At 43.3% G+C, this 72,089-nt stretch overlaps 1 protein-coding gene across 2 annotated transcripts; it reads left to right on the top strand.

Annotated features, from left to right (window-relative positions):
- The first annotated feature begins 21,210 nt into the window (after positions 1 to 21,210).
- On the top strand, positions 21,211 to 64,395 carry PUR5 (phosphoribosylformylglycinamidine cyclo-ligase, chloroplast / phosphoribosyl-aminoimidazole synthetase / AIR synthase (PUR5)). 2 transcript variants are annotated; one of them, XM_087383134.1, is made up of 8 exons: positions 21,211 to 21,665; positions 26,117 to 26,211; positions 26,323 to 26,424; positions 26,855 to 26,914; positions 51,769 to 51,941; positions 63,279 to 63,387; positions 63,582 to 63,740; positions 63,829 to 64,395. In XM_087383134.1, exons 1-8 carry the CDS (start codon positions 21,365 to 21,367, stop codon positions 63,997 to 63,999), a joined length of 1,170 nt encoding a protein of 389 aa, XP_087239260.1. In that variant the 5' UTR covers positions 21,211 to 21,364; the 3' UTR covers positions 64,000 to 64,395. The 2 variants fall into 2 exon arrangements, with proteins under 2 accessions (XP_087239260.1, XP_087239251.1); XM_087383125.1 differs by having other exon boundaries at positions 63,582 to 63,744; positions 63,833 to 64,395.
- The last annotated feature ends 7,694 nt before the right edge of the window (positions 64,396 to 72,089 follow it).

The raw sequence follows: 72,089 nt of genomic DNA, 5'->3' as shown, positions 1-72,089 counted from the left end.
TTGCTCACTCGTGCTATATGGGGATTTTACGTAGTGGCCCCCCCAAGAGACATATATAGCACATAGCTATGTATAGTGTCCTATATAATTTTTCTAGTAATTGACATGGATGAGGATGATAAAGAAGATATACTTTAAATGCATTAGTTATTCATGGTCAACAATTGTTAATTTCACAATATTGACAAATTATAGTATGTTATCTTGTTTCAAAATTTGAAAGAAAAGATGTAAATCTTTGGTAAATTTCAAAATTCTTGGCATAAGAAGGTCAAAACCTAGGTAATGTTCTCAAGGGGGTCACGTAGAAAACATGTGACTATCATGTGAGTTCAACATAAGGACATTTTAAAATCATGTTTTTAATAAAAATATATTTACACAGAGGTATCATTGAAAAAATAGAAAATTAATTATAGATTTGTATAAAGAAGAGTTTCTTTTTAATAATACAATATTCATAGGTATGAGTTTGAAAAACAAGGCTTGAACACATGTGATATATCGAGTTTACGTGTAGTGACCCCACAAGGTATTGTTTCAAACTCTAGGTTTTATAGGGGCATACAAGCTTTCAGTACCGATATAATAATTTCACTTCTTAATTAAAGTTACATTAAAAATCATCTGTGGTTGGGTGAATAAGAATTTGGCCTTTTGAACTCTCTATGCATTGTGTTAGATTGCAAGCATAAGTAGGGTATACAATTGAAAGTGACATGTGGCTACCCCATTTTCACAAAATTCCCTTAACTACTCAACATACAAAAATCTAGAAAATGGTTTGTATTAATGCATATTTATACTCTCTCTCAACAAGACAAAAGCGTTAGTACAAAGAAAACAAATGGGGTGATTTACACCCACAACAAGACAAAGCACCCATAGACGCGCGCACAGACGCGTTTCATGAACTAAAATAAAAACTTACGGGCGCGTCTATTTGCACGTCTATTTGCGCGTCTGGAGACCCGCGTCTATTTGCGCATCTATATATCAGACTTACGCGCGTATACACGCGCACAAAGACACGTAGATAGACGCGCTTATAAACGCTTTTATAGACACGTGTATAAATGCAAAATGAACAGACAGACGCGAATATAAACGCGTTTTTAAACGCCCTGATAGACGCGCCTTTTTTTAAAAAAAAAATTTACAGAATAGTGTGTATGTTGTGTATGCTATATATAGTTACAAGAATCCCATATCCACATTCTGTAATTCAATTCTTACAGCTAGCCGCATTTTAATTACAATTCCAAATAAAATATTACAACTCCAAATTGCAATAAAATTGAAAGCTCAAAAAAGTGCTTGTATATACATATAGCATGAAGCTAAGCCACGTCATGTGGCTTCAAGTACAAAAAATAAGGAAGCTAAGCCATGTCATGTGGCTTCAAGTACAAAAAATAAGAGGAGTCTATATACAAGAGGCACGAAGCCAAGCCAGTGGCTTTAAGTACAAAAAAGAGTAGCTAGCATTACTTATATGACTAATCTATGTTCTCTAGGTCCTCGCTCCCTTCCATGCTCCCTTCTGCGCTCCCTTCTCCGCCTCCTTCCTCCTCTTCCTCATCGTCTTGTGCACGGGCCTGTAAACAAGGGACAACATATATCAATGTATGAAAAATCAAATCTTTACTTATAATTTTGGCATTATTTAATTACTTTCAAATACCTGGGGGGCCTGTCCAGTAGCTCGGGTATACTGCTCCTCAGTAATCAACCCATCATCATAGAAGTGCCTCCATGTATCTCCTCTGCGATGGTGGCGGTGGTAGGCTGTCTCCACTGGAGTAGGGTATCTGCCCACGATCTCAAGCTGCATGACCGCGATACACTTTGTGGAGGGATTAGTACAAAGAAACAACCAACCTCCTAATAAACTACATAAGCAATATAATTTGAGATCGATACTTACAAATTGGGCCTCCCATGATTCAACACCCCCTGCTCCAAAATGCGTGCTCTCGTATTCCTCCATCTGGATCCTCCGTTCCTGCACGTGCTATAGACTGGGCTCCTCCCTCGCTGACTTCATTGCCTTCTTCCACTCACGCTTGTGAGCGGTGTGGGGCGGGCCCCTTGGAGGTTGACCTGCCTCAAGTCTGGCAAGCTCCGCTAGTGCCTGCCTCTTAAGGGAAGATCTTTTATTGCTAAGTATCGTAACAATCTTTGACTTCCCCCATTTATCTGTGAACTGGCGATTGGGGGGGTTAGGATACCTAGAGCGAACAGTAGCGAGGGTCTCATCAGCCAACCTCTTTGGGTGGTCTTTATAGTGGATAAAACAATCTCTGTAATTGTTAGCAATTACAGAGCGCATGAAGGCCATGATGTCCTTCCCCCACGCATCCATCAAGATGCCTCCTGTCTGCGTGATGTCATAATAAATCGTACCATCACCCAGAGGCACGTCTAGATCATCCGAATCATCCTCCTCCTCACCACCACATGGCCCAAAGCACTGTGCCATGCATCCGCCACCGCTCTCTGAGTCTTGACGGCTGGGGAGTACGTCGACGGCTCGCCGAGACTGAAGGACCTCCTGACGGCATGGGGGAAGGGGCATAAGACGGGATGGCAGAAGGGACATAAGACGGCATGGGGGAAGGGGCATAAGATGGTACGGGGGAAGGGGCATAAGAGGGGGCATAAGACGGCTGTGCGGACTCCGCTGGGGTGATCTAAGTCGGTGTGGGGTGGCTCGGAGTCTGTAGTGCCGACTCCTGGGGAGTGTTAAGGGTACCCGTCATGTACCCGTATAACTCCACAGGACTAGGAGGGTGCCCTAAAATGTTATATAAATCCTTCCATATCGATTCCCGCGGATCAGGTGAGCTAGAAGCACTTCCTCCCCACATGTTAAACTGGAAAAAAGAAAACAAATCTATTACTTTGGGAGCTAAGAAGAAAGGGGAAAAAAAAAGGGGAAAAAAGAAGAGGCTCTGTCAGAGCGCGTCTATAGACCCGTCTGATCTGCGCGTCTATTGACGCGTCTAACAGAGCGTTTAGTAATTCAAGTAAAACCGCGTCTAACAGTTCGTCCAGCAATCCGTCTAACAGTGCGTTTACAAGCGCGTCTAACAGCGCATCTAACAGTCCGTCAAAACATCCGTCTAACAACGCGTCTAAAAGCGCGTCTAACCATTCGTTTAAAACTCCGTTTAACAGAGCGTCTGTGTGAGCGTCTACATACGCGTCTGTGTGTGTCTGTGACAAGCCAGACGCGCCTGTAGACGCGCGTTTAGACACGCCCTCAGACGCCTCTATACACGCGCTCCGACAGGCGAGAATACTAAAAAGTCAAAAAGGACGTTTCGCCCGACAAAAGAACGTGTCGCTCATACCTAGATGCTGCGTTTCATGGATGCGAGAAAGTACAAAACTGGAAAGAGCAAGCAAGAACAACTTCAAAAGGACTTACTTGGAAAAAGGTATGGAAGGATCTTTCTTTTCCAAACTTGTTTCTTCTCCTTGTTCGTACTCCTCCTCTTCTTTAGGCTTGGAAGCAAGTGTAGGTACGGTCCCTTTGTCTTGAGTGAAAGCTTGGAACTGTGTATGGGAGGCTCTCTCTTAAGCTTCGAATCTATAGAACTACTAATAAAGAAGGAAGAAAGCCGCTCACGAAGTTTAAGTAGTCAAAAGAAAAGCAAAGCGAGCGGTGCGCCGAAAAGCAGGTTTAAAAGTCGCATCTATAATCGCGTCTATTAGCGCGTCTATAGTCGCGTCTGAATACACAGAGTAGATGCGTCTATAGTCGCGTCTATTAGCGCGTCTACAGGCACGTTTAAATACACAAAGTAAACGCGCGTTTAGACGCGCAATTAGACGCGATATTAGACGCGACGATAGACGCGGCGATAGACGCAACACAGAGTTTTTAAGTTAAGCATTTGAAGAAGAGCAAATTTGGTGGGTTGTTTGTTTGTAGGATGTCTCCATCTTCAACAAGCAGCTCCAGTGAGGATGAATCCCTCCGTATCCACCATCGCGAAATGTGGTTGGAGCAAAAAATCAAATGTCTGTGTGATCGATGTCGAGGAAACATGTATCGTGCACGCAGGATTACGCTCAATCATATCTCACAGTATGGAGAATGGGATGTGACCGTAAACAGGGTAAGGGTTTGTAAGTTAAGGTTGATTGAGATACCTATGGGTGTTCATATGTTTGAGTTATAATGATCCCGTTTTAATTTGATACAGGATGCAGTGCCACACCCGCACATGTTACCCTATGCCCGTCGTGAGGAGGTGAAGCGTCGGCGATATGAGGTGGGATCTTCAGGAGGGACCGTTACGGATGCATGGAGTGATGGTGATAGTAGCCCTCCACCATTACCTCATGAAGCCATGGAGGAGGAGGTGTTTGATGATATGGTGCGGGATTTATATGTCCATCAAGGGAGGGATAATAGCATGGAGCAGGATGATCTTTTTACTGCAGCATCGGCTCCACTGTTTGAGGGGTGCACATTCTCTGTTCTACGTGCCTCCCTTGAGTTACTAAACTTGCAAACCATCTATGGGTGGAGCAATGCAAGTTTGAATGCATTACTCAAGTAAGCTTTAAAGTCGATTTTGCAAACATGGTGAATTATGCTAGTACATCAGTTACTCGAATGCTTTTCCTCATTTATGGTCTTCACGTGCAGGCTATTGTGTAAAATGCTTCCAAGGGAGAATAAATTACCGACCTCAAGAGATATGGCAAGGCAACATGTGACCTCTCTTGGAGGATTAGATTACGAGCGCATCCATGCATGTGTCAACGATTGCGTTTTGTTTCATGGACTACATAAGGATGCAAGAGAGTGTCCTACTTGTGGAGAGGCAAGATATAGAGCAAATCTCAAAACCTTGGACGTGCCTCGTAAGGTATTGCGACATTTTCCTATAATCCCTCGCATCCAACATATGTTCAAGTGCAAATCTATTGCAGAGCTCATGTCATGGCATTCCTCCCATCGATCAACCGATGGCAAGTGGAGAACTCCCGTGGACTCTCCTGCGTGGAAGCATATTGAAGACACATGGCCAAGCTTCAAGGAAGAACCTAGGAGCTTGAGACTTGGATTGGGTATGGACGGTGTGAACCCATTTGGTCTCAAAAGCACGTCTTACAGTGTATGGCCAGTGGTATTGGTGAATTACAATCTTCGACCCTCTATGGCTATTAAGAAAGGACATGTCATGCTGTCCCTTCTAATTCCAGGGAAACATAAAGTCAAAAACCCTGATGTTTATTTGGAGCCTTTGATTGATGAGCTAGAGATACTTTGGAGAGGTATCGAGGTGCATGATGTGAGCAGGCCTCCCTCGTCACGAGACTTCAACTGCAAAGCAATCTTGATGTGGACGATGCATGACTTCCCAGGCTATGGCGAGTGTTCAGGTAAGCATTGCATTTTTTAATTATGAATAGGCAAAGGACATGGCACCCTAAACCCACCTTCCACTCTTAATTGCATCTATTGTTTCAAGTCTCACTACATCGGGTTACCATGCATGTCCTGTTTGTGGTCCTTCGCTAGTTGCCTCACGGGCAGACGCATTGAATAAAGTCATCTATGAGAATCACCATCGATTTCTCCCACCTGATCATCCTAGATATGTTGCCCCTTGGAATGAAGTCCTCCCACAATCACTCACCGCGGGAGATTGGATGAGAATTTGGGACGGTTCCACGACTCTTCCACCACTTGGCATGAGCCGATAAGGATTTGTAACTATTGGCTGGAAGTAAAGATTGGCTATATTGGTTGAAAGTGAAGATTGCACGCTAACACTTTATTTTGTTTAGATACTCCATCTTTTATCGTTTACCATATTGGTCCCACCTCAAGATCAATCACCTGCTCGATCCCATGCATATCTTCAAGAATGTGGCATCTACCATTTGGGAGCATTTGAATGGGACACGAGATTCGGCAGGCATAAGGGAGGATCTACGTACCACAGGGAGGATGCGTGAAGCTTGGCCTCAAGAGAGACCAAATGGGCGTGTTTTTTTACCTCGTGCACCGTGGATGTTATCAAAGCTAGAGATGGCGATGGTGAAGCGCGCTATTACTACAATTCGTACTCCCACTGGATGCATGAGGTGTTTGAAGGGAGCCTTTACAAAGAGCAAGAAAAGAGGTGTAGAGCAATTATATGGCTTGAAATCTCATGATTGGCACAAGATGCTCCAAGTAAGTATTTTATATGCATAATATCTTTTTTCTTTCAAATTTGTGAGTGAATAGCTATAAGCAACTAATCAACCACCTCCTCGCGGGTTCAGTTCATACTACCTACTAGCATTTCACGTAGTGCATCAAAGGACGTGAAAGATTGTATTTACAAGATGGGCGAGCTTGTGAGGTATGTGAGCTCAAAGGAAATAGATCCCACCACGCTTGAGAATGCTCGAGTTATGTCAGTGGAGGCGGTTTGTTTAGTGGAGGAGACATTTCCACGTTCTATTCTCACAAGCCAACTACATCTCATAGTACATTTGGTGGATGAGATTACTATATGCGAAACTATACATGCATGATGGTTGTTCTTCCTCGAGCGCTTCATGAAGACATTGAAGGGCTTCGTGAGACAAAATGCAAGACCCGAAGGTAGCATGGCTGAGGGTTGGTTGGTACAAGAGTCACTTGTATATATTTCTAAGTTTCTTGTTGATGTGGATAGCTCTCTCCCATGACTATGGAGAGATGATGAAGACCTAAGGATGACCTCTATTGTGCCTCAAGGAAAAGGACGCAACAAAGTAATAGACACGGAGTTGCGTAATAGTATCAACCTCTTTTGCGTGCTTAATAGTGACGTGATGAAAAGATGGGTGACAAGATACGAGGATGCAAAGGCAAGAAGACAAGAAGAAAGGGCCCTCTTTCGTACACACCACGGATCTCGTGTGCCATACCCTCAGTGTCTAAGAGCACTTCCAAAGGATATTCATGTGGATTGGCTACTTGATGAAATGGAGAAAGCAGAGAAAGACGAGGGGATGCATATCACAATGGAAGAATGGGAGTATGCTAGGGGATGCATGAGCAAGGTCGGTATATAGAATGTTATGCATAAGTTAGGAGGTTTTTATAATTTAGATTGCTTATTTAATTGATTTTTTCTTGGTGTAGTGCACTATGTTCAATGCTATATGGTGTGAGGGCAAGCATTTTCGAACACAACGGATTGATGATAAGAGAAACACACAAGATTGCAGCGTCATTGCTAGCTTTGAGGGAGCCAATGGAGCCATGGATGATTATTGTGGCATAATCCAAGATATCATTATGCTTGACTTTCGACGCTTCTTTGTGTATGTTTTGGATGTAAAGTGGTTTAAGGACGTGGTGGAAAGAGGCCCTAATGCAACAATCAAACGCCATGCAAGTGGCTTTGTAACTATTGACTCCACAAAGTTTTGGCAAAGTAGGAAGGACACACTAGTACTACCGCAACAATGTGAACAGGTACTGTGCACACACATAAAAATACTCGCTTTTAAATATTTGTCGGTGTAGATGTCAAAATCTGCACAACTTTCCATAGTGACATTTTTACAGAATGTCATTTCCAAGGGTCCCAAAATAATTTTGGACCACAAGTTTGGTCATTTAAAAGATAAAAAATATAAGAGTATGTACACCAAAATTGAGATCAAAACATTCATATATTGTTGGGGAATTAACATACAAATTAATGTACAAGATGTGACGATAAAAACGTGAGGGCCAAAAATACACATAGGAAGTCTTGTCGATGTCAAAATAATGAATCACTAGCATTTACATCAATGGCTTCATCTTGAGCCAAGTCTTGCATGCCAAATATGTCTATCTCAAGGTTTACATACAATTGATCACCTACATCATCATCCCCTATTGTATGTCTACCTAAATTGTGTAAAAATTTAACAGAATTACAATAATAGGAGGGGTTTTTAAAGTCAATTGTAGAAAAAAATCACTTAATTCATAAGTAAAGAGGGGTGTTTTTATTGCGGTGAAAATTTTAGTTGAGGGAGTTTTTAAATACCCCTTGAACGCTCATGATGTACATAGGGTTTCTTAGTAGTGCACCCCTCGAGACTGGCCTCTAGTTCTCCCTCTTCTTCCCCAAAGTCGTGATCTCCACCTTCCTCCATTACAGTGTCATTATTGTCACCTTCTTCATGGCCCATATAAACATCATCCTCCTCCTCCCTAGATCCGTTGGCATCATTATTTGGATCTTCTGCTGGCATCTCTATATCCAGATTCCTATCTTCAAAAATATGTTTGCTTCGAGGAGAAACTTGGACCACGTACCACCATCTTGGACCAAATGATCTAGATGAAAGACCACCTAGGTTGAAGATATAAATTTGGTGGTAGTAATTATATTCATTTATGGTTAAGTATAAAAATATATATATATATGAACATCTACCAACATTTGTTTCAAAATGAAGATATTAGCTTTTAATCAATCCATTATTAGTATGTACCTATTCACAATGTTCTGGAAGAACAAAAGTATCACTTTCATCGACTGGTGGAGTCAATGGCAAAGAAACCACTGCTGTCTCTCGTGACTGTAGCATTGGGACCATTGTAGATAGTTCTAAACCATTTGACATCAAGAATCAAAATACTAAATTGTCTAAAATCAACTTCATAGATGTCACATATGGTCCCACAATAATCTAACTATGAGGAGAGAAGATTGGTGTCAGAAGCACTTGCTCAGCTATCTTGTACAAAGTTAGCCATGACTCCACAATCATATGTGACCAATAAGCAAGGCCAAGCAAGCAGTAAGGAGATCACAAAGCGGCCCAAAGTAGCTCGAAAGCATTGTGGCTCAGCCAAGCTCTGTAAGCAGCTAGCCAGCCAACGGACTCTCTCGGCCCAACACCGAACGTCTCCAACCTGCAGCAGCAGACAAATCCACCGAGCCCTCAGCTCTTCTGCAGCTCACAAGCAAGCTCCATCAACAACATACCAACGAAACCTCCAAAGCCTCACGAGCTTCAATGGCCTTTACAAACTATGGCTACAATGATAGCCGACTGCACATCTCCAACGAGCTTCCACCAGCAATCGTTTTCATAGCGTTGCTACAGCACTCCAGCACCAGAAGCTCCAACAAGCACCTCCATCAATAATACCATCAGCACCTTCACCCACTGACAGTCCTAGTCTCCTGAAGAAGATTTCTCGTATGCACCTTTTGGAGCAGAGAGGAAGTCGTTGGCGGAAAGATGTACCTTGAACGGTGCAATTCGAGTAAAGGTTCTTGCAAAGGATGGGAACTGGAGGCGTGTAATGAAAAGATGAAGGGAGACGAAGATTAAAGAAAGCCAGCAAAAATGCAGCAACACAACAGAAGACGATGGCAAAGAAATTGACATCTCTGCACAGCTAGGCAAAGGCTTTTTTTTTTTAACCTTAGAAAAATGACACGTGGCAGATGGATAGTTGGGTTAGTTAGAAGTACCTACATTTAGTCTCTAGTTACTAAGGTTAGTTTTAACCTTACCTTGTTCATGGTCAAGTAACTCACAATAACCATGGTTAGGGATAGGATTAGTTAAGTGCCACCTAAGCACATAGCCCCTACCAAGCACAGTTTGGAATTCTGCATGTGAATCCCTATGTCACATCATCAAGACCCCCTCTTCTTCACAAAAACTTTGACAAGGCATAACTTGCAATCCAGAAAGAATTTGGACATGATCCAAAAAGGAAAAGTGATTGTCTTTTCGAGCTCTACGCGCTATTAAATCAGAATCATTGTATGCAATTAGACACTACCAATATTGAAAGAAATCAATTGGTAAGACCTTTGCAACAAATGGAAAAGCGACGCATGAATGCACAAAGCATGCCAAAAGCACAAGTGCATGAGATGACTATAGCAGAAAGCATGGCATCCACACATAAAGCATCAAGGCACATGGAAGAACAAAGCATCATGCATGAAGTGACACAAGGAAGAAGATTGTAGATTGAAGAACTAGCAAGTCAACTACGTGGAGTCATCATCAAGCCATGAGCAGAATGACAAGAACAAAATGTATTGAGAAGCAACAAAAACCTTGCCAACCTTGCCTATATTTTGTAAATCAAGCCTGACCACCTGAGAGTAGCTATGAAAGCACCCAGGGGAGGTATTGACATGTAAAAACCACACTTTACCACCTTAAGTAGCAATGTATGCACTAAGGGGAGGTGATGGAATGTAACTCACATCTGACCACCTTGCAGTAGCCAAAGGATCATGGCACCAAGGGGAGGTGTTGAGATATGGTGCCATGAGCACATGTAGAGCAAAGGTATGAGTAAAGGGAAAGCTACCACATGGCATGGAGAAGATATCCCACATGTGAGCAAGCAAATGGATGTAAGTACCCTCACCTATAAAAGGGAGGTTCATTTGAAGTAATATCAATTAAGTACTTTGTACTATCTCAAGATTCTCTTTATGAGTCCAAGCTAATCTATTTTGGAACCTAATTGACTTGAGGTACATGTCATGAGCACTCTCTTCATCATGTTTCCACATAGGTTCCATCCACCTTAGAGTGCTCCATAGATCCTAAGGCACACATGTTTTGTCAGGAGTATCTAAACAAAAGATGGTGTTAGCATGCAATCTTGATTTCCATTCAATATAGCACACAATAGTTACAAACCCTTACCAGCACATGCCAAGTGGTGGAGGAGTCGTGGAACCATCCCAAATTCTCATCCAATCTCCAACCGTGAGTGACTGTGGGGGGACTTCATTCCAAGGGGCAACATATCTAGGATGATCAGGTGGGAGAAATTGATGGTGATTCTCATAGATGACCTTATTCAATGCACCTGCCCATGAAGCAACTAACGTAGGACCACAAAAGAGACATGCATGGTAACCCGATGTAGTGAGACCTGAACAATAGATGCAATTAAGAGAGTAAGGTGGATTTAGGATGCCACATCGATTGCCTACTCATAATTAAAAGTTCAATGCTTACCTGAACACTCGCCATAGCCTGGGAAGTCATGCATCGTCTACATCAAGACTGCTTTGTAGTTGAAGTCTCATGGTGAGGGAGGCTTGCTCACGTCATGCACCTTGAGTTGCCCCTGATCCTGAAGGCACCATGTAATGCACATCCTCAAGTTTTTCCCGGCATATGATTCTCCAATTGAGTTAATGGTATGAATTCCTAAGGTTGAAAATTTGGGTGGGGCTACATCAAGTCTACCGCCATCCTTTCTTAACTTCGGGGACCATCCATAATAGGTTCTCTATCAAAATCTTCACTTCCCCCTTCTTCAAGGTTGTCAGCAGTCCTTCTAAAAAGTTCTCCAATATAGGAGTTTTATCATGACTATGGACTATAGGTCTTACCTCCATATTCTTACCTGGCTTTATATTGGCCTTGAGAGAACTGGATATGTCTTCTTGTAATTTCGATGTGGCTAATTGCTCCCACTCTTGCTGTTGACCATCAACTTGGATTCTCTCGATTTGCTTCAAGGTTGTCATCCAAACCTCTCCCTAGTCTTCCCACTTCAAACACTTCTCCTTCTTTTGTTAGCACTTCTGCAGTTTCTCAAACTGGGCCATTAGACCACGTTACCTTGTATACAAAAATTTTTTCCAGTTTCATATGCAGTAATTTGCCCTACTTTGTGGACATTGAGCAATCACACTACTACCACTCATACACATGAGCTATGGATTTGGTCCAGCACACAGATATATCTCCCCATTCTTTGATCAGCATTGCATTTGTTTGTGTTGATGCTTGGTCTTGTTGAGGCGGTCCCTGCCGACTTGATGGTGGCCAACACATGATCTCCATCCCGTGTTTGCACCACAGTGGACAATCCAAGCCCTATCTGTGCCCCTGCTCCAAACAGTACTTGCAATATTTGTCCATACCAAAATATTATCGATCCCATGCCACTTGCGGTTTCCAATTTCCCCTTTGGCTCCACTTGCCCGTTTAGATATTTCTCTACTAGATCTAGGACACATTCTCTGCCGTTGCTGGGTCAATGGCCACTTGATTAGCACCTCTTACTAGTGGGTGAGGTACCTGTTGCCACGAATTCATTCGAGTGTTTGGGTTATACCAGCAAACCCCGTTTGGGTGATTCTTTGTGCAAATCTCGCACTTTAGTTGAGACACTGACTTCATTTCTCCTAAACCTTTTAGTTTCTTGTTTAGGAGTTTCTCGATCTCACTTGTTTTCTTCTTTGATTTCCTCTTCTCCTTTTAGTATTTATTTCTCTCTTTCTCGCTGGACTTCTTCTTCTTATGTTTTTTCTTTTTGGACTTACGATCCTTGTCATCTGAATCACTTCTGGATTCTTCACATTTGAATTATGTGTCATCATCTGTATCACTATCTTATTCATCTGTATCAAAATTTGACTCACTATCTTCTGAGTCGTCATCCTTGGATCGACTTTTAAATGATCTGCACCATTTTTCTACTCTTTTGGATACATCTACTAAGTCATTGAAGCCATTAGCGCCTCAGATCTCCAATCTTGCAAAAATATTATGCCAATGTCTCGATTATGGGTCTTTCCACCACATCCAGCCTGGCATTGAGGCTCCAAACATTTTGTGCATAATCTTCCATCATCATTTTCTTATGAAGGAGCTCTCTCAACTTTCTACGAATGTTATTTGTTGCTTACAAGACCTATACAGGAAAGTTGTCTTCAGCTCCTCATAATGTGTAAACTATGCTAGGCCATACAGTTGAACCAAGTCATAGCCCTCTCACTCAAGGTACTTGCAAAGTATTGCAACTTTTTTGGATCCCCAAACTTGGTGTCAAAGCCACATGCCTACCATTGAGTCTCAAACTATGCTACGTAGCTATTCGAATCATCCTTCTTTTGACCCCCAAACCCCACAAATTTGAAACTTGTTGCATGCAAATTCTTTGGGTTGACTGGCTGATGCTATTGGCACTCATGGTGCTACTAGCACTTGTGGCACTTGCGGTGCTACTAGCTTCATTGCCCCTTTCAAGATTGATTGAATTACTGGATTAATTTGTGTTTTTGGATTAGTATAGGCTGCCATATTCCATAGGGCAACCAAGTTCTCTTGACTTACCATGATTACTGGATCTACCAGATTTAGATATGTTGATGTATTGAACTAGCTTACCAAATCCTTTTGCATGTCTGGAGTGAATAACTTTGCAATGTTTGATGTTCCAAATTTGAACTCCTGAAATGGGTTTAGTCATCTTGCTAAATAGTCAAGTACTACAAAAGTTTTCTTTTGTGCTAGCCTCTCCTTGGCCCGATCCAGCACTTCTCAGAACGTAATGGTTCTAGCCTCTCCTTGAGTTGATGCTAGATTCAAATACTGTGGACTATTGTGGGTACTGCTAAACTATTGATCATCATCAGATTCTTCAGTTGCTTCTTTGGCTATGGGTTTCAATCCTTCTATTACTCGCATACGAGTTTCCTCACCCTCAAGTTCTATGGTCGAATCCAGTCCCTCCGGCTTAAAGTGGGTCATACCATAGTCGATGGTTGGTTTGCCACTAAGCAATTGCCATAGTTTTGATTATCAAAACTAGATCACGCTACAAGCATTCTTCTGACAAAGCCATACCAACGTCATCTTGAGATGCCATTGGGATGTTTCTGTCCAGCCCGAAGGATTTTGTTGCATTTACTATTGGTTCAACAACACATGGATTTGTATGCAGTTCTTGCAAGTGCTGTTGTCATGACAATCACCTACATGAAGCAATGGGTCTTCACTGATCTATGAAATCTGACATGAAGGCCCTTGCCCATTGCTTTCCATCACACCCATATTGGCAGATTCTCTTTGCGGATGCTTCTCCTTCACATAGTGTCAAATCTTCATCAGTCTTGTAATCAAAATGATTCCACCACAAAACTACGCCTATTATCCTTCATCTTCTGCCTAGAACATTCATCTCTCTAGCAATTTTAGTCTCGGAGTTGGCAGGATACACAAATAGCAGGATTGCCAATGTTTTGGGGCTCATCTAAAACCCACAAAAGTATTCCATACTAATAGTTCTACTACTCTCATCCCTCATAAACAAAGAACTTCTAACAAAAAAAATAGAGATATGCTGCAACATTACACCATATGTTGAATGTAGAACTAACATTATGGATTGGGCAGAGAAACATCATTGCTAAATAATTAAAAAACTCACAACACTATTTGAATTGTAGATATCAAATCAACAGATATGAAAAAAGGAAAAAGAAATGGTCGTTTAGAAATGTGAAGTGCTTTACAACTAGATCAAAATCTATCCTCATAACTTGTAATCTCCAAACATCTCATTTTGGTTCTCATACATTTCCAAGCCTGGGATTGAAGAGGTACACTCGACAGGTGGTGACCCTTTGTATCTGCAAGCACTAGCTATGCATAAAATACTACTAAAATAATTATTTGAATATTGTCCGCCTATTAGATAACCAACCCTGCATTGACCATCTAATCAAACATTGCTTGCTAATGATAAAGAAAGTTGGGCACAGAGTCAGTGTGGGAATGTTGGAAATTCAACAACCATTAATGAACATGGACCTAGGTGGTAGTTTGCCTTGAGTTTGGGATAAATGGCCTTGGCACCTTTGAGAGAATGAATTGCATGTCTCAACAATGCAGAATAATATTGTCTTTAGATTTGCAGTTTGCCAAGATCCATGCCTCATGAGCATGTGGTAGTCTACTACTAGAGTTGATTGACAGAACATTGACCACGTCCCAAAGGTTTGAGTAGACGAGCAGCATTTTCATTTGAATCACATAAAGGGCATATCTCTAGTCTGATAATTATTTGAGTTAATACTTTTTTCATTTGCATTGCTTAGTAGACGCTGTTATCGGATGAAGTATTGGGCAAGCTCTTGTATTAGTCACGGTGCACAATTGGTGATGTGGATAGTCCCAATCAAGTGGAGCATGAATTGTATCAGGGTAGGAACTATGTCAGGGTAGGAAGACTAATACCATGCTAAGAAGTGAAGAAACAAAGGATAACTGCAGAGAATGGAATGTGCACATATAAATAAATAAAGAAGAAGAGATGAAGAGTGGAAGTGATTTCTTGTATTTTAAGAGGTTGACATCTTATCCAGATAGAAAAGACACAAGTTGGTTATTAGCAGCTAGACTAGAGCTTTAGGTGACATATGGCATCACATTATTTATATATTACTAAGTTAATATAAATGGAGTAGGATTAGCATATTCTGACAAATCTTTATATTTTGACTTATACCTTTGAGTAAAAGACAATCAAAGTAGCACATATACAATTTTGATTCTTTTTTTATGGTGAAGCTATATATGCTATATGAGATTCACAAGTACTTTTTCTTATATCTTTTGTTGCATACTCTCCATCGGCTATGTAGGCATTCGACTAACACACTTCAAAGGGTATTTTTTTTACGGTTGTGCATAACACTTGGTGAAAAATGGGGTTTATGGCGGCTTCGACCATCCAAATCATATGATATGATCACTAAACTTTGCAATTGACTCAACATAAATGGGATTGATGTGCATTTGTATCATGCCCATGGGGTACATGCACGTACGAATAATGCACCTTAGAGCGTGTTTTTTGATAATTGTGGCGACTTTGACTATCCACAGCATTAGTCTTAAGAAGAATGGTAGTAAAGTAATCTGTAGTGTGTGTCCATTAGTTGAGGTCCAATTGTAGTTGACATAGCTATGCTAGAAGGCACATGGTGGTGGACACTATATTAGTGACCATAAACATAAACCACATGTAATTTTCCAAGTAAAATAGGGTTACTAAAATAGCAAAAGCTGCCTAAGGAAAGCTTGGAGGTATGTAGAGACATGATTGGCATGGTCGGTTGCAACCTCTCAGCTCACCTCTCTTACAAGTGTTCTAACATTGGTATTAGAGCATTCAATGTTTCTTCTATGCTACCAAACTCTTGCTTTGTCCTTCCTTGCCACAATCCTCTTCTCTACAACTTCCATCACTAGGGAGAGGCTTTACATAGCTTCCACTGCTAAGGAGAGACTTTGCGTAGTTTGTGAAGCTCAAATTTCACCCTATAGTAGCTTGTTTTTAGGAGGGTGACTTGTTTACATAGCTTATATATTGCTTGGAGAAGCCTCGTCATTAAAATCAAGCATCATAAATTCAACACTCGAACTCAAGGAGGCATCACTCAACTTTTGCATGCCTAAAATCATTCAAGAAGACTTGAAGAGAAACATATTATAAAGGAGGCACATGCTGAATCATGCATGTTCAAGTGCCATGGCTCACCTTTAATGTTGTTGAGCCTTGAGGGAGGAGCTAATGCAGTGATTGAAGTTGAGGCTCTTGATAGGGTAACAAGACATTTATAGCTCTATGAGTATGGAGTAAGATGCTATCAAGGAAGCAAGACAATCAAAATCTTGGAGTCTTGAAGGAAGCAATGAGATTGGTAGCTTGGAGCCTTGCCTCATACCACTTTGTGCTTGTTTTTTGACTCAATTGGAAGTTTAAAGGTGTGTTGAAGCACCTCAAATTGCCATCACCATAAGAGTAATTAGGTAAGGTGGTCTATTGTATGAGTAACCAAATACTTATCCTGAGTGCTACATCAAACCTCCTTCTTTGTTGAGTCCCCCCCTTTGTTGGGAACCATTTCTTGAGTGTCACAATTTTCTAATTCTTGTTTTTAGTAATGTCGGAGTGGAGCACCACCCTTGTTTGCAAACAAGGGTGATGCTTCAAACCCATAAGCATGGTAAACAAGAAATAGGGAATTGTAGCACTAAAGACAAACATCTTTCATGGAATGCTTTCAAATCAAATAGACAAAAGCACTCTCTACAAACCTAGAATGCAAAAGTTTTTACTTTGTAAGGAACCGACAACTAGAAGGATGTATCTCACATGCAACACACATGTAACACACATGCCACACTTTCAAAGGCACCTTAACTAGACATGCTTGCAATCACCCCTTTCAACCTGACCCTTTTGCTACTCTTTTGGCTAATACCAAGAAATGTTGGAGCGAACAGATATTTCCTAATATTTGGGATACAAACAAGAAAGGTTTGTAGGTTTTCATCTCTCAGTTGCTAAAACTCAGATGAAATTGTAGCACATGAACTCTAAACTCAGGCAACAATAGTAAACACATGCATGCTAAACGATTATGGGAGCTACCAAAACAACTATGGATTACCCCAAATCAACATTGCACCTCCCCTTGTCCACATTGTCACATACATCGGTGACACATGATAGTGTGACTTTGCTTCCCATCCTCACGAGGCTCATCATGGACATCGTCCAGCATTTGTTGTGGATAGGCACTATAGAGGGGAGAGATCTCCTTGACATCTAGTGTTGGGGATTCTGTGGAGTGCACCACCTATGTGCGAGAAAGGTACAAGTAGAGAAGCCAGAGTTGTGCAACCTTTGTGCCCGAAATGGCCATGCTGTTCAGCTCGGTGTTTGCATGACAACTCACAATTGTAGGGCAACACATGGGTATGTTGGACCATTGGCATGTGCTGGTCTAAAATTTCCAAAATCAGCAATTTTGGTTGGGATCCATACTTTGGGTATTTGTGTACCTTAAGAAATTGCAAAACATCATCAGTTAATAAGAGCTAAAAAAGATCTCAAGATGCTTGCCAAAGTACTTAAAGGTTCTACTGAGATCCTTTTTCATAGAGGAAATACCTTTTCTACAGCTTTAGGAGCACCGTGTCCACTCTAGTTTCCTAAGCGCTTCACTTTGTTGTCCTATTTTCTACAAAGAATAAAATGTGGTACACTAGTGTACATGATGAGGTCCTCTCACACTGTACGTTCATAAAAGTGGACTATGGAAATGACACGGTTTATTAGTACAGCCCATTTTTGCATCAAGGCGACCTTGGCTCTAATGGAAAGGACTCATGTTCCCGTTGACTAGCTACCTTGGCATTGACAAAAATGGCAACCACTTATTTTTATTATCCCCCACACCTTTGTCTTACGGTGCTCCCTGTTGTGGCTAGGGTGACCGCTAACACGTGGTCACCCTATTTCAATTCCAATTACAGAACTTGATGTTGTCGCCATGTAAAATGCATGGTGGCAACTCAAGAATGCATGAAATTTAGAATTGAGAGGCCTCCCTTGCACTGGCTATAGCCAGGGTGGCACCATACTATGGGGATGACACACACGTTGAGAGGCACCATCTGGTAAAGTGGTTGCCGCTCCCCACAATATGGGGATGACCTCTTGACTAAAAGTGAAAGTGACACCATTAGGTCAGCTCACGTGAAAATAGAATGAGAAGGTTGGGTTCTTGGAACTCTCTTCTTATTTAATAAGTGTAGAGGAGAGACAAATCCATAATATTATTAGATACTCCAAAAATTGGATACTCTCTTGCTCTTTACGATGACAAACAAAACACTCAGACTCACGACACTACTTTCCTCACTATCCTCCTTTGCTACCTCTCTGCCCCGAACCTTCCCTTTCTATGCTCTTTTCCTACCTCTCTGCCCCGAATCTTTCTAGAGATGCACTAGTATCCATGAACCTTCCAGGAATTATATTCCTATCTATGAGCTCTTCTAGACAAGCTCAGGGCAAGAACTTAAGCTCGAGAAGAGGGAGGAAAATAGCTATGGGGAGGAGTATTCCTTCCCCTGGTTACCCTATTTCCTGGTTCCATTGAATTATGTCACTATTGTTTATGCTTATTTTTTTCTGCAAGAGATTGAGGACGCTAAAAGGTGTATTAGGTGAGAAAAAGAGGATGAGGATGAGAAAAGCAAAGAGCATAAGGAGGAGTTGTTGTGGGCGTATAAGGAGGCAAAAGAGGGAAGATGAGAGTGTGCAATGAGGTTTGTGATAGCAATAGATTGGCCATGAGATTTGTTGACCGCTTGAAATAGTGGGGAGTTTGAAATATCCTTGACATGTGGGCAGCACTTTAATTAAAGTTTATCAATTTAATTGTTCCCCTAGCGAATTAGGGAGGAATTCAATTACTCCACCACCCTGCGCATGATTCGTATCTGATTAACATAAGTTTTTTTTTTGTGCAAGAAAAAAGGAACTCTTGTTTAAAAAGGTTTTACCATATAGAACAAGTAAACATGTTCAATGGGCCTGCCAAGCAAAATTTGCACTCACAAGAGGTGGAAGAGAGCTGCCACAAAAACAAGACACCAAATTTCCTTAAGTCAGGGCTTAAAAACCACACATTGCACCCTTCCAATTTGTCAAAATCCATAGCATTGATCAACATGTTGAAAGTTGAGATATTCCCTAGTAGAGCAATTCAATCACATGCAGCCAACATACGATTCACGACTCACAGCAGCTACTGTCTAATAGGGGAATTCCTTTGCTATCAACCAAATTAAGAATTTTATGTGACTAATCATACCCAATTTCACTCACAAGTCGATTCCTTAAGTAATTGGGGCATTAACAAACCTCCCCAAAAGATCATATGTTTTAAGAGTTTGTAGAAATTTGCCTCACTCACATTGTATGCCATCCAAAAATCATTGTGCTTTGTTATGCAAACAAGTTACAAGAGTCAAAACTTGACAACAAGGACCTCCCCAAATAGATGTTGATTCGTGCATCTCTAAAATTTACGTGAGTGTCACCCAAAAAGCAATTGAGAGAGTGGAGATCTTAGAGGGTGATGGTTTTCTCAATAAAACCATCGTTGCCATGTAGCAAGTGTGAACCCCATACCCATGGAAAATTCATCAACCTCCAAATAGGGAGGATGCTATTTTGCATGCCACCGAACCCTACCATGCATGAACAACCATGCATCAGTGCAACATCTGAAGACAGCTACAAACCATGCTGCAAAGAAATTGCTAGGCAGCCCAAAATACAAGCCTCTAGAAAATGCCACCAACCAGTGGACCATTGTGTACATGACCAAAATGCAGATCACAATTCTCTTTGAGAAAAGAGGAATGATTAATAAGACCTTCCCTAGAGAGGTAGGCCAAAAAGAGTACTAAATCATAGCTGTGACGGCTTGAAAGGCCAGACTGTACTGAGGATTACGATTTGTGAAATATTGTTGCACTTGGAGGATCTTGGTTCGAACTAGACACCATAGGCTTGGTAGAATGGGAATGTGGAGGAATACAAGAGAATTCCTATTGCACGAAATGAACTGCTTTGATGAGGTTCCATAGAAGAATTTGAGGCTTCGATAACCTTCCCTTATCACCCAATAATACATCCTCCCATTTGAGCGGAATTATAATTTAAGCTCTAGCCAATCACCATAGAAGATATACAAGGCAACCAACAATCCCAAAAGAGAGGGAGAGGGGGTTGAGTGGAGGGAAAGAGGGGCAGGGAGAGGTGAGAGCATAGGGAGAGACGTGAGGGAGGGGGAGGGTTGAGCAGAGGAAGAGAGTGGTGTGAGCAAAGGGAGGCATGAGTGGAGAGAGCGGCATGAGAGGAATGCATAAGGGGGGAGAGGGGGAGGAGTAATCCCCTTTCATAGAACTAATTGATTAATCAAGCCACTTACACAGATAATCAAATAATCCCAAACACACTTATTCTATCCATGCACTCAAAATGCATGGAAGGCTACCCAAGCTCATGGGCACCCCTTGTTTTGTGCAATGAATCTATTGGGTACATGTGGCAGTCACATTAGTGCATGTCCCTTCTCTTGTGTGGGTGGATATCGGTGTGTAAACACCCTAATCCTTTCCATGCCCTTGACTTTCAAGCACTATGGATATAATGCATTGAAGGCAATCTTGGACCCATACACCCAAGCAGTGCTTGAATAAGACGTTTTTTCATTGATATTAAGGGCAATCCAAGAGTTTGACTCGGATTGGATCCTAAAATTTCCCAAAAATCATATAAATGCCAGGATTTCAAACAAAACACGTACATTGTGTCCCTAAAAAATGAAAGGCAAACTAGAATCCCAACGGGGATTTCTCAATTTCGGTCGGGGAAAATACATTGCAAGCCGGTTTTTGTGAGCACTGACTTTAGAACTGGCACTGGCACTACAGCTGCCGCTACCAGTGACCACTAGGATTTCGTCACTAGGATTTCTCAAATTCAATCGCAGGTCGGTTTCTAGCACTAGCATTAGCACTAGCACTAGCACTAGGAGTGGCACTTGCATTGACATGGGCCTTGACCCCTAGAGGCTAGCACGGTCAAAAAAGCATTTAAAGTTCCAAAGGAGGCCACAGTTTGTGAAACAGTCTCGGGTCTTCTCAAAGGTGGCCAAAAGATCAAAGTATAACAGTTTGTGAAACACTCTGAGAAGCTGTCTCTATGGACACTCTATCATCATCTCGTGCATCTTGCTCGCCACCCGGCCAGCCTGCCTCCCTCGACCGAATACATCGTCATTGCCAGCCTTGCCATTTGCCTCTGCATAAAACCCATCTTCTTCCTCCAAAAATTTCCTGCTCTTCCAACCCCATCAAGTTCGGAGCCCTGGTTGATGACAAGCTCAGCCCCGGTCTTTCATACAAGGATGCTGGCGTTGACATCGACGCTGGGAGTGAGCTGGTCCGCAGAATTGCAGCCATGGCTCCTGGTATAGGCGGATTCGGTGGTCTTTTTCCGCTTGGTAAGCTGTCATTGTGCATTTATTGCAGGTAACTGAAGGATTGTGTGCACTTAGCTGGCACGCCCTACGGGTTAGACTATTTCTAAAAGCCATTATTTCTGCTCACAGGGTATAGGTGGCTAAAAACATTGAGGTTATAGGTGGCTAAAAACATTTGAGGTTTTGGACTTTTGGAACATGGATCCTAAAAGTGGGAGGCAACTTCAAGTGATAGCCTATTTCCCGACCTTCAGGTTGACGCTTTCATTTGTAATGGCATAGGCCATTTTCACGTTTCCAGCCATTTAGATGTCTGCATTTGGCAGATCATGCGACATGAATTTGTAGGCTGTACATATCATTGATTCCGCTCCCTTGGTCACCCTTCAAAATTGGTTTAACATGCTGAGCCTATCTCTTTCCATATCCTTTTCTTTCCTGATCTCATTTGAGATTAAAGTCTTGATAGAGGCCCTACACACCGCCTTGTTATCCTTCCCACACGTATGAGTCATCACTCATTTTTCTTGATACTCTCAGTTTGATTGTGTCTATTGCTCCACTGTTGGAGTAATATCTGAACATGTACTTTATAGCTCAAGTCCTAGCTTCTGGTACCATGTTAGAACACATAGCAGAAAATGAATGGTCCACAAGATCACACCATAGGACTCTATATCCTACTGGGCATGTGCATACATACATATAAATGTAAACCACACTCAGACCTGGGAATAGACAGCAAGATATGGCAACCGATAATTGAATAAGAACGTCCAAAGAGAGGACCTTACAAAAGGTGTACTTACGTGGACAGCAGTGTGCTGCCCACTAGTGCTGGAATTGAGGCCACAAACTGTTGCCTGAATTTGCTGCTCACTGGTTTTGCTGCACACCTCTCAATGAGGTCTTGAGCGGCTATGGGAGGAACCCCAAAACTCTTGTCTGCCAGTGCCCTTTCTGCCCTGAGGTGATCTGCGCATTTCGTGAGCTCTTCACATAGGATGAGGGCTCCAACTGCTGCTACGTTTGTCCATTTTCTCTAGAGTTGTTCTCCACATGTGGAGGCAAACTGATGTGGACTGCTGCGCTCTTTGTTGTCTCCCGTCTCCGACACGAAGTCTTTGACAGAGTCTGCTCTATAAATCTCTAACTTTGTGCAATTGGAACTATTTGGGAAAGGGTCTTTGACAATCAACTTTGTCAGCTCCGTGTCCTCCAAGAAGGCCATGTCACCAGCTCTCTGCCATCATGCAGAAGGCGTTGCATGCCTCTGCTGTGAAACCACCTTCTCTGGCTGTCTGGCAAGTCTCTTCTTGTTGAGAACTCCAGGCCAACCATATGTTTCAAAACATCTTGCTGAACTGATAAAAGAGTATTGAGAATACATACCCTGGATGAATTTCCTCATGTTGTTTCCTGTTAATGCAGTAAACACGGCACACTCTTTGAGTGATAGATGCTGTCCTGCACACAGAACTTTGTATCAGTGCACCACCTCTAAAAGACATTCTGACAGTCATCAAACTGTCTGCAAATATTGTCTCTGAGATGCTTGGGGCAACCATAAAAGACAGCTCTTCTTTCTCCGAATCTTGGTTCTTCCTTTCGGGACTGGTCCTCCTCCTCCTTTAGTTGGTCAGCATTCTTGAATCTGCAATCTTTTGCTATGTGTCCAGGCTTGTTGCTGTAGAAGCATTTTCTTCCTTTCTTTCTGCTCCCATTCTCTGAAGAGTCCCCGCTCTTTTGAAGAGTCACCATCACTGTTGCACGTACCATGTCCAGGTTTGCCCTTATTTTCCTTTCTGTTGCTTGTTGCAAGGAAGGGCATGAGCATCAGGAAAGTGCCTCAAAATTGAGTAGCTTGGATCGCTTTGCAGTGGTCAGTGTCTTGACCAAACCTCTGAAGCTCTTGGGAGCTAACAATGCCAGTTGATTAGTGTCAACCTTCTAACATATAGCGGCAAGCTTATGCTTGGGACAGCGCCTCAAAATTGAGTAGCTTGGATCGCTTTGCAGTGGTTAGTGTCTTGACCAAACCTCTGAAGCTCTTGGGAGCTAACAATGCCAGTTGATTAGTGTCAACCTTCTAACATATAGCGGCAAGCTTATATAATGGATCCTGAAGGATCTGGCCAATATCGTTTGTCTCATACAAGTCTTTCGGTATGGTTTAAGCCTCCCCTGAAGTATTTGCCAACTAAATGTGCAGAATCATTGTATTTGACGTTGTGGTAATGATTAGAGCTAATGCCTCTGCGTCCTCCTCCTCCCTTCCTCCACCTCGTCTGAGTCAGCTTGTTTCACAACCTTACTCAAGGCATCCACTTGATCCTTGGGTTTCAGCTCTTCGCTTGTTGATACTCTCCAAATCTTCCTAGGCACATAATCATCTGCTGTACATGTGGCAGCCTCCTCATCCCTCTCCCTTCCCCCTTTTTCTCTACAGGTGTCACTTGCCCATGCTCTCCTCATATGGGGGCTTACAAATTGGACGAGTAACACTTATTCTCTAATACCCTCCCCGGCTGCTCATCCACTCTCTAGACTCCCTCTAGACCCATCTGTCTCCCTCAGACACCCTCCACATAGCAGCGCTCTACCTTCCCCTCCGAAGGCACTCAGACTCTTGCCGCTAGGACAAGCGTACGTTATTGTCCAATAATTGAAGATGCTTCCAATGAGTCAGTATGCGTGGAGCTTCCCTCAGCTTGGACAATGAATATCACTCACTCTCCTTACAAGGCGAGAGACAAGTAAGACCCTTCTGACTATTGGAAAATATATGAAATGTACCTCTAGCTCAAGTCCCAGCTTCTGGTACCATGTTAGAACATGCAACGGAAAATGAACCATCCACAAGATCACACTTGACAAGTCTAAGATATTACTTGGGATGTGCACAAATATATAGAAAAGTAAACGACACTCAGACCTGTATAAACAGCAAGATATGGCAATCAATAACTGAATAAGAATGTCCAAAGGGAGGACCAGAATATTTTACAAAATTTGCACTAACAAAACACACTACATAGACAGTGAGGTGCTGCCCACTATTGCTGGAACTGAGGCCACGAACTATTGCTCTAATCGACTTCTCTTTCCTGCTGTTCGCCTCTCAATGAGGTCTTGAGTGCCTATGGGAGGAGCCCAAAATTCTCCGTCTGTTAACACCCTTTCTGCCTTATGTGATCTGCTCACTGGTTGAGCTCTTCAAATGGCTAAGGGCTGCTGGTGCCTCTTCTGCACGCTGCTGATGCATCCATCGCGACCTCATCTGGAGCTCTGATGCAGGCACGAGGGCTGGAATACGGACTGGATTTCCTGCCTTGCTGCTGCTGCCTTTCAGCCTCCTCTCATGCCTAATGTGCAATTTTGAAGGGCTGTTCTTCAGTCTGCAGAGGTTCTCTTGGAATGACTGTTGCTCCTGCTAGTGGGGCCTTTTTATAGGGGCTGAAATGCCCCTCGCAGAATTTGACCCGGTCTGTAACAGGCTGACTGGCCTGTTAGACCAGACTGACCGACCAGGAAAGGCTTTGGGGGCCTATAAAACCCTCTCAGGGCTGCTCCATTTTCGCCCCATGTTTGGTCTCCTTACCTGCCTATACACAGGCATGTGCACTGAAGATTCAAAAATGTTTGGTGAGCTATAGTCCCACCACCAATCCGGTCTGCTACATCCAAGACAACATGCCCATTGTGATATGCCCATACTGCTGTTGCGACCAGTTGTCGGAGTTGATGATGGCCTATGTGGCGAGTGATGTCACTTGTGGGTAGACAGATCTGTGAACTTTTTCAGCTTGTTTGTCTCAAAAGAACTCACTTGGCTTTGATTACATGTGAGAGAAATTCACCATTCGTGTGATACTCTTTGATGATTGCCATACCTTCAAGGTATACTGCCCATTTTCCGTCCTTCCTAGCAGCGTTGACCTTGGCTAATTCCATTGCCTTATTCTTCAATTGAGCTCGTGCGAGTTCCTCAGCTATCCATACCTTGGTCCCTTTCAACTTGTAAGATTGTCGGAGAAGCTTGATCCATAAGTCTCGTGATTTGTCGTTACTTTTTCTTGTTGCAGTTGGAGGCAAATCTCTTAGTTGGAGCTATTGTGTTTGTTTTTTGTAAGGACTGTGGCAGTAGATCGCCTCACTGATGCACGAGTGCCTATCTTTTAAACTCCTTTCAAAACGACATAGCATGAGTGATCCTTCCAGTAGTGTTGTTACTTTTGCTTGTTGTAGTTGGAGGCAAAGTTCTTAGTTGGCGTTGTTGTGTTTGCATTTTGTAAGGACTATGGCAATAGATCGTCTCAATGATGCACGAGTGCCTATCTTTTAAACTCCTTTCAAAACGACAGGAATCTTCACAAAGGTTTCTATTACAACGTTTGCAATTATATGGTTGATGTTCATTCAATTTGCTGATCCACATGTCACCTTCAATGGTGTGCTTTGTTTGTGGACAGGTGATTCATATTTAGTAGCAGGTACTGATGGAGTAGGAACCAAATTAAAGCTTGCGTTTGAGACTGGAAAGCATGATACCATCGGAATTGACTTGGTACCGTTGCTATTGTATTCTTCTCTTTCTTGGAAGAAATGTTCCCCCATGGGACCTATACATGGGCCTAACATCAACAAAATTCATGCAAATACTATATCTTCTCAACAGGTTGCTATGAGTGTTAATGACATCGTAACATCTGGAGCAAAGCCATTATTCTTTTTGGACTATTTTGCAACAAGTCACCTTGACGTTGACTTGGCGGAACAGGTTAGTATTCATTGAGAAAGATTCAATGTGATGAATTTTTGTATTCCCTTTCCCTGCGTGGCAATAGGTTTAATTTGGCAAGTTCCATGCCTGGGTATCAGCACAGTAGTTTCCTGATTGCTTTCCAGCAATCCAATCGTGATTATTGTATGGTAGGTTTCCATCTCAATGACATTAGGATCACTGCTATGCATGATTCAGGACAAAGTCTACCATGCTGATACCCAGGCATGGAACTTCCCAAATTAAACCAATTGCCACGTAGGGAAAGAGAATACAATAATTCATCATGCAATGAATTGTTTGGTCATGTGGAGGCTCTACGCTTGGCATTTCCTCTAAACATTTGGCTGTGGCTGTGGCTTAAAGATAGTTTGAATGTGTTGTTGCCTTCCCAATGAGGATGAAAAGCTAAAACATATTTTTGCAGGTAATCAAGGGCATTGTAGAAGGTTGCAGGCAATCAGAGTGTGCCCTTCTAGGTGGAGAGGTAATATTTGAAATATACGTGGTGATGAGCAAGTTCTGAATAGTGTCTGGGGAAGAGAGTTATGGATAGCTGAGCCTTATTTTTTGGCTCCCAATTTGTACTATATGTACATTGACTTTTCATGCCATCATGCCTCTATGATAAGATGCTGTAGAACTCTTTGCCCCAGAAGTAGTCTTGCATTGTGTGATACAGTCTCATTTTCTTTTGCATGTGATTTTGTTGTGAGAGTCTGTCATATTCTTTTGATATATTTAAAAGGGTGTTTGGAGTGACGCAATATTTTTGTTGCAATGGTCTGTCATATTGTTACGATATATTTTAAACGACTGTTTGGAGCTTGCGTTGCTTGTAATAATGATCTGCTTACATTTGACGTTCAACTTTCATGTACAATTTCCATTCAAGCTCCTAGAGACTAGCCTGAAAACAGAGTCCATTTTGTTCTTATGTTTCTGTCTATCAATGGGGTATATGGTGTCAGTTCATGTAAGGATCTTTGTGAAGGTTATCTCCTGTTGAAGTTGAAGGCACAGATAAGAAAATGGACACATACTTGTAAAAGATGTGCAATAATTTGTTCATGTATGGCTTCACGAATGCTTATTTCCAAAGCTGAGGAGACCACAAGCTAGATGAGAGTAACTACCCGATCTTAAAGGTGAAGATACACAGCCATCCAATGGCATGGAAGATATGGAAGGTGAGGGCTTGTACAGAGTTGAAGCCTACAGGTTAGTGGATGCCATGGTCAAAACCATTTTGCATACAAACCTGGCTGACATGGAAGAGGAGGAGGAAAAGAATTGCCAGGTTCTTTCTATAGTCATTTGGGACTACCTTGGATGGAGTGATCCAAATATTCAACTTACTAACACTGCTTTGAAGCATGGACAATCCTCAAAGCCACATATGAAACCAACAACCAGGCGAGGATTCCTTCATTCTTGAACGAGTAGTTCATCATGAGGGTGAAGGACAGTATGTGCACCAGCACCTGATAAAGGTGAAGGTGACCAAAGATCAATGAGGGATGGTGGATCAAAGGTGGACATGGGTTGGCTAGCTATTCTTGTGCTTCATATGCTGCCCAAGAGCTTCAGGAGTTTTAAAACTGCAGTGAAGGCATCGCAGCAGTTGAAACCGGGATTGTCATTGCTGCAAGGGAAAGCTCAAGAAAAGCCTGTCCATATGAGGCAAGGGATTCTGCAGACAGTGGGATAAGTAAGTGGAAGAGAATTGCTTTTACTATGATCTGCTAGGACATCTTGTGAGAGCATGTGCTCAAGTGACAAAGGCACATGTACAGCCAAGTAAACAGCTTGAAGGTTCGTATATGATATGCTCCAAAAGCTAGATACATCATAGTATAAAGTTGTCCATGTGTACTTCACACCTGCAGCAAAGAGATGCTCAGATGTATGTACCAAAAGGGGGTCCAATTGGCCTTACTGCTGCTTATCTCCTCCTCTGCATACCTTTGAGGGCTTCAGTGGTTATAGGAAAACGAAGGCTCCTAGGGCCCCCGCTCCCCTCCCCTCCCCCCCCCCTTGCCTTCTTCTCCTCTTTCCCTGTTCTTATATTAGCCAACCGGGCCTTAGAACAGGGCCAACAGGCCGGTTATCTTCACAAATTGGATATGTGGGATCACTCTTTCTGAGGTAGTCCTGATGACCATGGACAGCGCATGGCAATTCTATTTCTCCCTCTCTTCATTCAGCCGGGTTTACAGGCAAAAGGGCTCTGCCTATGGCATTCACTAATGCCCGAGACTTCAACTCTATACAAATCCTTGCTTTCCATGTCTTTTGTGCCATCAGATGGATCTGTATCTTCACCTTTGAGATTGGGTAGTTACCCTGATCTATCTCCTCAGAATAGGGAATGGGCATTTGTGAAGCCATATGTGAACAAACTGAAAGGAAGCACTAGCTGGCTGCTGAATAATTCAAACTTCTCAACCTCACACTTGACCGTGGCACACTTTGTTGATTTAGAATCTCCTTCCTTTCAAAGGCCTTCACCTTCAGTTGTGTCTAGCAGGCTTTCAGCTTTGATATGATGTGAGAATAATCGAGGCTTGCTTACCCAAAACTTCCGCAGCGGAATGTTCTGAGAGAGCGCCCCACACTCAACATCTCACACAGATATGTGCAAACAAGTGACAAAAGCACATGCATAGCCACGTAGACAAGTAAAAGGTTCATATATGATATGCTGCAAAAAGCTGGATAGATCATTGTATAAAAATGTCCCATGTGCACCTTACACGTGCAGTGGAGAGCTACTCAGATCTATGTAGGGCCCAAGTGGTGCCCTACTGCTGCTTATCTCCCCCCTGCTGGATACCTGTAAGGGGCTTAGAGGTTTTTCTGGATAAGGAAACCACTGCCCCAAGTTCCCTATTAGTGGAGGTCATTGGGTGCAAAACCCAATTCTGCTCCCCCTCGTCTTCTTCTGGCCAGAACAGTGCCAACAGGCCCCTTATCTGCTCCAACTTACAAAAGTGGGCCAAACCACATGTGAGCCTGACCCCACCCCTTTCTGCCGACCTGACCTGGCCCATGGACGATCCTAGATCTGGGCTGACCTGGTCCTCTCTCCTGCACCGGAACACCTCTTGAAGTTGGGTCTGTTCCAGGCCCCTCCGTGGGCCTTTATAAGTCCCTTCAGGCCTCCTATCCGCCTTTGCTGGGGCACCTTGCACGTATGCTGGGGCATTGGCTGCCCTTGTTGCAGCAAGATCTGATCAGATATGCTTCCCACATTAAGCGACAGCATGCTGCACACATGCCAGCTCTTGTCCTCTGATGTCTGCCCATGTTGCGGTCTCTCACTGCCCAGATGGCGAACCCCTCAATCTTTTTTATCTTGCAGGTTTTTCCTCCTTTTTGGGTTTCAGGCGGGGAAGACCCTCATATCCCAACAATTGCCACAATCAATGTTGCAATTTCTGCTTCTCTACTCTGTTGCTTGGCTAATTGCTTGGAGCACCCCCTTGTAATATCATGGCTTCATAATGTAGATGTATTGCCTTAATTGCATCTTCTTTAAGATAAGGCCCATTATGATATATCAGGGGCGAGATGAGATTGAAATAATTAGTTTGCTCTAAATAGATGGATCATGGGTTTGATGATGTGTATTATATGGCCTCTAAGAATCTAGTCAGACTTCTCACAGTCATGTGTTGGGATTATACCCACAATGATTTGGATATTAGCCTCATGGGTTGTGATAATGAGGCAACACTAGGTTACGACTTGTGTAGTCAATGTTAAGGGTTGCTAGTCTATTTACGGAGGTCTACACCCACTGGTGGGCTTTCACGACGTTGATGGGGATCCGCTTCTAGCTTCATTTCAGTTGCTTTCCTTCTTGCTGAACTTTATCAGTTCGGGTGTTCGTCTTCCGCATGACTACAAGCTGCCTGTAGCCTAATCTGACTATGCAATAAAGTGACCTTTGTCTCTGCTGTATGTGATAATGCAACCCAGTAGAGAGGAAGCGTTTGGCAGCATCAATAAAGCATAAAATAGATAGCAAGGCATGCAGCAACACAACGCAAAGGAGGTTCTCAGTTCGTCATTTGTAGATTGTTCATGCTGTTATTAGGAAGTCCCATTTTTCTGTTGTACGTCACGGTCTGCCCTCAGAATGTTGCATTGCTACTGCCATCATTGTTTGCAGAACGCTTATTATAGAATGGTTAAAGATCGACTGTCTATCAGTCTGCCAGGAGGTCTCTTTGTGTCATGAGTTGCAGGGAATGAGCTCTTATGCTGAATTCTTGCAACTGTTCTACGTCCAAGAGTTTGAAAGCTTTCGGTTGCCAGAGGGTTCTCTCCCTGATTATTCGTCGTGTTTTGTCTGCCATTATCAGTTGATTGAATAGCTGTTTTGCAGCTTCAGTTTTAAATAGAGGAGGCTCTTTCAATAGTTCTCTGGGTCGCCATTCTTTCTGAGGGTATGTCCGATTTTGGATGGCAAGTTTGCCTTCAAACCTTTTGAAGGCTGATCTCCTCTGTTCTCCAGCCAGGCATCCTTTCTTCATGACGGCTCGATGAACGGCAACGACCTTCAGGGCAACATATTTTCTTGGTCTTTGTTGATAAGGTTAAAAAACCTTTTCTTAGATCAACACGTCGCAATTTGTCTTGTGCCTTTTGCAAAGTTCTTAAAGGCTGGTCAACCAAACAGTTGATTGCCTCATTTTGCCTCTTTTTCACCAAAACAGAAGGATAAAAGAGAAGAAGGAAGCAAATTTGTCATTCAGCCCATATTCTCAGCATCTTTTTATGCATTTTGAGTTGTAAACTCATCGTGATTGCCATTTGAGAGGATGATGAGAAGGCACAATTCATAGTAGTGCTTCATCTCACCAAAGATCTTGTTCATCATGTTGCCAATCTCACAATGGCGAAGGACATGTGGGAAGAGCTCGACAAGCTCTATGGCACAATAGGTAAACACTCTTAATTTGCACTTAAGATCAAGTTTTATGATCTAAAGATGCAACAAGGTGAGTCTCTCAGTGCTCATATAGCAAACCTCAGGAGCATCATTTCTCAGTTGGCCTCTGTCAATGCAAAAGTGGACGAGGATGATGCTGTAGCTGTTCTCCTAAAGTCTCTGCCTTGGGAATTTGATTATTTTGTGACCACCTTAAAAGAACCTTTCATCACCAACATTCGAAGGATGCATTCCTCTCTTTTGGAGGAGGAAAAGAAGGCAAACGATTGTGCATTGTCATCAAACTCTTCACCCGCAAGATCCACTCCTCAAGCTCTTTCAATGACTGGGAAATTGTGTAATGAAGGAGACAAGGGGGCAGATTGGAGGAGGGAGAAATAGGAAGAGGGAGAAGGAGAGAGAAGGGTGGAATGGGGGAAGAGGGAGAGGAAGAGAGACATTGGGAAAGAAGGGAGAAGAAAAGAGAGAGAGATAGAGAGAGATTGAGCACGTAGGAGGGAGGAGAAGGGAGTAGATAGGAATTAGATGTCACATCAAAAGTACATAGAAGGGGGTGGATAGGGACTTATATAGTCCCTCCACATTTTCCACCTAAAGGGTTTCTAACTTGGCCCCTTTTTCCCCTTCATTACAGCCATCCCTTCCGATAGAATTTTGCCCTCAAAATTTCACAGCATGGCTGTCCAAAAGTGCAGCAACAATAACTACTAATCAATCCGGTAGGAGATAGGGGTGGTCCTGGACAATGCTTTTTGGCTGCCATGAATTTCCATCCTGAGGGAGTCCCCACCACTTGATAAGATACTCTACGTAGGCCTTGTTTTGGAGTACATGGTCTCTGAAACCCACGATGCGCTCCGGAACATAGAGGATGTGGCCTACTTCATCCATAGGTGGCAACTCTGGAAGAACATGGACATCCTGTCCAACATGTGGTTTCAGCAAAGACACATGGAAACATCATGGATCTTGGAGGTACTGGGTAGCTCCAACTAATATGCTACCTCTCCAACCTTGCGGATGATTGTGTAAGGACCGTAATACCTATGAGCAAGCTTTGTGTTGGTATTACCTTTCAGCGAGGCATAACGGTTCTTATGGAGACGCAACTGCACATAATCTCCCTCTTTGAAAGACATATATCTCCTGCGTTGATCTACATATTTCTTCTGCTTGGCTTGGGCATCCTGCATATTCTTTTTTGCCAATTGCAGAAGAGCATCCATCCTCTCCAAGTCATTCCACAGCCATGTCTAAAATTGAAGAAGGCATTTTGACCTTGCATCCGTACATTGCCTCAAACGGGCTCATGCCAATGGAGAGATGCTTGGTACTGTTTGTAGCAAAATTCAGCAAGTGACAACCATTTATCCCAAGACTTAAGAGTATCATGACAAAAATGCCTCAAATATTCCTCCACCCATTTGTTCACCCTTTCTGACTGCCCATCAATATCGGGATGGTAAGCAGTGTTAGGTGTGAGTAAAGTACCCACTGCTGTAAATATCTCCTGCCAAAAGTGACCCATAAATTTTGCATCTCTGTCACTGACAGTTTCCTGAGGGAAACCATGATGCTTGAAGACATGCTCAATGAATTGCCAAGCAACCTGAGATGTTGAATACCGGGTCTTAGTGGGTATGAAATGGGCTTGTTTTGTCATTCTATCCACTGCAACAAAAATGCAGTCCCATTCCTTCTTTGTAGAAGGCAATCCTGTGATGAAATCCATTACTGTGTGTCCATTTGCCCTCTGGAATGGGTAATGGCTGCAAGAGACAATTTGCTGTCCACTTTATTCTGTTGGCAAGACAAGCATTCAGCCACGTATTTAACCACATCTCTCCACATGTCTTCCCATGTAGAGCTCTGCTTGATTCTTTCATATGTTTTAGTGATACCCGCATGTCCAGCCATGGGAGAGGAGTGCATTTCTTGCAAAACCAAGTGGCGGTATTTTGAGTCTGGCACTAAATAAATCCTGTCTTGGCACCACAACAGCCCATTATGCAATTCAAAATCCGGATGACCCTGACTAGAAGGCTTCTGCAAATCTGAAAATATGGGAGCTGCCTTATAATTCTGCATATACTCTTCCTGAATGCCATGAATTCACTCCTGATATATGGTAGAGATAGTAGACAAATTGCACGCCCACATCCTGGACAAGGCATTTGCAACCACATTTTCCTTCCCTTTTCTGTATTCAATGTCAAAATCATAGGATTGGACTGTAGCCAACCACCTCTTCTGCTTATATGACAAATTTGGCTGGGTGAGGAAGAATCTAAGTGTCCTATGATCTGTTTTCACCTTAATTTTACTTCTGTACAGATAGTGGTGCCATTTCTTGAAAGCATGTAAGATAGCCAGCATCTCCTGATCATAAACATGCAAATTGAGTTCTTTGACATCAAACTTCCTGCTTTCAAAGACTATTACCCCGTGTTCCTGCCTCAAAACAGCCCCCAATCCCTTGTTATTGGCATCTGCCTCCACAATTAAAGGACGTGAAAAATCAGGGCATACCAAGATAGGTGCATGAGTGAGAGCAAATTTCAGGTCTTCAAAGCTGTGTTGTGCTTCCTGTGACCACAAAAAAGAATCCTTCTTCAAAAGGTCAGTAAGAGGAGCTGCCCTCTTGGCAAATTTGCGAATAAAGCGCCTGTAGAAGGAAGCAAGACCTAAAAATCCTCTCAACTGGGTGGGATTTTGTGGCTGTGGCCAATCTTTGATGCATTTCACCTTTGGGGGATCCACCCGAATGCCACGTCTACTCACAATATGCCCCAGGTACTCAACCTCCTTTGCCATAAAAGTGCATTTGCATAAAGCTGATGCATCCTCAATTTCCAGCACTTGCTTCACATGCTTAATGTGCTCTTGTCTATCCTTGTTGTAAATGAGGATATCATCAAAGAAAACTAGCACGCATCTGAAAAGAAGTGGTTGCTATATCTTGTTTATCAATGCCTGGAAGGTGGCCGGTGCATTAGTCAACCCAAAAGGCATCACCTTGAATTCATACAAGCCCCGTTCTGTGCGGAAGGCCGTCTTGTCATCTCCTTCTTTCACCTTGATTTGATGGTAGCCATACCTCAAATCTATCTTCGTGAAAAATTGAGCACAACTTGAGTTCATCCAACATTGGAAACATGTTCTTGATAGTGGTCTTATTTAGATCCCTGTAATCAATGTACATGCGGTATGATCCATCCCTCTTCTTCACTAGAAGCACCGGAGAGGCAAAAGGAGAAGTGCTATGAGAGATGAAGTTCTTCTCAAGCAAATCCTTCACTGGTACTACCACTTCCTCCCGCTCAACCTTAGAGAGACGGTATGGGGCTTTGTTTATGGGCTTACTGCCAGGCTCTAGAACAATGGCATGATCCACATCCCTCTTGGGAGGCAATTGGGATGGCATATTGGCAAATACATGAGCGAATTCCGATAGCAACTGCTGCATATCACAATCCTCAACACGGGGAATGCTACCCCCCTAAGATATTGACACATTCAATGCGTAGAGGGCATGCTTCTTCCTGAGCTCTCTGGCCAACTACCTTGCTGAAATGACCTGCAATTTAGGGGAAATCAGCCCCTTCATGGCTCCAACATTTGAAGCTTCTTCCACGACCTGTGCACCCTCTGAATCATCATGAGTGGCATCCAAAGTCTCAGAAGCATCCATTAAATCCTCATCATCCGATATCTCAATAATCATGCTGAGTTTTGCAGTACCACTGTTGCGCATTTTGCAAACTTCCCGATGCTTAGGAGTCCACTTCTCACCACACTTGAAGCATAAGTTTGCCCACTTTCTGCTGTCCATAATAGCCCTGGTGTGTTGTTTAAATTCTGATTTTTCATTTCCAACACTTGGCTTAGCTCTTGACTTAGCATCAAATGACATGTATGGCTTAGCATGTGGGCCTATAACAGTGGGAAACCTCGGAAATGGTGCTGTTGCTGATTTTCTTTCATGCCAATCAGTCACCTTAGGCTTCTTCGTAGCCTCATTTGCATTCCCATATGTGTGGCCCGCTGTCATCTTATATTTGCTAGCATATTTGGGCTCAAATACCTTTGCCAATTGGGCTGCACGCTCAATTGTTTGAGGGTTATGTGCTTTCACATCTGCAGCAAGAGAAGGACTCAATCCTTGGATGAGACACAACAACTTCCCTCTCTCAGATACGTCATGTACAAACAAGGAAAGTATCAAAAAACGTTGCAAGTACTCTTGGACAGTACCGGTCTGCGATAATGGATAGAATTCAGCCAGATATTCTCCAGTATGAGCGGGGATACAAATGTGTTGATTCCATGTGGCTGGCCTCTGAGGCGAGTCCCTCATATAACACCACCAAGTATGTGCATAGTCCTGCATGTGCATACCCGTAGAGATTATGCGATCCTCATCTTGCTTTGGATAGAAGCGGAAATAATCTTCCAACTTCATAAGCCACTCCTCTAGCTCATTAGGTGTGCGAGTGTCCCCTTTGAACTTATGCATTGTGAGTTTGTCCTTGATATCCTTGGCTGCATAATTCTTGTGTGTGTAACCTCCAGAAGTGCAGGCATCGTCACGCTTGAGGTTCACATAATCGGAGAAGGACATCTCAAGTTTGATGGCCTCAGTAGGGCCTTATATGAACGCAAAGAATTTGCCAGCATGTCATCAAAAGTGGCTTGCTACCCACCACCAACCCCTTGTTGTGTAGTAGCTGCCATTTGATGCACTGGCTGCGTCTGGCCATATGCGCTTGCTGGCGGAGCGATAGGTGTATGAACTTGGCGGAGCGATAGGTGTATGAACTCCGGGCTGGGTCTCTCTGCCAAATGCATCTCTTCGAAATGATGGCATACCAAAGGGTTGAGAAGAGGATTGACCTCTCTCCCAGGGGTGTGGCCTGCCATATAAACCCAAGCCAGCTCCAGGCATACTCACTAGTTGGTGCGGTGAAAGGAGCACTAATTGGATGCACACCAACGGGTCATCCCAAAAGAGACGGCTCAGCATGCATTGATGGAGAAAGCTGTGAGCCAAAAGATGGCCTGACATCCTGCAAGAAGGTGCTTTGTGGCACAAAAAATGCATCATCTAAGTCCAGATAATCCCCATGTTGGGTTACATGCAACGGTCCAGAAGACTGATGCTCATAGGCATGGCGGGCTTCTGCCTTAAAACCCCTGCATGGAGTAAACAAAACATCTTGATTGTCTGAGTGGTCCCCTTGCTGGGGTGCGGGCTACTTGCCCTTGTCTTGCATAGCTTGGCCAATCTTTTGCTTGAGCTGCTGTCCCATCTGCGCAAGAGCTGTATCCTGCATAGCCATGGCCATGGTAAGCTGTTGGCTGAACTCTTGTTCCATCTGGCAGATGGCACCTTGGAGCATAGAAGCAAGGGTATCCAAAAACTGTGACTGCGTTGCCAGCGCTTCGCGAGATGCAGGAGAGAGAGGTTGAGTTGCAGGAATCTGTGTACCACCAATGGATGCACCCAATTGTGGAAGGCAATTGCTCATGCCTGTTAAATTACACGGCGCAGCAGAACAAAAACTGAACAAAGAATAGAGAGTACACAACAAACTGGAGAGGAACAAACTTTTTCTTCAATATTGATGTAGTACAGATGATCTCTCTGTCCACCCGTGCGCTCCCACAGTGGAGCTTAGATGGCGATCTAGACAGATACTAGGTGAAGAGCTACTAGCTAGAAGATCTGATCTGATTTGAACTGATCTGATACAATGGACTGGGGAGGTTGCCTCTTTATAGCTATGAGGGCGGTAGTCGGATCAACGTAGTCGGTGGAGTCGACTTAGTCAGTGGAGCCGACCAGTCAACCTAGTCAGTGGAACCGACTAGTCGTCCATGGAATATTCAAGGAATATTCCTTGTACCGTCGCCTCAGGGGCTCCCGCCCGCGAACCCCCACAAGGGGGGCCAACGGCCCCCCTGGGACTCCCCAGCTGGGGGCCAGCTGGCCCCCAGGCCCCAACAAGAATAAGGAACTCCCACACAATCACCTTTCTACCATCAACAGCCTCATTGATAGATCTCATCTGACATGCAAGTCAAGATCCATTCAGTGTCCTGGGCTCACACATGGCTTCTCCTCATATGGGGGCCTTACAACTTGAGCACCTTGGACCACTGGTGGTTACAAGGAGAGTGGGGCATTGAGCATATCTAACACCTCCCTCTCAATGTCCACCCGTAGGTGAACTACCTTCTCGGCCCAATGCCGAGTCTCTGAAGATGACCCTGAAGCTAATCCTTCCCGAGTGCCTTGGTGAAGATATCTGCTCCATTTTGCTCTGTTGGACAGTAGACCAATTCCACTATCCCGTCCTCGATCAGATCACACACATAGTGATACTGAATCTCTATATGTTTTGTGCGCGCATGAAACACTGGATTTTTAGCAATGGCCATGCAACTTTGATTGTCACACCTCAGCACAATTGCCTCATCCTCTTGCACTCCCATGTGCCATAAGATCCTTCTCAGCCACACTGCATCACAAGCAGCAAAACATGCTGCCTTGTACTCAGCCTCGGTAGAAGACAATGCCACTGTTGGTTGTTTCTTACTGATTCAAGAGAAGATACCTGAACCTAAAGAGAAACAATATCTAGAAACTGACTTCTTGGAATCAACATCTCCAACCCAATCTGAGTCACAATGACCAGCCAAGGAAGTGCCCGTACCATAGGTGATGCCATAATCAAGAGTGCCCTTCACATACCTGAGCACCCACATCCCTGCATTCCAATGATTCTCGCGGGGCTTATTGGAGAACCTGCTCAAAACGCCAACAGCAAAACTGATGTCCGGTCTGGTGTTGCACAGATAGATGAGATTGTCGACCAACTTCCTGTACCTCCCGATGTCTGCTGGTGGTGAGGCATCCTCCATAGATAACCTCGCATTTACCTCCATAGGTGTAGCTATCTCCTTGCACTCGGACATACCAAATGCCTTCAAGATTTCCCTTGCATATTTTTGTTGAGAGATGAAGATCTTGCCTGGCTCTTGCCAGACTTCAATCCCCAAACAGTAGTGCATCAAGCCTAAGTCTGTCATCTCAAACTCCGTGCTCAACGCCTTTCTAGTCTGTTGGATCATGTCTTCATAGTCACCTGTAATAAGGAGATCATTCACATATAGAACAATAATAGCAGTTTTTCCACCTTTCTTGTACACATACAAGTTAGCATCTGAGGCACATGTTTAATTTATGAAAGAATTTGTCTATCTGTTGGTACCATGCTCTTGGGGCCTGTTTCAGCCCGTACAGAGCCTTCTTCAGCTTACATACCTTGTTCTTAGAATAGGGGGCCTCAAACCCAGGTGGCTGAGCCACGTACACCTCCTCCTTGAGGTCACCATTCAAGAATGCTGATTTAATATCCATTTGATAAACTAGCGGCTTTTTATGAGCAGCCACTGATAGTACTGTGCGAATAGTGGTCATTCTGGCAGTTGGAGCGAAAGATTCCTAAAAATCAAACCCTTCAACCTGCGAAAGTGTAGCAGGCGATAGCCGATATATGGAGGCAGCTAGTGGGAAGGCCCAGTGGAGGTTGGGCGTCTTGGGTAGCGGACGCAATCCAGTGGAGCAGCTAGGAGCTTTAGTCCCAGGCTATTTGTTGGAGACATGCTCTTTAGCAATGGGAGAGAGCTTTGCGGCGTGACCTAGCATCCATTGAGAGACTTATGGAGTAGGACCTAGGCTCCTAGTGATAGGTACAAGAGCTCGTGACTTTTCTTGTGGGCTACGAAGGTCTGTCGAGCCGAATTCTCATATTGGTACATCAAAGGGACATAACAATTGTTCCAAACCACAGGGCCACGGTCAGTTGGGATGCACAGTGGTAGATGCATACCGATCCATAGGAGGTCCTCGAGATGACCACAGACTTCTTTCAACAATTGTTTCAGTCAGAGGAGTTGTCGGCGGTGACGCTAGTAACTTGAGAGGCAATTTGAGTACAGGTTTCATTCGTAGTCCTACAGAGTTTGAGCAGCCTCCTAGAGGCTCCTTTCATGGAGAAGGAGCTCTAGGAGGCCCTCAAAGCACTCCCTCCATAGAAGTGCCCAAGGAGGATTGCTTGATCTCGTGCTTCTTCTGGTTGGAAGTACATCTCCACACCTTTCCGCTTGGTGTTTTTGACCAATTTGGCTTTGTACTTTTCCAAAGTCCCATCGGCCTTGTACTTTACCTTCCAAACCCACTTGGTGCCAATAACCTTTCTGTTAGGTGGTCGATCTACCAACTTCCAAGTTTCATTCTTCATGATGTTGTCATATTCTACTTGCATAGCATTTTTCCAATCTCGGTGTGCAAGTGCTTCCTCCAAACTCGCAGGCTCCTTTACTTCTGCAATAATCTCAGCCATCAAGGCCATATTGACTATGTGAGCAGAAGCCCTCCTTTGCTCCTCGATTCTTTGAGACGGCCTTGGTCCATCTGCATGCTGCTCAACAGACATAGGCATCTGGTTATCATGGTCGTAGAGCTGCCTTACCCATCGCGGCAATGGCTTTTCCGGTGGTGTAACAACAGGTTGGTGACTTATATTTTCATCATCTGATATTTCCTCCTCCTTTGTAGCTCTTGGGACAGGTCCATAGTGAATTACCTCTTCGCTTGATGATAAAGTGGAAGAGCTCTTCTCTGCCTCCATTGCATGTGACTGCTCCCTGAACACCACATCGTGGCTTGCTATGATCTTCTTTGCCTCTTGGTCATACAACTTATAGGCTTTCTTCTCATCACAATAGCCTAAGAAGATACATTTGGTGCTTTTTGGTTGTAGCTTGTTTCTCTCTTTGTCTGGTACATGCGCATAGCATTCACACCCAAACGTTCTGAAGTGGGAGACAGATGGCTCTCAAGCGTGGTGGGATCTATTTCCTTTGAGCTCACATACCTAGGAAGAAAAAAGTACACATTCTTTCCTTTGAGCGTGAGTGGAAGAAAGCAATGAAGGTAGTGAAGGTGGACCCCAATTTGCGGCACATGGAGGCACGAACGATCCAAATGGAGCAATATGGAAACGTGCATTTTGGAGCAGGGGGTGTTGAATCATGGGAGGCCCAATTTGTAAGTATCGATCGTTGATTCTTTGTACTAACCCCTCCGCAAATTGTCATATCTTGCAGCTTGATATCATGGGTAGGTACCCTACTGCTGTCGAGACAGCCTATCACCGCCACCATCATAGAGGAAATACATGGAGGCACTTCTATGATGACAGGTTGATTACTCAGGAGTAGTATATCCGGGCTGGTGTTTTACCTTTGAGTGCCTTTGTATAGTTGCGATTAAGGATGTAAACGGCAGTATTGACAGCCTCAACCCAAAAGTGGTTTGGCAGTCCAGCACCTTTCAACATACACCTCCCCATCTTCACCGTGGTCCGCATTCGACGTTCAACAACCGAATTTTACAAGGTGTATGTGGTGTCGTCATTTGTCGCTTGATCCCTTTGCTCTTGCAAAAATCTCCAAACTTTGTAGAAACAAACTCACCACCACCATCCGATCTGATTTTCTTCACTTTTCTCCCTGTTTCATTTTCAACAAGCTGTAGCCATTCTTTAAATTTACCAAAAGGCTTGAGCCTTTTCGTGAAGAAAGTACACCCACATCTTCCTACTATAGTTGTCGACAATCAATAAAAAATAGGAAGATCCCCCTAAGGCCTGTGTAGGCATCTTACCGCACAAGCCAACATGCACCAACTTTAGAGGAGCGTTAGCTCTATTCTTGCTTTCTTGTGGGAATGCCTTTCTTTGTTGCTTGCCCATCATGCAAGCTTCACACGGTTCTTTGATTTCTGTGACTACAGGTAAGTGAGCAACCATACCTTGCTTCTGCATCTCCTTCAGCACTGCAAATCCGATGTGGCCGAATCTTTTATGCCAAAGTCTACTTGTGCCCACTCTAGCGGTGGTTGTAAGAGCACTTAGGTCATACAGGTTGTTCCTCCTTACTCCTGTGCCAACAAGATTGCTTTCACTATTCAGAATTTTTGCTCCTGTCTTGTTGAACCTCACCTCATGGTCAAGGTCAGTTATGGAAGCAACTGATAGCAAATTTCTCTTGATTTGTGGAACATACAACACATTAGATAGTTTCTTAATATCTCCATTTACAGAAACAAATGAAACTGTCCGTACCTGCACCCTCAGCAGGGCATTTTGCATTATTACCAATCGTCATGGTGATGGGTTGTTGTAGAGGCTGCATGGAACAATATAGACCCTTCTTGCAGGTCATGTGACGGGAGGCACCACTATCCAACACCCATGAATCAGTGGTTGAAGCTTCTTGAACTGAGGAACACTCTTCCTCAATAGCCGGAAATAGATCCAACTCTGCTTCCGCTGTGTTAGCTGTCTCTTTCCCCTTATTTGTCTTCTTCAGGATACCATTCTTTTCATGTGCTTTCTTGACCCGGCAATCTGCAATCATATGGCCCTTCTTTTTGCAGTAGAAGCATTCCCCCTGAAACTTCTTCTTCCCGCCCTTCAGTACTGGGTCAGTCCCCAGTACTGTCTCCAGAAGCTCATATGAATCCAGAATAGCAGTAATTTTAAACTTCCACAGAGTGTAGTTTGTACCATCTAGCTTGCCTTTAGTGAAGGCCGGTGGGCGAATCCTCAACGCCTGGATTGTTGGTGCAGCAACAGCAACTGAACTCGGGCCGCGTCCTGTGGAGCCACTTCCTGTTGCCATCACTTCGTATGCTGTTGAAGCCCTCGCCTCTCTTCTATTCTTCGATCCTTAGAGCCGCCTGGGCTCTAATACCATGTTAAATTACATGGCGCAATGGAACAGAAACTGAACAAAGAATAGAGAGTACACAGCAAATTAGAGAGGAACAAACTTTTCCTTCAATACTGATGTAGTACAGATGATGGCTCTGTCCATCCGTGCGCTCCCACAGTGGAGCTTAGATGGCGATCTAGATAGATACTACAGGTGAAGAGCTACTAGCTAGAAGATCTGATCTGATTTGAACTGATTTGATACAATGGACTGGGGAGGTCGCCTCTTTATAGCTATGAGGGCGGTAGTCGGATCAACGTAGTCGGTGGAGTCGACCAGTCGACCTAGTCAGTGGAGCCGGCTAGTCAACCTAGTCGGTGGAACCGACTAGTCATCCATGGAATATTCCTTATATCGTCGCCTAGGGATTCCCGCCCCCGAACCTCCACCAGGGGGGCCGTTGGCTCCCCTCGGACCCCCTAGCTGGGGGCCAGCTGGCCCCTAGGCCCTAGCAAGAATAAGGGGCTCCCACACAATCACCTTTCTACCATCAACGGTCTCATTGATAGACCTCATCTGACATGCAAGTTAGGATCCATCCAATGTCCTGGGCTCACACATGGCTTCTCCTCATATGGGGGCCTTACAACTTGAGCACCTTGGACCACTGGTGGTTACCAGGAGGGTGGGGCATTGAGCATATCTAACAATGCCGAGCAGCCTCATCACTATCATGCAATGTATCCCATGGGGCACGCTTGGGTGGCATGGTGGCTGTTTGGGAGGGAGAAGCTCGAATGCAGGCAAGGATGAAGTGTATTCGGAGAAGGAGACAGCAAAACCCTGCTATAATGAGCATCGGATATAGTGCATAGAACCACAAGAGAAGGCCGATGGAGAAGCTTGGAAGAAAGATCGATGAAGAGGCAAAAAAAAAAAGCCAAAATCTTCAAACGGGCTGTGAGAGGCCCCAAAAAAGAGGCTGAAAAGTGATTTTTTTTTTCTATTTTTTTTTTCTTTTTGTTTGGGGGGGGGTTCCCTGTCACCTAGGACTGTTAGGACAGCACTAACCTAAGACTACTAGGATTGTTAGGACACTGACTTAGGCTAATCTGACCCCATTGTTTAGCCCTCGTTAACCTAACCTAGCCCCCAACTAACTAAACCTAAACCTAACTCGCTAACTAAACCCAACCTGACTAACCCTTGTTAGACTAACCTATGGTCTAATTAAGGTAATCGTAAGGTTTTTTTCTCAGGGCGTCGATGACGGCGAGGGCGTGGCGACTGGCAAAGGCGGCGTGGGCGTGGCGACAGACGGAAGTGCCATGGGCGCGTGGACGGGCGGAGGTGGCATAGGCATGGCGATGGGCAGCACAGGGGAGACGGACATTGTGACGGTGTCTTTCTGCAGATGATTGAATATCTGCACAGAGGACGTGCGGGACGATGTCAGTGAAGCGACCAAGGCTAGGTTGCATTGATAGCGCATCGTCACGTGCATTCTTTAGCAGCTTTTAGCCCTCCACCGTCGTTTGGGCAGTTGAAGTCGCCATAGCCTCTGCTGCTGCTACTGGTTCTACTGCTCAGCATTGGCCGCCGTCAAATTTGGACGGGCAAATCGAGGGTTCCTTTTGTAGCTTTCTGGAGTAGTGCTTGAGAGTGCCCACGTTCCCTTCAAAGCTACGATTTGCCTTACCTTGCCCTCTAATAATAGAGATTTGGGGCTATTTTTGTGTGGATGAGCATTGGGATGACAACATGAAGCTTCTGTGGGCAAGGCATTTGTGAACCAGGCCCAAGAAAGTGCTCTGATACCAATGCAATGAAGGAGACAAGGGGGCAGATTGGAGGGAGAAATAGGAAGAGGGAGAAGGAGAGAGCAAGGGGGAATGGGGGAAGAGGGAGAGGAATAGAGAGGTTGGGAGAGAAGGGAGAAGGAAAGAGAGAGAGATTGGGAGAGAGAGTGTAGGCAGCACGTAGGAGGGAGGAGAAGGGAGTAGATAGGAATTAGATGTCACATCAAAAGTACATAGTAGGGGGTGGACAGGGACTTACATAGTCCCTCCACATTTTCCACCTAAAGGGCCTCTAACTTGGCCCCTGTTTCCCCTTCATTACAAATTGCAACTAAGTGTACTTTTTGTACGAAAAAGGGCCATATTGAATCCCAGTGCTTCAAGAAGGATCCATAAAAAAAGTAGTGTGGCAAGTGCGGAGAATATGGTCATCTTACTCGTGAATGTATGGGAGGTAGTTCATCTACGGAAGCAGGCAACTATGCTGACGCCACTTCTCCAAAACTACTAGAAAGGATCCTTTGAGCTTATATAATTTTCTTTACTTTGTAACCCCATGGTGTAACCATCTTGTAAAAATGTCTATTATCATAAAGGGATAGCATAGTGTCTATAAGATGTAGGGATTTCTAGTGTCCAATGCATTCTTGCATTGAGGGGGGGTGTTAGAATATCCCTCTCATAGGAAGGACATGGTGTGAAGAGTCCTATAGGTGTGTGGTCAAGATGGAAGAATCATGTGTGGATCAAAAGTGTACACCTCATCCTTGATTGAGGGATTGATAGCTCTTCTTTTCTTCAAAATGGATTGTACCCTTGTGCTTTGTATGGAGTAAAAATCAATTGGCTAAGACCTTTTCATTGTATGGTCCTTCTTGCTTCCTTCGTGGCCTTATCTTACTCTATCTTTGCCTTTGGCTTCACCTTCTGTTGCGTAGATGGTTGTGTTCAATTGAAAAATTATAGAGAAGCATAATGATCTTCCAAGCATAGTTATGCTGAAATGCGTTTCAAGGCTTTGAAACGCCTTTCGGGAAAAGCTTAGCTAGAAATACCGTTTCAGGGCTGAAGCGTTTCAGCCCCCTAGGTTCCCTTTAAATCACCAACGGGTATTCTCTTTCTCGACGTTTTTCATTTTTGGCCTCCACTGCAATCTTTCAATCCCTCCACCCCTTAAACCTCACACTCGTGGAATTTTGAGGGTTTTCTAGCCCTCCTTCAGCCCCATCCACTCCCTGGGATTCTTTTCTATCTTGCAGGCTGCTTCAGTTCCCCTCTAGGCTCCATGATACACTCCCCTTCAGCCCTCCTTCATAGCTCAGCCTCTCGACTCCTTCAGCCCTCTCTATGTGTGCTCAGCTAAAAATCCTTTTTTCTCAACCCCCCTTGATGACGTGGCATTTCCCCGTTTCAGCCCTCCTAGATACCTTGAAACATTTTCGCTTCCGTTTTTGTTCCCTGTTTCCCCGTTTTCATTTCCCCTAACTATGCTTCCAAGTAACTTGGGCATTAGACATTGTGCTAGACCAAATATTTGAGAAAAGCATTTCATGCAATATGAGAGAACTATTTCTCTCAGGCTGTCCTTCAGCTTTTGTAAGTGGTCAAGCAGATGAATATGTATCTAAAGCGTGTCTCGGAATTTCGCAAAATAATTCAAGTGCAAGCACTGCTCAAATGGCGCCATTTACCACTACTTGTCCCAATATTCATGGTGTGTCCCACCCAATCAAGTCTCCCTTGGTCTGAGGTTGAATCAATTGTATAATGCAAGAATTTGAAGCAATATGGCTTTGGCATTTCATTATTAGTTCAGATGTAGATCTATGAACTGCTCCATGTGTTGTAGCTTTACATACTCATTTGCCTCACTCATATCTGGGCCCACGTCTCAGCTTTTTTTCACTTGATATCATTATCAATTTATTGCTTGAGTATGTTCTACTAGGTAGTTTTTTGGGCATGCTGTGAGGATGCCTTTAGAGAGTGGCTACAAGCGTCACACCAATGCTTTTTGAGAACAAGGAGCGTCAGTATTGAATTAGGGTTGGTCATCTCCCCACCTATGAGCCCCCAAATAAGGAGGGCATCGGGGGGTGGTGGTGGACCATAGGACAATAGAATTAGGTTTGGGGCTGCCACATGGACAGCAAACAGGCTGCCATGTGGGCAGCACATGGAGAGAGATTCTTGGCAGAGTTAAGCCACTATGGAGGGCAGGCTTGGCAGAGGCATTTTGTCATCCTGCTTCAACATGTATCCACTTGCTTGGTACTAATTCTTTTTGTTTTTCAATAGTTTGCTTATTAAGAAATGAAATGTTTTCCTACTGTTCAGTTACGGACAATGGGGACTAGGTCTAGCATTTGAGGGTGGACCCCCTTGCTTGGGGTTCTGGGCATTAGTGACCCACAAGAGTGATGGCCTCTCTTTGAGAGGGACATTTGGAAACCACACCCCACCTGAGTACCCAAACATGGGACCAATCAAATGCACAGATTGCATACTGACCTAGGAACCATTCAAAAGAATGTTCTTTGAGCTTTGGGTGTGGGCCTGGCAGCATGCTAAGAGTAATGGAGATACAAGATAAGACGACAAACAAATGAGCTCAGTATGGCTCAATTATGACCTTAGAGTACGTCAATAGATAGTCCAAGCTGTTAGGAACCCGTGGGTGCGAACATAATTGAATTCTGACAACTTTGAAATTTTAGGGTTTTTGGGAGTGACACGTGGCAGACTGCCACATGGAATCTGAGCTGGCAGGTCAGTCCACCTGTCCCACACATGTGGCAGCATGCATGGCAAGTGGCAGGGCATGTAGGCCAAGTGTCTGGCCCCAAATCTGGTAGATTTGGGGCAGGTTGTGGGCTGTCCTCTTTGGGACTGCAGCCCACCAAAAATCTGGGACAAGTGTCCACCTTCCACTCTAAGCCTGGGGGGGGGCTGAGCCTATAAAAGAAGGCCTCTCCCCTTCATTCCCTACATGAAAAATTCGTCACTTTTCTTCTCCCTCCTTTTGGTTGATGCAGCAGAATCTCTCCAGCTTCTTGGGTGCAGCCAGCTTCTCCCCAGGCCATGCTCTCACCTCAGCAGCACTTTCTCTCTCTACAACAGCACATTCTCTCTCTACAGTTCCAGCCCCTCCTCTCGAGAAATCTGCCCCCTCTCAGCTCATTTGGAACAGCAGCAACATCCTCTCTCCTTCTCCTAGCTTGGAGCAGCCACAGCCCCTTTCTCTCTCCTGCTGCAGTCTTTCTCTCTCTACTGCAGAATTTCTCTCTCTACTGTTCCAGCCCATTCCCCTTGCAGAAATCTGCCTTTCTGTGCACCTTTGGAACAGCAGCAGCTCCTCTCTTACATCCCCTCCCTTGGGATCAGCATTGGCACTCTCTCTCTACAGCTATCACTCCATAAAAGCTTTCTCTCTCTAGCCTACAGGCTGTTTTTCTAAGCTGTTCTCATTCCAGCCCCATTTCCACACTCTCCTCACCCAAGGTAGCTACAGAAGCATCAAGGACTTCATCTATAAAAGGGTCAAGTCACGAAGGGAGCTTGTATTGTCAAGTTTATCTCGTTTACAGCACTATTTCATGTTGGTTCTACTATCTTTCTAGAAACTAGTGCTTGTCTCTAATGTTGGATGTAAGTGGTGATTGTTACAGGCTTCTTCCTTGTGGATTGGGCAAGCCAAGAGTTGAAACCTGAGCTTGAAGTCCTCCTTTTTGTTGTCTGCCTTGCACATATGCTCTTGAGTCTTGTATCTAGGTCCTAGGTTTTCACTGAGTTCATCAGTTTGGAAGGTGCATTACACCTTGGTCTTGTATCTCCATTTTCAAGAATAAAGTGAGCCTGGATAAGGGGGGGGCCCCGACTTGGCCCCTCAATCATATTGCATTTTCCAATGATGTCACTTTGTGTTTAAGCTGTATAAGTCTTAATTCCAGCTTAATTGCAAACTCTTAAGTTCAAGTATATGTGTTTGGCAACTCGCAATCATCTCATTCAAACGCCTCTGCAAAATTCGTTGTCTGAATTGATAGAAAGCACCGAGTAGTTTACACATTTCCAGAGGCTGTCCACAGATGGAAGGGGCAGATCTACGCAGGGTTTGCAGGCAGGAAACAAGGCGATGAGGTGGCACTGATGTCAGCAAGGGGTACGGCCTGTACAAACAGTTGTATGGCTAGTTTGGAATCAGTAGGGCAGGAAGGCGCCTCAGTCGCAGCAAAGTTTGGAGGCCATTTGCATCACCTGGAGCAGCAAAGGGCAAGCAGCAAGGAGCAGTAGACCACATTTAGGAGAGAAGAGGGCACAAGAGCTGTAGACTAAGCTTGGAGAAGCTGCCCACTTAGGCTGACTACCCGGGCATAAGGTGGAGGGATCACTGGACGAGTCTACATAAGCTCAAAGGAGCATGCAGGCTCAGCGATATAGAGGAGTCAAGGTGATAGTAGCACATCTTTTGGTAAGGACCGAGGACCACATTTTGATGGGACTCAGGCCTCTTGTCTATTGTATCCATTTTTTGTGACGGAAATATACTTTTGTTGGTACTATATCTCTCTTGGATCTTTGTCTATTTACTGGCTTGCACACACATCTATGGTTGTGAAGTATACACAAGTGCGCCTCCACGTGTAATTCTTGGGGATGCTGTATTAGTCTTCCGTTGCAGGATATCCTTTGTAGGGATTCCATTTCTAACATGATATTAGAGTCTTGACGAAAGTTTACGGGAAGCGGAGCTTGAAGGCAAGGACCTTGCTCAAGGACGACCTTGATTCGTTGCTCGTGGGAATTGACCTCAATGTTTGAAGGATTATACCCTGGTGGGAGGTTCAGGTTCAGACAGGTGTTTGAAGGATTGTACCCAGGCAGGAGGCTCATGTCCAGGAAGGTGTAAGACACTCTAACTTATATTGTTTCCAGCTCATTGTGATGGCCCACAGATATCAGATCCCTATCTTTGGGGACATGGGCAAGCTCGATGGGACCAATTACCCATTGTGGAGGATGAAGGTTCGGAGCCACTTAGTGTTGAGAGAGTCATGGGAGATTGCGACGCGGAGAGAGACGATGCCTCAAGCCACTATGACTACTCCAGCCACATCAACTATAGCAGTAGTGCTGATACCAAGTGACCCTTAGTTAGAGCATGGTAGATCCATGATGCGGAGGCCTTGGCTATCATTGTGGGTACCACGGCGGATGCGGTGCTTCCTCACATACAGATGGCGAATACTTCTTCGAGGCGTGGGCCACGTTGAGGGACATGTATGGGCTCAATAACGAGGCACGGATCTTGGACCTCAAGACGGAGTTGTATGGCATGAGCATGGATGAAGGTGAATCAGAGCAGGATCACATTACCAAGATGAAGGTGGTGCGGGATCAGTTGGTGGTAGTTGGTCAAAGGACGAGCTCAACCAGGATGGCAAGGCTGTTGCTGGGAATGCTTCCCCAGAGCTATATAGTAGTGTTGTTACTATGATGATTGTAGGGCATAGGGCGGCGCCAGCAACATTCGAGGAGTTGGTTCCACTATTGCTGCAACAAGAAACTCGGGAAAAGAAGTACGATGGAATGGATGATAAAGCCTTAGTAGCTTAGGATAGGAGCAAAGACAAGGGCAAGGGTAAGCCTGGCAAAGGCAAGCCCAAGAAATCTGACGACAGATACAGACTGTTAAGATGAAGAGAACAAGAAGAAGAGGAAGAAAGAAAAGAAATGCCTCTATTGTCATGAGCCATGGTATTTTGCGAAGGACTGCAGAAAGAGAAGGCTGATTAGAAGAAGAAGGGGGCCAACATAGAGTCAGAGGACTCAAACTCGACTTAATTGGTGGTCAAAGAGGAACTTTTTTGGTGGCATCTCCTAGTGCTGCTGAGATTAGGTATATGGACCTTGGTGTTACTGTCAGGATGTCTGACATTGAGGAATAGTCAGAAGGGGAGTTATAATCTTTTGTGGAGGTGATGACAGTGATGAATGCATGGAGATATTTGGATGCTTGGCTGGTGTTGCTGACACAAAGGGGGGATTCTTCGACAAGACCTGAGGAGTCAGATTTAGATGGAGGCTATGACTTAGAGGGGGACAACACAGAAGCACACATGGAGCTTTACGGTCTAGGTAATATGGATTTATGCTTGGGATATGATGTCTCGGGTATGTTGTTTGATTGCAGACCTAGCCAGACGGAAGATGGGTGGAAACATATCCTGAGAGCATGGTGGTTGGAGGACTTTAGGGTGTTCCCCTATTATGAGAGGGACAACTGGAGGATATTGGTACCTGGAGTGCTCGAGTTCAAAGGCTGGTTCGTGATTGAAGGAGGTGGTGCAATCAGGTGCTGCCAAAGATGGACCTGTATACTAGATTGGTGTGCTTGCGGAACTGGACCTGGTGAAGTGAGAGCCACTAGATGAGAAGCCAGGAAGCTACAACGACACGAAAGTGTTTCAAAAGGCTACGACACTGGAGCTACTAGCCTAGTGGCATCCTGCCATGTGGCCAGGCAGGGCTAGCCAAACCTCAGACAATGTGCCACACTAGGGGGCTTTGTAGGGAGCAGCAGAAGCCGGGTGGGGGGCTGATTGGGTTGGCCGATTCCCCCTTAACAGTCGGTTATTTTGAGGGGCGCTTTGCTTCTATAAAAGGGGGCCTTTGGATCCCCATTATGCATCACCTGGAGCAGCAAAGAGCAAGCAGCAAGGAGCAGTAGACCAGCCTCATCTGGGCCTACATTCAGGAGGAGAGAAGAGGGCTGGAGAGCTGCAGACTAAGCTTGGAGAAGCTGCCCACCTAGGCTGACTACCCAGGCAGTAAGGTGGAGGGATCACTGGACAGAGAGCCTACATAAGCTCAGAGGAGCATGCGGGCTCAGCAATATGGAGGAGCCAAGGTGATAGTACGACAGCTTTTGGTAAGGACTGAGGACCACGGTTTGGTAAGGACTGAGGACCACGGTTTGGTGGGAGTTACGGAAATATACTTTTGTTGGTACTATATCTCTCTTGACTCTTTGTCTATTTACTGGCTTGCACACACCTCTATGGTTGTGAAGTACACACAAGTAAAGAAGTTTGATTCCATAATGAAGCACTTCTGCGTGTAATTCTTGGGGACATTCTATCCGTCTTCTGCTACGGGATACCTTCTGTAGGGATTTCATTTCTAACAGTCAGAACCTACAAGGATTAAATGAGAGAGGACAATTTGATTGTCCCCTTTACTAGATTTTAGAAGGTCCAATTACATTGAATAACCAAAATTTAGACGTTAAGCAGTGACCTTTTGGTTTGTGTCTTGTATATTTCATTTATGGAATGCCATCTATTGTTGCCTAAAGGCTGTATACCTTCAAAAGTGATGGAAAGTAGCAGTCCCCACCCTAAACTTTGTGGTCAGGTTATATCCTGAAGCAGTATTTTCTAGTCAGTCTAAGGAGGCTAGTATAATGTGTGATCTTGCTGACTTGCTGTAGGCTTAGATGGCCATCTTGTAGTACCCACACAATCAAAGGAATACCTGGTTTTATTTGTTGCAATGACCTCCAGACCTTACTTATAACATCATCCTTTCATACTTGTGAGCACTTTTAACAACCCTCTTGCAGTGGGGTTGCATTTGATGAAGGATATAGTTTTCTTTATTGATGCAAGGGAGATGACCTTTCACATTCTACAACATAATGTGCCGGTTGCTTATTGAGTTGTGAAACATATATTTTTAGTTTTTTATGTCCTTTTTCTTGCATAAAGTGACTAGATTGGCTTTGGACTGCTGCAGACAGCAGAGATGCCAGGATTTTATGCGGAAGGAGAGTACGATCTCAGTGGATTTGCAGTAGGCATTGTCAAACAAGCTGATGTCGTGGATGGAAGATCGATTGCAGAAGGAGATGTGCTCCTTGGAATTCCTTCCAGTGGGGTTCATTCTAATGGGTTCTCTCTTGTCAGAAGGTCTGTATCTTCTTCCCTTGAGGCGTCTCTCTGTTTTCAACTGTGCATTCATGCAATCAGCTTCCTTTCATATTTAGATTTATTGGGATTTTTCTCGATGAACATAATATATTCATGACTCATGAGAACATGTTCTTTTGTGGTTGTGAGGATGCTATGCAAACCTGAGGATGTATGGATGTCTGAAAAATATGTAAAAATATGTAAATACTAAGCACGACCATATCAATAGTGTAATGTGCATAGTTTTTTAGGTGTGATTATGCTATGCACGGAAAAGCTATGCTTTCAAGCTCTGTGATTTGCATGCGCAGCATGCTTGCTGGCCTTGCATGGGATTATATGCAAATGTTTTCTACAGCATGTGAAGTACATGCATGGATGCTTCTGAACTGCATGCATGTGCTACCTGCTTGTTTAGTAAAATGCAGTGAAGGTACACTTTCTTCCCTTGCAGAAATGAGTTGGAACGGCACAGTAGGGTTACTCATTACTCACCAACCAGAGCTCTAGAGTAGCTCTTATGCTTGAGTTGAAGATATTGCGCAATGGATATTAGATCTGCAGGCCAGCTTTTCGTTTACTTGCAGATTCCCGGCTGCACAATTGTATGGAGTTTGCACGCTCCTGCATGGGCTAGAAAGCCATGCATGTGAAAGGGTTAAGGTGGCACTGTTTTTCTAGCTCTCTTATTGGAGCTTGATTTTGTCTACCAGGTTGTTTGTTTTCTCATGCCTTGCAAGATCTATTTCTCCCTTGAGCTTTGCTCTTGGAGTTTCTTTCATACTTCATAGAGGTCTTTTCTTTGGGGAAAAAAATCTATGGAAATACTTGTCAATTTCTATCTGGAATTTCCATTGGATGTAGCAAGTCACCTTGTCTTAGCATTCAACTTATTGACTTGGCATGCTGACATTCTCAAACATAGGGTTCGATATCAATCACATCTTTGGCCAATGAAAAACAAAGCCAACATTTGTTGAATACAAGCATGTCTTGCACAGGGGGTGTCATGCCACTTGAAACAAACTTTTTTTCTCATTGAGTGAAACTTATAGAGTTTACATATAAATTGCAGCGACTCAAGGCATCAACCACCTATGTTAGTGACACCTTTTTTGTAACATATTTCAAATTCAAAGTGTTGCATAAGCTCATATCATCTTGCGTTTTTGCCATCTAAATCCAAACAGGTCCTGAAAATTTTCAGGGTTTATATTAATACCATCAACAGTGATGATATGGACAAGACATAGCACTTCTCTTTTGAAGAACTCACATTTGGACTCCTTAGCAAGAATTTTATGTCAAAGAATAGTAAAAACTATCTTGAAGTGTTCTTTTGTTTAGATAAAGTCCTACTATACATGAGAATATGCATATAAGTGTTACTTTGCTTCTCCGTATGTCTACCTTATGTTTCTCAAAAATTTTTGGTTACCTCATTTTTCTTCGCTTTCTTTTTCCCTTTTATTTTCTTGTAGAATTTTGGTCTTCAGAACAAACAAAAATTTGAACTTGTACAGTTGGATATATTCTAGTCTTACAAAGGTATCTATCATCAAAGAAACAACGATAAACTTTCTTAGATATGGACAAAAATGTTGTTCATCATCTGCTGAAAAGTAGCAGGTTCATTAGTGAGTTCAAAGGGCAAAACTAAGAACCCGCGATGCCTGTATCATATACGGAAATCTATCTTAGGGACTTCTTTCTCCCTAAAGCGTATCTGATGTCCCTCGTATGAAGATCGAGCTTGGTGAAATACATTGTATCATGCAACCGATTAGTGAGGTCATCTTTGGGGTAAACGATACTTATTCTTAGCAGTAACTTTGTTAAGGCACTTATAATCCACGCATATCCGCATTGATTTATCACTTTCCCCACCAAAAGCACTGGTGCCCCCGAGATTTAATGGAATGCATATGTGCCATCCAAACACATTCAGGTAATTGCCAAGCAAATTCATCTTCTTCCGTTAAATTGAGTCTAGATAACTATTTGACGACATGCTGAGGTCCAAGAAGAAGTTCTATCGTATGGTCCACACTTGTTGTGATGGTAAACCATAAGGCAATACAGATGTAAAGACATTTGAGAATTCATATTAACAGCTCCTGAAGAAGTCTAGACTTCTCTCAAAATCCATTGAGGTCTCACTCCCACATTCAAAGGAACTTTTAAAATCCACTGAGGTCTCACTCAAAATCCATTGAGGTGTCACTCCCACATTCAAAGGAACTTTTAAATCTGAAATCACGGCATGACATGTGGTCTAATCTGGCTTTAGAAATGGGTAATTTACCATGGGTTAAATCCATAACTTTGCTAGTTTGTCTAGAATCCACCAGACTACATTCCAGATCCATGGAATGAGCCAATCGTGAAGAATATTGATGGGTGATCAAATATTTCTAAGTTTTATTAACATCTAAAACTGAATTTTCAGATTGCTTCCCTTCAATTAACACACGAAAGAAAAGAGATTTTCGGATTGTATCCCTTCAATTGTAGAACTTGGTATCGAATTTGACGTTGAAATCTTTCCAAGAGCAAGGCAAACTAGAAGTTTGCTTTGAGCTTCTGGAACCATATACTTGCATCATGCTGCATGTATAGCCTCCACCGCTGTGGCACGATACATCTCAGGAAATTCATAATTGAGATTCATGCATCCTACTAATTTAGCTAGGATTGAACATCTTCTGACTTCTTTTCTCTGCTTCTTGGTGAAAGGCTTAGGAGAGAAAGTTGGATGGCACAGTAGGTAGGGTGAGCTGTTGCTGTAAATGCCCATATAGTTTATATAGGTAATTTGATGAGACATTGTAGGCTCGGGTAATGGTGGCTGTGGAGGGGGAGCCTCAACCTGCTTACTTTCCTGTTTCTCTTCAAAAACAAGCCCCTAATGTCGCCATTTGGTACTTCTCAAGAAATAAAGTATAATCTTTATCAGAATTGACTGCAGTCAAAGAATGTTGACTTTGGTTAACTAAGAATAAGTTTGATTTTCTTACTTTTTCTTTGCATTGGTAAAGGAGAACTGTGGGGACGCCCACAAGGGACTAGGATTAGTCCAAGAACTAGGACTGCATGCATTTTCTGGGTTAAAGTGTTGGAGTTTGTGTAGGACTTGGAAGAATGCTAAGTGGCTCAAAATGATGGAGCAAGTGGCAAAAAGCAGGTCCCACAAGGCAAAAAGAACAAGGAAGATGGTTAAAGAAGACCCCATGGGGTTCTAAAAAGAGCATAAAAGCTGCCCTAAGGTGGGCTAAAAGCAGGAAAGCTCAGCTCTTATAGAAAGTAGCTTTAGGAAAGCAGGTCTAGCTTTTTGCTAGGCCAAGTCTATGAAAGAAGAGCCTCTGTGCTCCTTGATTCATTCAAAAGTTGTACTTAGCTTCATGCTCTTCTCAAAGGCAATATTGCAATAAAGACCTTGGGGGGGAGGGGGGGGGGGCGGGGTCCAACCTTATTTGCTGTGTACCGTCTTCTTCTCTCTCTCATAGACGCCTTCTCCTGCTGCTGCGATTAGTGTTTCCAGCCCTCATCTGTATTCTAGACCTGTTGCGACTTGTACCAGAAGGCTAGACCTAATTGCGATTTGTTAAAAAAGGCCAGTATCTGCTGCGATTTGATCCAGGGCTGCTAGATTGGATTGTGGACAGCCTGCTAGAGCTCCTAGCTGCTGTGATTTTTCTTACCAGGGGTGGTTTTGTTGTGGCTGGAGTCAATTTCGCATGACTTTTCAAAAAACTTATAAGGCCTCCTCAATAGCAACCAATGCTTCTCAAGTCACTATGGAGTGGATGATGAGCTGAGACTAATCGCTTACATATGGGCAAAACTGAACATAGAGGCTGGTGATTGCTGCCCAATAGGTTGACGAATTAGAGCTGGGGGACATAGAACACATGCATTGCTTACATGCATGATTACTAAACACTTCTGCTGCCAGGCAATTCTTTCATGTGTGTCGACTGGTCATGCATACACGATCTAGCACTCTACATGGCTTGCATGCCACTACAATGAGCTAAAGATGTAGTCCTAAACTGAATAGGAAAGTAGCCAAAAGTGAACTTGAGTGTGCATGTGCCTTCATGCCAACCACATGCAAACTTGCATGCATGCTGAAGCTTATGCATGCAATCTCATACAGCCCCACAATGACATGTTGACACGTGCAACCAAATATACTCTCGTTCATGCTTGTAAGACACTTAAAAAAGCAAGAACAAAGGAAAGCCAGCAGATTCATCAGCCTTTCTATGCGCTAGACTTCCAAACCGCTGAGATCATGCAAATGAATCTACTCCATTCTAGCTTCTTGAGTTTTCCATACAATCTGTATAACCAGGCTGCATGAGCTCTGGACCTGTTAGCACACAAAACGAGTATGCCAAGTACTTGAGAAAGCAAATATCACCAAGGTGCCTTCGACGAAACCACGTATATATTGCCTTCTAGCCCTTTCAACTTCGTGTGCATGAAAACGATTCATAATTAACATATTATTGGTTTCAGAGGCCATAGAAGGAGGAGCTTGCACATGCATTGCATCATACTTCTTTACACCTGAAAACACCACTTAGGGAGGATAACCCTCAGCTAGGAGGGCACCCCAAATTCACAAATACAAATTTCCACACATTTGAGGTGAATCGCATAGATTTTGGCAACAAAGAGCCCTGATACCAATGGAAACATGCACTCAGGTGTGGAGTAGCTAAGCTCGGACCAAGGTGTTATCCAATCTTTGAGCACTTGACTTGCAAAACCACCTATTAGTGAGGACTGGTTTAGGGTAGTTGGAAAGCTTACCACCCATCCATATATATGTTAGTGAGGGCTGATTTAGGGGAACTAGCACGTTCAACACCGGTCAATTGATGGATCACCCTCCGAGCCACGAGTTATTAGTGAGGGCCGATTTAGGGGAGTTGGCACGCTCAACACCATCGATTGATTTAGTATAGAGGATCACCCTCCGGCCTCGGGCTAGCTGAGCACCAAGCCACATCCACAGACACAATCCTTGTGTTCCATGTGACAGGAGTCCACTATATTTGGTGTTTAGATGGACTAGGCCGCTCTTTCTAGGGAATCCACCCCATGGGATCAGCACAAATGAGTCTTGTAGGCCATCCTATGGGATATCCATAGAATTCCTTGGTATGTGCCTTGTAGGCCTAGTTCTAGTCAGTTAGGACTATTGGTAGAGTTAGTACATGTGCCATCTAGGTCAGTTAGGACACTTAGTCTAGTTAGGGCAGTTAGCCCTAAGGTTTTGTTATGTTGGCTCCCCCTTGAGCCTCCACTTTGAGTTTTGTAGCAATCTATTACAACATCTCGTTTTTCTCCTTCTTGCTTCCATTTTTGAGCTTCCATTCCTTGTCATAGCCAACGGTGGTATTAGAGCCGGGAATCCTTTCCCTCAGCCATTGACAGCTTTCCCAAGCTGTTTGGCAGCCTCTGGAGCCTTCATTCTTGCTGGTCTTGCTGGTTTTCACACTCCCACGAGTGTTTGAGCCCTTTCCAAGCACTTCTGTTGCGAAAGAACTCATTTTGACGTGAGAAGACCACACTTTGGAGCAACCGTTGTGAAGGGAGCTGTGTTTTGGTGCATTTTCCAGCCTGTTGTAGCAAAAAAAATGACCACACATGTGAATTTACAGCAACTGTACGGATTCTGTACAACTGTATGAAACCTGTACGGCCATCTGTACACCTTGTACGGACAGCAGGCACCTACATTTGCTGCATTCCTGTGGTTGTACGGACCTCCTGCGGACTGTACGGAACTGTTTCACAGCTGTATGGCCCTGCTGACAGACATTTAATGCTGTACGGGGGACCTGCAGCAATTACATTTGGGGCTGTACAGACTGCCTTGGGGTGCGTGCCAGCATTTTGAAGCTGTTTCGGGGTGTGTGCCAGCATTTAGGAGCTGTTTCGTGGTGGGTGCCAGCATTTTGGAGCTGCCTCGAGCTGCGTGCCGGCTGTTGGAGCTTTTTGGAGCATGTTGAAGTGATCTGGAGTCACTCCTTGAGCCCATTCTTCCTCATGTGGCATCCCTTTACCTCGAGCTGCGACTTCTCCTCCACATTTCTTAGTGCTCTCCTCGTGGGAGCACTTTCTTTTGCTGTAATTCTCATTTTCAGCCCTCATTTGCTCGCATTCAGAGCCTTTCACTGCTGTCCTTTCGGGCTTCATCATTGGGTAAGCCGTTGTTGCATTGGTTCTTTCCAATTTTTGCTTCATTTGCATTTTGGAAAGGCCTCGTGTTGCCTTTGGTTATTTTTTCTTGCAACAGGTACACCTTGGGACAATAGAGTCTCTTGCAGACATAAGCTTTGAAACTTGGGCAGAATTTTGTTACTTGATTTCGAGAGGTTGCCTTTCTCTCATTTGCTTTGTAAGTTGGTGCATTTGTCTTGTTTTTCAGCATCATGTCTGGTGGCAAAGATGATTTGTTTGGGATCCTTGGGGTTGATGACAAGCTTGATGGCACCAATTATCCCATGTGGTCATACATGATGGGACATGTTTTGGTTGCCAAGAATCTATGGCATATTGTTTCAGGTTCTGAGGCCAGGCCTACACGCACTGTTATTTTTGGTGCTACACCTACAGCCTCTGGTTCTTCAAGTGATGGGTCTTTAGATGATGGGTCTTAAGTGCTGGTTCTAATGCTACTTCTAGGACACCTGCACCTCTTGCTACAGGTGCTTTGCCTCCTTCACTTGAGCTAATTCAGTGGGATGGTCGTGATGCCAAAGCACATGCCTTAATTGCTCTTTCAGTGAAACGGGTTATTATCCCTCATATCCGGTCTTGTAAGATAGCTAAGCAAGCATGGGATCAGCTTGCATCTTTGTATCAAGTGCGGAATGAGGTGAGGGTTGCCTATCTCGGCAAGCAGTTGAAAGATTTGAAGCTTGATGAGGGTGGTAACATGGATGCCTATCTCACTAATGTGAAGGATTTGAAAGAGCACTTGGCCAATATTGATGAGATTATGCATGATTCTTAGCTTGTTTCTAATACCCTTGATGGGTTGCCTGAAGGTTGGTTGCAGGAGGTGATGCCAATCATTTCTCATTTGACCAACTGGTTGCTCTTCTTCTTCAAGAGGAGCAAAGTCGTGTGAATTGCAATCCTTCTATGGCTAGTGATCAAGCATTTGCTGCCCATCACAAACGCAAAGGTAAAGGCAAGGTTTCAGCTGGAAAACCCTCTCATTCCCATGCTGATCATTCACATGGTACCTCTTCTTCAGGGGATACCAAAAAGAAGAAGACATGTAATTATTGCAGATAACATGAGCATGATATTTTTGAATGCAGGAAGCACATAGCATTTGAAAAGGAGAAGAAAGAGTATGGTCTTGCAGTATCTGGTTCTTCTAGTGTAGAAGATCGACATGAGTCCGCTAATTTTGCGGTAAGACCAGCATTGGGGTTTCTTGGTTACGTGTCAGTATAATCCTGATGTTCATGATGCTTGTATGGCAGTTTCAGAGGTTCATGATGCTTGGTTCTTTGATAGTGGTGCTAGCAAGCACATCATTTCCTGCAAGAGTTATTCAGCTCATTGGAGCTTACATCTCAGGGGGGCAGTGTCACATGTGCCAATAATGCATTATATACCGTGAAAGGTATTGGGCAAGTTGCTCTTACTTCTGTCTCTGGTGGTATTGTTACTCTAGAGCATGTGCTTTATGTTTCAGGCATTCGTAAGAACCTCATTTCTATTTCAGCCATTGCTACATGCGGCTTTCAGGTTCTTTTTGATGGTGTTAGGTGTGCAGTGTATGATGCTACACATGCCTTTACCATGGTTTTGACTGGCACATTATATAGAGGTCTTTATAGACTTGATGCTTATGACAGATGTTTGGATGATGATGCTGCACTTGCCGATGCACATGCCTTTGCTCTTGATTCTATCATGGCATATACTAATTTTGTTGAAAGGCAAACATTTGCCTGATAAGTTATGGTTGGATGCGGTCATGTGTGCAAATTACATCTTGAATAGATGTCCTACAAAGGCATTGCAGACTATCACACCTTATGAGGCTTGGACGGGTCATAAGCCTTGCATTTCCCACGAGGACTTTTGGATGCTTAGCTTATGCTCATGTGCCTTCACAGAAACGCACTAAGTTGGATGATAAAGATGTCAAGTGTATTTTTATTGGATATAGTTCAGAAAGCAAGGACTATAAGTTATATCAGCCCCACACGGGCAAGTGTTTTGTCAGTCGGGATGTTGTGTTTGATGAATCTTCCACTATGTCTTTGCTGGACTGTCAAAAACAGCCTGTTGTTGATGCCCCCGACATATTTGACAGCTTGATGCCTTTGTTTCCATTCGATGCTCGGGATGATGCTCCATTTGAGGTAGTACCTCCTCCATCTGTTGGTCATCTGCAGCCACATGTGCAGCCAGAAATTCAGCTTGATATGCCTCTCATTGATCAGGATCATTTGTACAGGGCTCTTGACCTGGAAGGAGCAGAAATCTAGGAGCCCAAAGGTACCCCGTTGGCTCCTTGAAAGAATACACCTCTACCAGCCCATACGAGAGCAGCTGTCCGGAAAGAGCATGCTAGTTTTGTTGCTCATGCTTTGGTTGCTACAGCATGCAATGAGGAATCCTTATGTCATCAAGATGCCTTTTAGAATGATTGTTGGATGAAGGCCATGCAAGCTGAATTGGATTCTATCCATCAGAATAACACTTGGGAGTTGTAGTGATTTGCCTCCTGGCAAGAATGCCATTGGAACTAAGTGGGTTTACAAAATCAAACGAAAAGCTGATGGTTCAGTGGACCGTTACAAAGCTCGTCTTGTTGCTAAGGGCTATGCTCAGCAGCATGGCATTGACTTTGAGGAGACTTTTGCTCCCACTTCCAGGATCACTAACATTTGCATTGTTATTGCCTTTGCTGCCCACTTTCATTGGCAGATACATGAGCTCGATATGAAGACAGCTTTCCTTCATGGGCATTTGCAGGAAGAGGTCTATGTTTCCCAACCTCTTGGCTTTGAGGTTGAAGGTTTTAAAGCAAAATATGCCGCTTGAAAAAGACCCTCTATGGATTGAAGCAGGCACCTTGGTCTTAGTATTCAAGGATTCATACTCATTTGCTCACACTTGGCTTTCAGAACAGCCCTACAAAGGCTATCCTTTACATTGGCAAGCGTGGGACAAATTTGCTTTATGTGGATGATATGCTTGTGACTGGGACACATGCTCAGCAAATTGCAGATTTTAAACTTGATTTGCAGCAGACATTTGCTATCTCTGATCTTGGTCTTCTGCACTACTATCTGGGCATCCAATTTGTTGGCAGTGAGGGGGGCATTTTGATGTCACAATCCAAGTACATTGGACAGCTTTTGCAGTGTTTTTCAGTTTGAGGATGGCAAGCCAGCATCCACACCATTAGAGACTGGTTTTCGCTTCTGTTCTGAGGGGTAGCGGTACATGCGATGTCTCTCTCTATCAGCAGGTAGTTGGTTGTTTGATTTATCTATACCATACGAGACCTGATCTACAGTATGCTGTCTCACAGTTGAACATATATATGCACAATTCATCTATGCACCATTGGCATGCCGTGAAGTGTGTTTTCAGATATCTCAAAGGCCCTCAGCATTTAGGCCTTCTTTTATGGGGCTGATACTTCACTTGTCATGCATGGATTCACTGATAGTGATTGGGCTGGTTGTTCGGACACTCGTGTGACACAGTGGCAATTATTTTATGCTTGGTACTGCATGTGTTTCTTGGTTCAGCAAGAAGCAGAGTACAGTTGCTACTTCTAGCTGTGAAGCTGAGTACGGAGTGGCTAATTTCATTGACTACAATTGTTATGACCCCAAGGTCATGGCATTGTGACGGGGTTAGGTCCAAGAAGGGGACCCCTTAAAAGGGGTCTAGTGAGACTTTCAATCTATACTCAATGTACGGGTTCCCTTAAGTTAGGGAGACCCTTTGGTAGGTCTAAATAAAAACCATGGACTTGTTGGCTATGACAAGCAATGGAAGCAAGAAGGAGAAAAACGAGATGCTGTAATAGATTGCTGTAAAACTGAGAGTGGAGGCTCAAGGGAGAGCCAACATAACAAAACCCTAGGACTAGCTATCCTAACTGGATTAAGTGTCCTAACTGACCTAGGTGGTACTGTACTAACTGTATCAATAGGCCTAACTGACTATCACTACGCCTACAAGGCACATACCAAGGAATGAGTGGCATCTATGGATAGTCCATAGGATGGCCTACAAACCCCCCTCCAGGTATGGGCTGAAGTATCTTGGACATGGCTCAGGATACCTAAATATCTAATGTCATGGTTGCACATGTTTGTCCTGTACGGATATAGTAACATATGACTGTACAGAGTATAACAAATCAAGTTACAAAAGGTACTAAGCTTAAAGCTTGCCGAAAAGCCTCAAACTTAGCTCGAGGTAGAGCCTTCGTAAAAAGATTTGCCAAGTTGTCTTCAGTGGAAACATAAGGCAACTCAATATCACCTGCTGATAATCGCTCTCTGACATAGTGATAGTGAACCTCAATATGCTTTGTGCGAGCATGGAGCAATCTGACTATCAGTGAAGATGACAGTAGGAGCAGTCTGACATGCACAAAGATCTGCAAGTAGCTTCCGAAGCCAAACACACTCCACTATAGCTTTGAGATTATGTTTGATAAACAGGCACGGGTTTTCCCAAGAGACTCCACGGGTCGTTAGAAACCCAGTATAGATGCTTATGCTTGGGTACTGATGACGACATGAGTGTTTCTTTGCTTGCTAAGCATGTCTTCCTTTTGTTTTTCATAAAAGTTTTGTTTACCTCTTTTTTCTTCTCTTTCATTTTCTCTTTTATTTTCTGTGTAGAATTTTTGTTCTTTAGAACAACAAAAAATCTAAATTTGTATGATTAGTCTTACAAAGGTATATGTTTGATAAACGGGCTAGCTGGTCTTGAAGGCATGATATGCATGAAGTGATCCATAGATCAATGAATAAAAAGGGAGCAATCTTTGTTGGATATCAGTGAGTGCACTCTTTTGTAATGGTTTTCTTTTTGGTTTGTGATTACTATGTATATTTATTTCAAGTGTTAACAAATTATCAAGAGGGGAGCAAGTGTAACAACGTAGAGAGAGTAACAGCATAGCCAAATTTATGCAATGGTTTCTGCAGTCCTGATTATAATTTTCTTGGCCTGTATTGTTAAGTGTGCTGAACTTCACTGTGTGTATTGGGGGAATTAAGATTGTTTGGGTTTCTTACACTGGATACAAATATACAGGGTTCTTGCTGATAGTGGGGCTTCACTTACTGACCCATTGCAAGATTCCGACGGCACAACTACCTTAGGTGAGGCCTTGATGGCCCCTACAATTATTTATGTAAAGCAGGTACAGTCTCATCCTTAAGGCTACTGTGTGTCCTCAGTATTTGGCATGTGCATGTCAAAATTTGTAATATTGATGAGTGAGCACATAAGAACGGTTAATGAGGGGAATAATTTTGGATCAAAGTAGCTATTCTCAATTGTCAGAAGAGACTCGGAAGTATTGGATGGTCAAGGCTAAAGTTTGATTTCTCTCAGGTTTTGGACCTTATGAGCAGAGGAGAAGTGAAAGGCCTTGCTCATATTACTGGAGGTGGCTTAACAGATAACATTCCTCGCATTTTCCCTGAAGGTCTTGGAGCATTTGTGACCTTAGGTTCATGGAATGTGCCTCCCATATTTAAATGGATAGAGAAGGCAAGTATGGCTGACACATTTATGATTTGTAGTTGACTAGAGATAAAATGCTCACTGGTTTTGTATGAAACATTTTTTGACTCTGCAGACAGGTGGTATAAAAGATGCTGAGATGAGGAGGACCTTTAACATGGGCATTGGTATGGTAGTTGTAGTTAGTCCTGAATCAGCAGACGCCATACTGGCCAGGGAGGGAGACATGAAAGTCTACAAGATAGGCCACGTTGTTAAGGGGCAAGGGGTTACTTACAACCAATAGATTGATTAAATTTACTTCACAGCCAAATATTCCATCAAGTTTCTTCCTTGTCTCACTCACTTCCACAGAAAGTTAGGCTCCTCTCTATTTTTCCAAATATAATATACTTGTAAAAGTATATTTTCCAGTGTGGAAAGCACGACTACAAATGGAAGATTGTAGATGAGGTACATTAGAGAGGGTTGCTTGTTCTGGGAGGAGCCCTTCCCAAATTGCAGAGGTATGAATCTTCATTTTTGAAATTCTAGGAGCTTGTTTTAGGCTGGCTCATCTTTGTACACATAAGAGTGCGATTTAGGAATTCAATCAATGAACTTATTCACAAGGCCTATAAGGCTAGATAAATAATGAAGAAAGTTCACTCTGTTCTATGTAGTATTTATTGCATTCTGCTTCTGGTATGCTCATAATAATTGAAGGTGAGATCAAAAAATAAAAGCGGGGAGCTTCAAAGCCTATTTCCGCTCGGTGAGTGCTCTTTACGGTGAACAATTCCACTCTACTTGCTTTGGTTGCTCCTCTTTCGGTATTAGGCATGTTTGAGGGTTTGAGTTCTTTACAATTGTTTTTCTCGTCCACACCTTACGATAGGATGCTATTTGAATCGGTGTATTTCATACGGAGAATTGACAGCTTTTATGAATTTGTTGCTGACTGTTATTTTGAAGCAACTCATGGTGTTTTGTTAAAGAATTTACACCTTTCAAGAATCCATTGTTGACGGTTATTTTGAAGTGACTCACATAGCAACCTTCAAGTGTGTTTTCATATCGATAGAGTCTCTTTGTGTCATTGAACGGATGTGGTGGTTGGGGCTAAAGTTGAGTTGAGGCATGTGATCATTAATAGCTAGGGGCACTTGAGCTTGTAGTTCTAGATTAAGACATTTCTTGATCACTTTAGTGCGGCATTGCCATTCTTTGATCATTGTGGCGTGGATTGATTCTTACACATTTGAATTCATGCTCACATTAAAAGGCCATAAGAAGATTCAATAAGTAACCCACCCTCCGGCACCATGATGTTCACCTCATAGAGGTCCAAAACTTAAGTCTTCAAATTGGATCACAAATTTGGTATGGTTGGATCTAGCTTGGAAAATGAGCAATTTTAACTTCTGTTGCAACATCGTGGGACATTTTTATTAAAGTCAGAGAGGTTTATAAACTTCTTATAAAAGTCTTACGAGGGATCTATAGTTTCAAAACAAGATAGTCAAATGTTGATCTTTGTTGCAAGAGTACACAAGATGACTAACTATGCACTATATTGTATTACAAAGAAATTGACATATAGACATGGTCACCCCCTTAGGAATTGGGTTAATGTTTATTTGATAAACCCAGTTTACACCCTTTTCAACACTTGCTCTCAACTTGCATTAGTAGAGTGCTTTACAAAATATATTTTGGATTTTTTGAAAATAAGAAGTTTCATTATGGTAATAGAGTTAATAGAGACGAAACATTTTTAAAGAGTCAACAAAAGAGTACGTACGACTCTTTGTAACTAAAACTTTTACTTCTCTCTTAAGTTGTCCTTGGTTTTGGAGAATGCGAAGTGGTTACAGGAAGCTTGATTTGTCAAAGGAGAGTGGTTTGGTGAAGATACTTGCAACTTATTCTTATATTGAACAAGAGAAATCTCAATGTCGCCAAGGCTTAACTCAAACTTGCTTCAACACAGACATCTAGACCTCCAAAAGCAAATCTTCAAACTTGAAGTTCTAATGGTTTCGTTCTCCGTGTCTTGTGCACGAAGCCTCGTCATGATTCGTAGCCTCCTTTGAGCCTCTCCAAGTCTCATAATCATGCAAGCTCTCGGAGTTTGTGCCAGTCTTCATCGTGCAACTCCATCGGGTTTTATCGACCACCATCTCTTGAACGTTGCGTTTGCCATGCCTTGTTGTTGGAGCCGTGCCCCACATGAAATTCACGAACCACCTTCGGCAACATTTCTTTACACGTGCGTGTTGTCTCGTGTTTGTCTTTCCACGCCTTCGTTTGGCCATAAGCTACACGCATCAGACTCTCTACGGTAACGCTTGATTGATCGCAAAACTCGTTGTATAGTTGATCCCATAGTCTCTCTCCATGGACCAGGCTAGCACTCATCAATAGCTCCTACAGGGGCTAGGCATGCGAAAATCCATCTGACGTGGGACTGTTCGTGCAAGGACTGTCTTGACCATTTGTCGGAGTTTGAAATCTATCGTCTACCTGTAGCATGTCGCTCAGACTTGATCGCATCTGCCCTTTATTGCATTGCAGTCTGTCGCAAATGCCGTGTCAATAGCCTTGTGATTTCCTCTTGCATACCACACACCTGTGACGGAATTTCTCACGCTGTGCTCACCTTTGCAATCGACCTTTAGCCTACTTGGATCATTGCCGCATGCAAGCTTACGGGCTTATGTCATGGAGGGAAAAAGTGGGGAAATAATGATGGCTATTTTGATGCTTTTCCCTTGGAAGAGCTTAATTCTGAAGTTTTTTCTATGATGCATGACGTAATGATCCAAGGGAAAATGAGACATGCTATAAAGGAAATGTCACATCAATGGTTCTCAAGAGTGGGAAATAGCACTTCATGCTCTAAACCTCGGTCCCATCCTATTTTCCTTTTATTTCCCATGGTGCATTTGCATAGTGTGATAACAAAAAATGATATTCTGTTTTAAAACCAGTGGGAGGATTTTTGGGGCCCGCAAGGTGATAAAAGCTAGCCATCGAGACAAAGAACTAAGAAGCGTGACGGAGAAGGTGGTGGCAGGAGATGGCTCTTTGTGGCTACTCTCGTTGCGGCTTGTCAATCTTTTAATGTCGACTACTTTATTTCATGTAATCATTAATGTGGGTTTGACACTAATTAGAATAATTAGTGAAAAGGGTTGCAAATGTGATTATGAGTGGAGTGCATCATTGTAAATACCACGGGTATGAATTATAAATACCTTGGTATAGGGATAGAATGGTTTGGGAGATATATTATTTGCTTTGTAATTGGGAAATAGAAATGAGTCATATATTTAGAGTGGGTCAAAAGAATAATGTACTAAAATAACAGGGAGTGCACATGGAGAGCACGTGGAGGGCATGTGGAAAAGTGTGGAGGAGTGTGGAGTCAAAAGGAATCCTTCGAAAATTCTCATGTTGATTGTGGAGGATGTTGACATGTGGAAAAGAGGAGGGTCCTCTTGGGCTTCATGTGAGAGGACTATTGATTTTTCTACTCAAAAAGATAAAGAAGCATCTTGCGATGGGACACTTGTCAAAATCCTCCTAAAAGGACAATTGATGGTGACCCATGTCCTTATGTCACAAAGGGGTGAAAGAATTTACTGCCAGCAAATGTAATAGGGTGAAGGAAGGTAAGAATTGCACTATAAAAGAAGCCTCTCCCCTCTCTCTCAAGCATCTCATTTTCTCCTTGTAGCCTTGCCGTTGCCTTGTATCTAGCTTCTTCCATGCCTCTCCTTTCCCTTGAGCCTTAGTCCCTCTCTTCTTTGTAGTTCTCTCCCATTGGGAAGCTTTCCTGGCTTCCAGAACCAAGATCTTCCCTTCTTTTCCCATTTTCTCATACTTTTTTTCCTCTTCGCTCGGGAGCTCCGTTTGTGCTCATGTATGGCTTGTTTTGGGATTTGTTATGAGGGGATTCTCTAACCTTTAGGGCGACCTCATTCCAATATGTACTGTGGAAGCAACCCCTTCAGTAAGAGAAATCGTTGCCTTTTCCTATTGCTAAAGTCGCTCATGGATTGTTTTGGTACCTGGTTGCAAAACGGCCATAACTTCTTGCTCCGTACTCCGTTTTGGTAGGAAACCTATATCAAAATCTTTGTCTCTTTCCGTTCTATCCATTTATGTCTTTACTTCCCTGTTTTGATTTGTTGAGAAAATGTTACAGTATGCAGAATAGAGTAGACTTGGATTTGAGACAGTTTTGGAGTCTGTTACTAAAATGGTCCTAACTTCTCATCTCTTGTTCCATTTTTCATGAACTATATGTCAATATTCTTGTCTTTTTAAACCCTAGAAGCATGCGTTCTTTGTTTTAGGTTTTGAGTGTTAAAGGAAGAGCTGTTTCCATGCTATGACAACGGTATTTTTATTTTCAAAATTGTGGGTTCTCTTGTGTTGAGCTTTATGAAGATGATGCGATCCAACAATCCCATACGTTAGAATGTGCCCTACCAATTCAGCCCCTTCACTTCCATCCATGTAGTTCTTAGTATGAAAATTTTCTTTTAACAGAGGCTTGCTCTTACGTTTCGCGCCGAACTCTTGGCAAAAATCAATGCTTCCCCGCAACCTTTCCTCTTTCCCATTTTTAACTATGATCTCACCTTTGATGTTTATATCTTTATCTTGCCTTGATTCGTCTATTTTCCTTTTCCTCTTGTTCTTTTAACTCTAATAAGTGACTGGATTTAAGCCCCCAAATTCTGTGTCACATCTTTTGGCGGAGACGTCGAGTAGGTTTTGCCTAGGATTTTTCTATCATAACCTCATGATCTTAGCTTGTTTACAAGCAAAGAATTTTTTGTTTGTGCTCATTTTTTATGCAAGATGTAGAACATTCTAGTGTTCCGTGGATCAGAAGGAGAAGACAAGGAGTTACCTTCGGGAATTTAATGGAGCATGCCGCTTGACTGGTGTGTCTATGAAGAAACATGCTGAGATACTTCCAGATTTCTTGGAGGGTGTGGCCTTAACTTGGTACGAGGCCTTGCCAAAAGATACCAAGGATGATTGGGAAAGCTTGGTTGAGGCAATGAAGAAGAGATTTGGGACATCGGAGTCACCAAATTCCTTGTTATTGCAGCTGGAGAAGATTTTCCAAAAGGAAGGAGAGTTAGTTTTGACCTTCGCTATGAGGTATGAGGATTTATTCATCAAGTACCAACAAGCTGCTTTGCATATGGTTGAGTCTTCTTTATCTTCTACGGAAAATTCTAAAGGTTCATTGGCAATGGAACATCTCAAGATGAGCAAATTTGTTTATGGTTTGGATTCTACCTTGCGTGGAAAGGTTCTAAGCAAAAATCTCAGTAATTTCAAAGAGGCTCTTCGCATTGCTTTGAAGGAGGCGGCCCATCAAATTGAGCTTGCATTTTAGCCATCTACAAGTGTCATGACTCCGGCACATCAGGTAGAGGTAGCCTAACATCCCAAGTATCTGCTCCCTCACTGGATCATAATATTGCACAATTGATGGCAGAATTTGCTGATTTGAAGTTGCACTTAGTGAAGCCAAGCCACCTAGGGCTCCACAAACTGAGGATAAGCCTAGGGATAAAAGCAATGTTACCTGTTATGAATGTCAAGAGAAGGGACACTATCGTCCCGAATGTCTAAAATTGAAAAAAAGAAAAGTACTCTTAGAACACGTTCAGAGGAGGAAGATGAGGAAGAAACTTTGATGTCATTGATGACAAGAAGTCGTAAAACTAGGAGTGACGAGGAAGAGGAAAGAAGAAAAGGTCATCCCGAAGAAAGATTGGACAATCTGATTTTCCTCTTGGACAAGGGACTCTTAGTTATGATCTATTGACAGACCTTAGAGAGAAGATTGCACAAATCACATTCGGGCAGCTTTTGGCACTCTCTTCAAAACTTAGGAAGGAATGGAGTAAATTGGCCAGCACTAGAGAGTCTAAGGAAAAGAAGAAAAAGGATAATGGGACACCTATGGCACAAAAGGTAGACATAGATGTGGGAGATGATGTACCTGTTGTTGATGGGTTTAGGGTTTAGGATCTATGATCTCGGGTTTATGGGTCTAGGGTTTAGGGTTTAGGGTTTAGGGTTTAGGTTTATGGTTTAGGGTCTAGGGTCTAGGTTTAGGATTTTAAAGGGTTTAAGATCTAGGTTTTAGGATTTAGTATCTAGGGTCCAAGGTTAAAGATCTAGGGTTTAGAGTCTAGCATTTACGAGGGTTAAGGAATGGTTCTGTTCTTGATTGCACTATGATAGTTCAAGTAAAACATACATTTCCAATATTCATACAAGACCTTGCAAATTGTTTTGGTAAGATAGTAAAGTTAATTGTTTTGGTAAGCTAGTAAAGGTAAAGCTAAATGGTTAAGCTGTTTCAAGATGTCAACAGCTCCTGGTCCTACTCCTACCTAGGTTTGCATAATTGATTAACCAAAAAGACCTTACTTAGGACAATATAGCATTTAGCATAATTTTCTCCAATGCTTAGATCAATGTAATGACATTTTCATTTACTTGTGAGATATAAACTTGGAGAATAATATGAGCTTGGGATCTATGAGCATGTCAATGATGATTGGGATGTCTATGTCAACTTGAGTCATGGATAATGTGTATATTATCTACAAAATAAAGTACTGTTATGGATAAATTTGACCAAGGTAAAAGGCATAAATATATGCGTGTGCTTGTATGTGTGGCAATAGTATAATAAAATATGGTGTGCATAGGGCCCAGGGTGTGGGGGTTAAAGGTCACTGTGCCTTTACCCCGGTTATGTACAATACTCAAATGCATATATAAATGAATAAAAAAGAAGATTAGGGTGTTTTGCACCCACCAAAACTTGTGTGGCTCTCTGTTTCTCTCTCTCCCTCTTCTGTTCTTACTTTCGTTGAGAGCACTCTCAACTGGTATCAGAGCCTGGGTGATCTAGTTGAGCGTGCATGAATGCTTGGAAGCTGAGCAGGTTTATGGGAGGAAGGAGAAGCTCTGTGGGAAGCTTTGTGGGCGACTTTACTTGCATCCGAGTGTGCATAGACCTTGGAGGAACCTTTGGACAAGTCACTTTGGTTTTGCGAAGTGGTTTTGAGAGCTTGTTAAGTGTTTTCAAAGAAAAAGTCGTTTTTTGAGGTTTTTCCTGTTTTGTTTGATGATAGAGACTCGGTGTTAACTTGTAGAGGCAACTATTGCTTGCTTTTGGTCTCCACTTCACTTCAGGAGCTTGGAAACACCTTCATTATTGAATTTGGGATCATTTCATTGGATTTTTGACTCATTGTGTCAGTTCCTACATTTTTTTGCTCGGATGTTGGAACTCAAGTTTGGAGCAACCATTTGCAGATCTGTCAATTCCGGTGGACTCAGGAGGTTTTAAAACTTCTATGTTGCTCATCATTTGCACTCCGGTGGAGTTTACAAATAGCTCTATTTCCAAAAACGTTTTTCAGTCCATGTGTTGGACTCAGTGATTGAGACCACGGTTTCCAAAACCGTCTGTCTCATTGCGTTTCAGACGCCCAAAAACCCCTACCTATTAGTTCTTGTATGATTCAGTGGAGTATTTTCAAAGTTATAGATCTCTGTGTATTCGATTTCGTTTCTTTGTTATGCATTTTTCATTCTAAGATTTTGAAACCTTAGATTTATGCCACATGGCAGTGGATAAGTGTTGACTCGCATTTCTCACTCATCGGTTGGGATTTTGGAGTTTTGTCAGAAGAGAGATATCTGCAGATTTTCTTGCTGAGTCCGATTATGCAATGGTGCCCATGTTCTGAGGCATCTCAGGTTCTATTTTCAGTAGTGGTCTTTTCCATGGGACCATGATTTCTTGAGCATACCTTATGCAGATCACTCTGGTTGTAGTTTGAGTCATGTGCGCTCATTTGTGGTGTGCATTGGGTTGCAGTGATTGATTTATAGGCCATTTGGATGCATTCTGATCCTTATTGGATGCGTTGATAGGCCTAGATTGCCTTGTGGGATGCTATTTTTATGGACGCTTTGCACATGGATGCTATATTATGTTGAGGGACAGCTTTGACACATTGCAGGTGATGCACTGATAGTGTTATGCTCTCTTGGATGAGATTATTGATGCATATGCCCATGGACGGTGTTTATGCTTGAGCCATTCGGCACTTATTGGCATTTTGGATTGCCATTGCAATTGGCATTTTCTTTTGGGCCAGATTTGCTCATATGGATGCATAGTACATGCTCATGAGTCAGCTGCATCTTTTTTGATGCTTTGAGCTTTGAGCTTTGAGTTTTGGTGATATTTCAGTCTATTGTGGCATACACATTTGGGTGCACTTGGTTTTTGGTGTGATTCTCTCTTACAGGCACTAGCATTTGGGATTTTGCTTT

The sequence above is a fragment of the Dipteris shenzhenensis genome, chromosome 1 (assembly GCF_047967505.1).
Source record: "Dipteris shenzhenensis isolate YYH24624 ecotype China chromosome 1, Dip_SZ_1.0, whole genome shotgun sequence".
Classification (NCBI taxonomy): domain Eukaryota; kingdom Viridiplantae; phylum Streptophyta; class Polypodiopsida; order Gleicheniales; family Dipteridaceae; genus Dipteris; species Dipteris shenzhenensis.
This window is presented reverse-complemented; position numbering and strand designations above follow the sequence as displayed.

What these genes read in the sequence shown, in the direction of transcription:
- PUR5 (XM_087383134.1), top strand. Translation starts at nt 21,365, where the DNA reads ATGGACACTCTATCATCATCTCGTGCATCTTGCTCGCCACCCGGCCAG. An exon ending in ACGTTGACTTGGCGGAACAG is followed by an intron (nt 26,425 to 26,854) that starts GTTAGTATTCAT and finishes ATATTTTTGCAG; the next exon opens with GTAATCAAGGGCATTGTAGA. An exon ending in TATTTAAATGGATAGAGAAG is followed by an intron (nt 63,741 to 63,828) that starts GCAAGTATGGCT and finishes TTGACTCTGCAG; the next exon opens with ACAGGTGGTATAAAAGATGC.